Raw genomic sequence first — 63,486 nt, 5'->3', positions numbered from 1 at the left:
CAAGATAAACTCATTGAGCTCTAAAGAAAAGATTTCAACAAGTGAAGATGCCAACGAGATTACACTCATCAAAACATGCAGGCTATAGATAAAGAAGTTTATCCAGAGAATGCCTACACTACAACTTCAAGTGAAGTAAAAAAATAAAATGAGATTGTCTTTAAATGTTGAGGTCAACATGCCAAGTAATGTTAACAAGGCAATAATCTTGAGCCCAAATTATCAGATAAAATAATACATGCGAGGAATCACTAGCGTCCCATACCACCATGATACCACACATTCATTCCTTACCAATTTGGAACTCCCTACTAGTATGCCATCTAGGAAATATGAATAAAATCTTGCATAAAAGGAATAAGATAGCGTTATCCCAAACTTTCACATACTAAAACCTGTCTATATATACCTGAGACCACATCAAGGAATAACTATTTTCGAGTACATCATTAGAAAATAATTTGAATTATTGGCACCTTTCCAATAAGCACAATAAAGCTGCTAGCTTTGTCATCAACAATGGTTCTTTATCCTCTCCACTTGCACTAGATTATCGTGGGATCATTGTTGGAAGAGCCGAATACACCTAGATACATAAGCAATTAGGTATCTAAGTTGGAATATGTACAAGAGTACCAGGAACATACTCCAAAATTACGTGCAAAAAACGAAGGCAAATACTACCTTCAAAGCACATGATATTATCTCATAAAACCATGGATAGAAGCATAGAAGCTGCTCGAATCCATGAAAACCATGGCTGATCATAAAAATCAATGCATGCCATCTAATGGTCATTAATTATGCCAAAAGAAGCATTAAAATTGGTGGCCAACTCATCAATCCGGAGTATATGAACGTGGTGTTGTTCAAGCAAAAGTCCAAAGTAAGCAAGTGAAACACGTGTGTAGCACTCATTAAAAACCTCTAGACACAAGTGATCTAGGTAGAACTTGATGAGTCCATATAAAACTTGAAAACCATCTAATAAAATCCACCAAAACAACTAGATCAACTAACCTGTGATAGAATTTGTCTTAGGCTTAGGAAATTAAGCATAGACCACACTTACACAAGTGCAAAATAAATTATCATGGACAAGTGTCAAAGGTAAGACACTCTTGGAACATATATTCTAGCCATCATTGAAGAAAGTAATGAACATGTCCAATAAGAATGGCTAAGCAATGGTAAAAAATCATGAAAATATCGTTTAGAAATAATCCAAACAGAAATAACTACTAATATGAGGTATAATCGCATTAATAATGTGCGAATAATACGCTAATTTTGAATTCCACCAAACCTATCTTATGGCATTCCAAACCTATATTTTTCCAAAAAAATTTAGCAATTAGATTTGCCAAAATACCATTGATATTTTAAAAATACTAATTTTTAGGATTTTTAAAAATAATTTCTAGAATATTCCTAATTTCTCATGAGAATCCCATCGTTCACGAAATTTCTAATTTCGCTCGACAATTCTCAAATCCAATATGGGTGCTAGAATAGACACACCACATGCTAATCACCAACCCCACATTTTCCAGAAATTTAAAATAACCTGTCTTATTTTTCTCTAATTTTTAAGAATTTTTAATTTACCCCGAACGCATTAGAATACGAACGATCTAAAAATTTCAGAATCCTAATGGTTTCCTGGAATACAGAAAGCCAATATTTTTGGGAAAATGAAAAGACAAAAAAAATCAGAATGTGAAAGGTCAAAAGTTTTCAGAATTCGAAAGGTCAAAAGATCCCCGAAATTCGGAAAGTCAATAGGTTTCTCGGGAAAGCGGAAAGCCAAAAGACTCCAAGAGAAAAAAAATTTAGAAAATTTCAGAGAATATATTTTTTCTCAAATCTCTTATTTTCTCTTTTTTTAAAAAGCTTTTTTATCAAGCTTTGAAAAGCTTTAAATTAAAAAAAATCCTTTTTAATATATATTAAAAGCTTTAATTTAAGTTTTTTTAAAGCTTTGGATTTTAAGCCTTTAAAAAAATGCTTTATGGGGGGGGGGGGGGCTTTTTTCGCCCGCCAGCCTGCAACGAAACCATGTGATGCGTTTCGAGTGAGAGAGAGGAGGAGCCTCTCCCCTCTCTCCTCCCCTTCTTCTCCATTCCATTCTCTCTTTCTCTCTCTACCCCCTCCTCCTCTGTTAACAAAGAGGAGGTTGATTAAGAATTTAATTAAACCTTGCTTAATCATAATTAAAAATTAATTATGATTAATTTTAATCAAAATGTGCCTATTAAAAGGCGTTCACACAGAAAAATTCAGTTTTGAGAGGAGAAAAGAATCCCATGCACACGGGAGAGCATTCAATGCATCAATTGGCTACCCCACACTGTATTTTAGCAAAAATTTGGCAGACAAATTGATAGCATCACCACGAAAAACCCGCCAAAATGCATAAAAAATACATTTTTACCATGAAAATGCTCTAAATTTTTTGAAATAATTAGAAATTTTTTTAAAAAATTATAGAAATTAAGGGAATTCACTCTACCATAAGTATCTCGAGTAAAATGTGCTGTATTTTGGTAAAAATTTCATAAATGCTTATTTTAAACCAAGAAAAATTTAAAAAAATAGCATTGAACTTACGGAATCCCCTCTCAACGTCGTTTCATCCAATGAATAGAAGAAACACACGTTCCAACCGCCATATTGATGATCCACGTGCGTAATCACCAAAATGAACCAACAAAATAACATTTTTATTTAGTAAATATTAAAATTTACTTTTAAAAATATTAAAAATTAGAATAATAAAGAAAAAACAACAACAATTAACTAGAGATTGCTCTGATACCACTGTTAAAATCCTAAGATCTCTCTATATAATTGTCATGCATAAACATGTTTAAACCATGCATAAACCCATCCACCCAACGGATGCCTGACCTTAACCTCAACCCTTAAGGTTAGTCCTAACCCATGCTCCACTAGAGCTTGTTCCTATGCTCCCATGCTCACAAGCCTAATGCGGGTTAGCCTCTTAGTATATGCACATATAATGTGCACATAACATACCTCATAGCAACGAACCACAAGCTTCTCATTGTAGGAGTTTAGTACGTTGGTTAAGATCACCGAGCTAAAAAATTAGTTGCAGAGTTTTCAGAATTTACATGGGCTGCCAAATGTAAAGGGGCCTTGTATTCACTCACTCTTGGCAGTCTAGGAGGATTCCACAATGCAGAGAAACAACAAAGAAAATTGTAGTTAGGAAGCAAACCTCATGAAGCTTGCGAGTCTATATAACAACTAAGATTAAAGTTGTTGGAAGGGTGAGCAAGTCTCTACATTAACAATTTAATGAAAAGTGAAAAAGAATATGTACACCTCTCCTGCTTCATCCCACCAAGACTTACTAGTCAATAAAGCCCTATAAGGTAAATTGCACCATAAACCTTATGGCTTGGATATGCATGTGAATTTTAAATTTAAAATTGCACCGTTACAAAATGTGGAAGGAATTTATGCTTCAACAAATTTGCCTGATTTACAATACAAGCCAACTGCAATGACACATAAGTCACCACTAGCTCTTTACGAGAATGAGACAAACACTCATCTCATTGCATCATACATGATAAAAGAGCGTGTTAGTGCAGCGCAGTTAGGATGGAGTTTGAGAGTCCGTTGAATCTCCTGAGCGAGTGATGGAGCGTGGTTAGGATGGAGTTCGAGAGTCCCCGTTTAGTAGGATCAAAATCTCCCGAGCGAGTGAAGGCACTTGTATATGTGGGTGATAACATGTGTACTTTTTCTTGGATCGAATCTCCCAAGCAAATGATGACACTTGTGTGTGTGGGTGATAACATGTGTACTTTCTACTTTCAAGCCAAGTAAAAAAGAAAAAAGAAAAAAGAGCAAGCATGTGAAAAATTTAAACACCGATGACAATAACATATTTATCACATCATACAAAAACAACAATCGTGGGCGATCACCCAAAGAGCCAACAAGGAAGCTTGCTAGTGGCAACCGATCTCAAATAGGCTAGAGCATGGCATTTGCGAACAGTGCTGGCGTGGATGTTCTGTGGGATGCCGCTAACAGTCGATTTTCCACAAGGGATGGGCTGGCCTATCTGCAGTACACCATGAAGACTGCTCAGAAGAACCAGAAGGTGATGGACCTTGTGCACACCTACGTGCCCCCAAGCAAGCGCGGAACCGGGATTGCTGCCCTCCTCTGTAAAGCTGCCTTCCAACATGCCCAACAACATGGGCTTCTGGTCATCCCCACTTGTAGCTATATATCTGTACGCCCTCTTCTTTCCTTTCTCCTGTTCTTTATCTATAAAATTTTGGATGGGTTTTGAGCTCTCGCATGCGTGCGTGCGTGCGTGTGTGTTTTATGCACTCTCCATAGTTGTTGATCCACGCCTCATTAGGACCTGTAACTATTTGTAAGAAGGGGACTGACACTAGCACAACTAGTTAACTCATTGCTACCTAATATACCGAGCAATTTACACATACATACATTCATTTATTCATTCACACAAACCTACATATACACATGCACGCATATCACACACACACACACACACACACACACACACACACACACGTGTGCACACACATTTAGCAAGTAAATGTGGGTTGGAAGATCCTTGTCATGAAGGCATGGTTCCATCAACACTTGGTAAACTCAATATACACATTTGCAGGAGGAGCAATCTAATGCACATGCACAAAATTGCCCTAATTTTATTGTATATGCAAAAATGCAAACCCTAATCTGGCTGCAACTGCAAAAATGAAAACTTTAATTTGTTGCATGCACTTCTTGCAAACTCTAATGCAAGAAACACGCCCTAGGAAGAACTTAGACACTCTGATACCAATATAACATGCTAACTGTCCTTCTCCACCCTCAGCCTCCACCCTGTTTGCAGTGCTGCCATTGCCGCCATTGTAGAGCCAGCACTATTGAAAGCGCCGCCGCCACTGCTTTTGTAGATCCTCCACCTCCGCCGGCGCCTTATATGCCCAGAGCCACCTCCGCCGGCGCCTCAGTTGCCCAGAGCCACCTCCGCCGGTGCCTCAGCCGCCCCAAGCCTTGTCGGAATGCACAACGGAAAATGCGACAACTACCGTGAGAAACAAAATGCAGAAGTGTAGCGAGAGAGAAGTTGTATAAACTCTACTATATACATGAAGATCCGATACAGAAAAGAGTGTGGGGGGCAAGGGTGGTATTTATAGCACCCTACAGTGTTGGTCAGCCAGCCCTAAAACAACCGACTGCACCTTAAGATGTCCACGACTGAGAAAAGAACAAGTCGGCCAGCATAGGAGTTGGCCAGCACAGGACAGCCCCCACGACCCAAAAACAAAAATGGACAAAACTCTTGGGTGGGCACACCCACAACAAAGGCCCTCTCTGAGTAATATGTACAGATTGGAGATGACTGCTTACACCCCCTGAAACCGATCCCGTCAAGTGGGAAAGAGTCGACACCCACATGCTTAATAGCACAACTTTAAAACCACAAATTTGAAATGGACAACTTAATACAACTTGAAATTGAAATGAAATGAAATGGAAAGATGGACACCAGCACTGGGGCCGGAACGGGCCGACCCCCCCCTCAATATATGATATATTTATTGGGAGTATTTAATGAATACAATGCTCCATGGGTTCCAAGAACCAGATGATGTCCATGTACATATGAAAACAGTACCAAACAAATAGGCTCGAAGTCGAAATTCGATGTAGATGCTCGAAGCAGAATGACCACTAGTGTGGTCCAATCTCTACGGTCCTGTGCTTTCACTGGACTCCGCGGAGAGCGCCTCACTGGTGTTCCGAGACCACGCACAAACAGGCGCTCTCGTACTAACGCCTGGCTCTCCCGATCTCGGCACCTTTGGACCGAGGTTCGCCAATTTAGTTTGGACAACCCGGCACCGAACGGGTGTGGCCGTAAAGGGAGTCGGGAATCCCTTATTTAATTTAACACAAAATACTTTTACTTAAATCTGAAATTCACTTACTTGAAGGTTGCAGATTGTAGACCAATATCCGAGGTATTCGTGTGTGTAGCTACTGGAGTGGAATACCAAGATGTAGCCTCTAGAAGAAAGAAAACACCGCCTATGGAAAGGAAGTGCAATAGTTGTTGAAGATGGCCCACGTCTGCCTGCAAGAGAACAAGGCAGTGCAGCCTGTGTGTATGCAGCCGCCTGTTAGAGAGCTCACGCAGCCTGCTGAGAAAGAGAACAAGTGCAGCCTATAATGCAAAGTAAACAGCTGCCCATATGACAAACTGGCGCAGCTGTCTAGGCCAATACAACCGCCTGTAGACTGTTCTGCTGTCTTGTATAGTGGACAGCTCACGAGTAGTGGGTACAGCCGCCACAGATGGTACAGAAGTGCAGCAGCTGTACAGGGGAAGGTAGCTGCCTGTTGGAGAGGAAAGATAGGGTAGTCTGTTGGTGAAAACGTGCAGCCTGCAGGGCCAAGAGAGTCGCCTGCAGAGGGCAGCATAGCTGTCTATATGAAGGTGGCCGCCTACAGTAGTTCTGATCTGTGTGAAGCACACCTGCAGTCAGGGCTAGCCGCCTGTAGAAGAGGAGGCACAGCCAGCAGCAGAGGGTACAGAAGCAGCCGCCTTCAAGAAAACATGCGCCAGAAAGAGTGTCGCCGGTTGTCTCACGTAAGAAGGTGGAAGCGAAAACATGACCACGCTGAAGGGGAAAGCCTTTCTTTTAATAAAATTAAAGTGAAGTTGACACTTTGATTTGGCTGGCCCCCCCACGCTTGCATGTGGGCGGCCAGTTCTATGGAGATGTGGTAGGTGACCATGCCCACTCCCACACTTAAAGTGGGGCTCCCCACCTTGGCCCCTGTCATGTGCACAGTGTGTATCTACCGTGTGCTATACGCATGCAAGACTAGTTTCGAGGCTTGGGGAAGCTTGGAACTAGGCAAGCTGATTGACGAGCTGAGTTAGGGATAAACTAACGGGCGGGCACCCAAGTATGGACGGGCGAGCGGCCAAGTGTGGACGCCCGATGATCGGCCAAGAGCCTATAAAAGGGTGGCCAAGGTTAGTTATTGTATTATAGAGAGTCTCGCGAGTTTGTGAGAGCTCTATGGTCTTGGAGCCTGGATCTAGTGCAGACGTGCACCTGCTTTATGCAGCCGAGGTCGGTAGCAATCTCGAGGCCCGCGAGGGCAGCTTCGCGGCGGTATGGGACGTCGTGAGGAGGAGATTGGTCGGTACGTCATCCTAGTTAGCTCAGCTCGTGGCTCGGTGGGGACAGCCAAGACTGTGGGCTTGCCCACGGCTGTCATGGTTGGGAGGTGAGTCAGGCCTGCACCCCCTTGCTTGTTTGTTTGTTTGTTTGTTTGCAGGATTCGAGTTCGAACCAAGATCGATCACGAGGGGATCCGTGGGGATTTGATAGTGGTATCAGAGCATACCCCGTGAACGAGCAAGTCGGTAGGTAGAGAAGATGAGGTCGAAGAACGGTATGTGTTAAAAAGCTTGCTGTTTTTTCTGTGCATACTGCAGTTTTCAGATTTGGTATGTGTTTTTTCTTCATCAAAGAACTTCATGTTGATGGGAGATGGTAGTGTCATAGGGTTGATTGCTTTTGCAAGGAAGAGAAGTCGTGTTTGTGCAGTCGCATGAGAGAAAACAGGAAAAAGCAAAAAAAAGCACGTTTGTTGCTTTTTGTTGAACGAGAGAGAGAGAGAGAGAGAGAGAGAGAGAGAGAGAGAGAGAAGCGGTTGAGGCATGTTGGTCGAACGCTGGTGAGCAGGCGTTTGGTCGAATTTGTGCAAGCGATAAAGTTGGCAGGCGGCTCAGTGTGCGAGGGCAGCCAGCCACGTAGCCAGGCGGCCATGCCTACCCAGGCGGCTAGCAAGTTTACGCAGCGCCTAGGCCAGGCGGGCTGGTGCCCAGGCCAGGCCTACGTCGGCGCTTAGGCCAGGCGGGCAGGCAAGATTGGCAAAGGCCACCTGTGCGCACAGGCGGCGCCGGCTGAAACGCAGCTGCTAGCAGCTGACGGCAGGCAGGGTGGTGGCGCTGGCAGGAAGATTCGTGCAGGCAGCCAACGGTGACGTCAAAAGCATGCACCGGCAGTTCACCAACGTGTTAATCCAGGAGGAGAAGGAAAAAAAAAAAAAACAAAGGAAAGCTTACGTTTTTAGCTTTCGTTTTTTTTAGAGTTTAAAATTTTCTCAGTTTTGAAGACTCTCCTCCATAGTTTAAAGGTGTTTATTTTTTTTAAGAAAAAGAATATATATATATATATATATATATATATATATATATATATATATTCAAAAAAAAAACACAAAAGCTAAAGCAAAAGCTAAGCTTAGCTTTTGCAGATTTTTGGGCTTTTGGGAAACCTTTATAAACCCCTCACGTGGGCTTCTTGCCACACATCTCTCAAGTTTTCAAGCTCTCAAGCTCTCAAGTTTGCTCGCACTTTTGTTGTGCAAAGATCGAATTTTTTCTCCCCGTACCCTCTTCACGATGTTGACCCAAGAATCGGAGTTGGAGCCCCTTGTGGAACGCGAAGGCTTGCCGGCTACAGAAGGAACCGATGCCGATCTTTTTGACGATTTTGTGTCAAAATCAGAATTCCAAGAGTTCTTCGTCGGAACGTCAGGCACAAATCGACGCTCAAATGCAAGCTTTGCAGAACTCCATCGCTCTATTGACCACTACCCTCTCTACTTTCTCGGGAATGGATACCTTGGCTTCAGCTTTAGGCCCCAACATTACTCCGGAACCGTTCAGGGGCGAGCAAAAGCAGCGAACCAAGGAGATAGTGGACACTTGGCTACACAAGTGGCAAGTTCACTTTCAGTTTCATCCATATGATGATGGAAAGAAGATCCAGTTAGCAGCAGGTTTCCTGTCCGGCAAAGCTTTGCTTTGGTGGAAGGAACTCAACCCTAAGCCAACGACTTGGGCACAATTTGAAGATGTCTTCAAGAAAGAATTCCTCAAGAAAGAGGATGACTATGATGTTGTTGTCCGGTTTTCAGCTTTGACCATGACCTCGCAGCACCTCACTTATGAGGTCTACCTCCAGAAGTTTCGTGACTTGCAGATGAAAGCTACAAAGATGGATCCCACTACTCTGTTGGGGTTTTTCGTAGTAGCTGGTTTACCCGACTCGTACCGATTACAGGTTAAAAATAACAAATGTAAAACTTTGGACGAGGCCATTCATTCAGCTCGTATCTATGATGATACGATGGTCTCTTCCAAGTCGAAACCCGTCACCGAGCAGGAAAACAAGCATAAAAGAAAGTTCTCCGCACCTATGGCTAACACGAATGAAGGCAAGTCTTCGGACCAACCTTCGAAGAATTCCAGTTTGACACCAGCGAAGAAGAAACGACTTCTTAGGACTTTGAAGCTCAAGAAGGAAGGACGTTGTTTTATCTGCGAAGAAAAAGGACACATGCGTAACGAGTGCCCAAAGCAAAAGGGTACCAAGACAAACGCAGGACCCAAGCCAAAGGCCGCTAACCAGTTGTCTTTGACAGGTAAGTCAATTACTGTACTTTCTCGTCCTAGTACTTGTTCTGATTGTCTGTTCAATTCTAAAGTATTTGGCATGCATGATCTTCTCCGAGTTTATGTAGAAGTGAATGGCCATAAAATTCACATTCTGTTAGACCCTGGCAGTTCGCATAACTTTGTTAACTACAAACTTGTGCAGAAATTGAGTCTTGATACGACACTCAGCGACCATACCTATGAGGTACGTCTACCTGCGGGAAGACAAGTTTGGGATCGCAAGGTGGAGATGCTTCCAATCCAGATTCAGGACTACAAAGACACTTTGGAATGCTATGTTATGCATCTGGAAAATGTAGACTTATTATTAGGGATTGAGTGGTTTAAGACTCTTGACGTCCAGATAGATTGGTCTAGTCATATTTTTTCTTTTCAGCATAGGGACACCAAGTATAGTATTTTAGGTGATTGTATCCATCCCTCTCAGGGACCTCTTGTAAATACAATTGATTTTGAAAATATAATGGATTCTTCTTTGTATACCACTTTCCATTGTGTATTGATTCCACTTTCTTCTTTTCTCATCCCTTCCATGGATGTGAATGAATTAAGTGTGTTTGAAAGCAAAGAATTACAGAAGATCCTTGATTCATTTCAAGATGTATTTCCTAAGGAATTGCCATCAGGTTTACCACCTGAACGGGTAGTAGATCATCGTATTGACTTGATCCTTGGTGCTCATCCTGTCAGTATTCCACCTTATAGGATGAGCCAAGCCGAGGAAGATGAGTTGGCTAAACAAGTCGCAGATTATTTGAGGATGGGCCAGATCCGTCCAAGTAAATCACCTTGGGGTGCACCTGTGTTGCTTAGGAGAAAGGACAATTCTTGGAGAATGTGTATAGATTACAAAAGATTGAACAAGCTGACAATTAAGAACCGTTATCCTCTCCCTAGATCCGATGACCTGATTGACCGGTTAGCAGGAGCGAAATATTTCACGAAGATAGATTTACGTACTGGCTATCACCAGATACGTATTCATGAAAGGCATGTCGAAAGAACCACCTTTCGGACTAGGTATGGCCATTACGAGTTTCTCGTATTACCTTTTGGGTTAACCAATGCTCCAGCCACTTTCCAGCACATGATGAACGATCTTTTTCGTGAACATTTGGGGAAATTTGTGGTGGTGTTCCTGGATGATATTTTGATATATAGCCGTACTCCTGAGGATCATGTCAGACACCTCACGATTGTCTTATCTATTTTAAGACAGAACCGACTATATGCTAAGTTGAGTAAATGTGAGTTCTTTATGACCGACATCATTTACTTGGGACACAAGATCACTAGAGATGGATTGAGCATTGACTATGACCGAGTTCAGAAGGTTCCTATACCGCGAACAGTGAAACAACTTCGTTCTTTTCTTGGTTTTGTTGTTTTTCTTCGGAAATCTGTACGGGAGTACTCTCAGCTCACACTACCGATGACCGACTTATTGAAATGTCGTGGACGTAAGTCCAATCAGCCTATCACTTGGAATAACGATTTGGATATGGCCTTCAGACTTTTGAAAGATAAAGTCAAGGAAGCACCTATCTTAGCATTACCTGATCCTAGTCGGCCTTATGTTCTTGAAACTGATGCCAGTGACTATGCTATCGAGGCTACTTTATTTCAAGATGGTAGACCGGTTGCTTTTGAAAGTAAAAAGCTAGACGACACTCAATCTCGTTGGCCAACCCTTGAGAAGGAGCTTTATGCTGTGATTCATGCTCTCAAGGTTTGGAGACATTATTTATATGGCTCCAAGTTTGTGGTATTGACTGATCATCAGTCAATCAAGTATGTGTGTGATGCGGATGATTTGAGAGGAAGGAAAGCTCGTTGGGCAGAGTTAATGCAAGATTTTGATTTTGAGATCCGTTATCGGAAAGGGTCCATGAATAATATTGCAGATGCGCTTAGTCGGATTAGAGAGGTGAGATCTTTGTTGTTCACCGAGATTTCTACTGACTTATTTCAGTCATTGGGAGGGCTTTGCAGGACTGATAGTTATTTTGGTCCATTTTGGCAGAAGATCCAGGACGGGAGCTCATAGATTGACCAAGACTCGATGACTGAGCAGTCTACTATTTAGGCTGCAGGAGGCCAGTGGATGATTCGGAATGGTTTACTGTTCCGTAATGGCAAAATTTGTGTACCACAGATCCCAGACATTAGGTCCAAGATTCTTAAGGAGTGTCACGACGCCCCTTGTGCTGGACACCCTGGGGTACACAGGACACTATCATTAGTGAAACACACTTTTTATTGGCCGAAGATGAAAGGGTATGTAGAAGATTATGTTCTCAAGTGTCAGATTTGTCAGGCAAATAAAGCTGAACGCTTTAGACAGGCTGGGTTGTTGCATCCTTTGCAAATCCCAGGTAATAAATGGGAAAGTATTTCCAACCGGATTGCCAAGAACACATCACGGCCATGATTCTATTTGGGTTGTGGTAGATCGCTTGACAAAAATGGCTAGATTTTTACCGACCTGGAAGACTATTACAGCTACGCATTTAGTTCGGCAGTTTATCGAGCAATTGTTTAGACTGTATGGGTTACCGCAGGACATAGTATGGTATGCCTAAATCCATTGTTGGGGATAGAGATCCCAGGACTACAAGCCTATTTTGGAGGGCTTTGTTTGATAATATGGGTACTAAACTTGAGTTTTCATCAGCTTATCATCCCCAAACGGATGGCCAAAGTGAAGCTGCAAATTCAGCCGTGTTGGATTTATTGAAATCTTATGTGGCAGATCAAAAGACTGCATGGGAGAAGTATCTTCCACTTGTTGAGTTTGCCTACAACAATACGATCCATGCTTCCACAGGAAAGGCTCCGTTTGAGATTATTTATGGCCGAGTGGTCTTGCCACCCATCCTTCGTACAAAGGATGAGATTTTTGTAGCTGATGAATATGTTCGTGACTTGGATGTTGCCTTTGGTCAGGTGCGGACAGCCATTGCAAGATCTCAGGATAAGCATAAAATGGTTGCTGACAAGCATAGAAGGGACATGGAAGTCAAAGAAGGTGATTGGGTATTGCTGAAATTTGAGAAGGCTAGGCTTCGGAAGAGGCCAGGACGAGAAGGATCATATCCTAAGCTTTCTCCTCGCTATTATGGACCCTTCAAGGTGATTCAGAAGATCAATGAAGTGTCCTACAGGCTTGCTTTACCTAGTCATTGGAAGATTCACAATGCTTTTCATGTGAGTCTATTTCGGAAATATGTGGGGCCAGATCCTGATGAGCCTGTCACACAGAAGATCCGCCAGAAATTGAAGAGCTTGAGGAGATCCTCAAGCCAGAACAGATTGTTTTTCACAAGGAGAGAAAGCTACCTGCCGGAAAGCTTTCCAGGAGATACCTTGTGAAGTTTAAGAATTATTTGCCTGTTGATGCCAAGTGGGTAAATGAGGACTACTTTGTTGATTATCCACAATTGTTGCAGGCATATCTTGAGGCTTTTGTCAGAATATGCAGCGGAAATGACAACCAAACTTGGGTAGACAAGAGCAAGTAGACTGCAGAAAATAATCAGCACAAGAAACACAGAGAGATAGGTGTGTAAACTCTTCTCTATACACAAGATCCTGAAAAACTGAATGAGAAAGTGGTGGGGGCTGAGGGGCAATATATACATCTCAATGTGAGCAGTCGGCCAGCTCCAGAAGGTGCCCACGACTGTGAAAAATGCCCACGACTGCTGAAAATAGCAATCGGCCAGCTACAGATGCCTGCGCCTAGTCAGAACAAGTCGGCCAGCAGCCCATATGCACACGACTGAGGAAAGTCCAGTCAGCCAGCATTGGGATGCTCCTGGCATCACCTGGCAGCCCTCCAGCCACTAGGAAAAAATGGGAAAAATAGGGAAAAAATACGGGGAGTGTGGAAAAATGATATACGGGCGGGCACACCCACAACAGAGGCCCTGGTGTATACAAATAGACAGGAGATGACTTCTAACACCCCCTCTCAGCTCCTGGCTGTGTAACCAACCCCAGGGAGCTGGAGTGCTGCCTGAGCGTAGCCTGAGGTAGAGACTTCGTGAAGAGGTCCGCCGCATTGTCCTCCGTCGAACAATAAAGTAGCAAGATGTCTCCCGCCAAGATCTTCTCACGTACAAAGTGATACTGTATCTCTATATGCTTGGTCCGGGCATGGAAAACCGGGTTCCGAGCAATAGCTATACAACTCTGGTTATCACACTGGATGACTGTGGGCTCCCTCTGTGGAAACCCCATCTCGCCTAGCAGCCTCTGTAGCCATACAACCTCACAAGCAGCACCACAAGCAGCCCGATACTCTGCCTCTGTCGAAGAAAGGGCAATAGTTGGCTGCTTCTTGCTGCTCCAAGAAACTACTCCTGAGCCGAGGGTAAAAGTGTATCCTAAAGTAGACCTCCTCGTGTCTGGATCTCCTCCCCAATCTGAGTCACTCCAGCCTTGGAGCTTGACTCCATTCCCTCCTGTGTAAAAGAGTCCCAGATCCTTCGTGCTCTGCAGATACCGCAAGATCCACAATCCTGCGTCCCAATGAGTCTTCAATGGCGTCTGCATAAAAGAGCTCAACTGCCCCACGGAGAAGCTCAAGTCCAATCTGGTGTTCAGCAACCAGATCAATGAACCAACCAACTTCCGGTACTGCGAGGCATCAACTGGCTCACAAGGATAACGGTTAACTTTGTGTTCGGGTCCATCGGCGAAGTAATAGGCTTGCAGTTCTCCATCCCAAAGGCCTCAAGCAACTCATGAACATACCGCTGCTGAGAGACGAAAAACCCCCTCTGGGTCTGCCAGATCTCCAATCCCAAGAAGAAGTGGAGTAAGCCTAAGTCGGTCATCTCAAACTCCTTTGACAAGGCAGCCTTCGTCACTCCAATGTGCTCCACATGACCGCCGGTGAGAATGAGATCATCCACATAAAGGATGATAAGTGTGACCATGCCGCGTTCCCGAAAGAGATACAGGTTCGGATTTGCAACCGATCTCTGAAAGCCAGTCCGAATAAAGAAGGAATCAATCTTCTGATTCCAAGCCCTGGGAGCCTGCTTAAGACCATACAAGGCCTTACGTAACCTGTAAACCATCCCTTCCGATCCTGGAACAATAAAGCTTGGAGGTTGCTCAACATACACCTCCTCCTGCAAGTCACCATTAAGGAACGCCGATTTTACATCCATCTGGTACACGGGCCACCTCTGAGAAGAAGCAAGGGCAAGAACGGTCCGAATCGTGGTCATCCGTGCTGTCGGTGCAAAGGTATCCTCGTAGTCGATGCCTGGCCGCTGAGCATAACCCTTAGCCACGAACCTGGCTTTGTGTTTGTCCATCGACCCATCAGACGCGTACTTGGTCTTAAAGACCCATTTGACACCAATGACTGACCGCTTCGACGGCCTCGGTACCAACTCCCAAGTGTTGTTCTTCTCGATGGCATCAAGTTCCACCTGCATGGCTTCCCTCCAAGTATCCTGTGAAAGGGCTTCCTTTACGGAAGTGGGCTCTTTATCCCACATGATACGAGACATAAGAGCATAGTTCACCTGAAGAAGCTCCGCCGTGTTGCTTTTATCTCGGACTCGATGTGATCTTCGAGGGCCGTCCTCTGTGGTCCACTCGGAGGGTAGCTCCGTGACACCTGACTCCCGAAGGGTGTCCAACAACCACCTAGGTACTCGAACAGATCATGGAGCCTCCTGTGATCGCGGGGGCTCAACTCCAGCTGCGGGCTCAACCTCCTGTGATGACTGAGGTGGATCAACTGGAGTAGTATACTGGGAATCATCATCAGACTCCTCTGGATCTCCAAGAAGTGCTCCTCGACAGTGGATGCTGGAACATGCTCGTCAAAGACCACATCCCGGCTGACAACAATCTCGTTCCTCTCTGGATCATACAACTTGTATCCCTTGGAAAGAGAGTTATACCCAACAAATACCAGCTTGCGGGACTTGGAGTCAAGCTTCCCCCTCTGCTTCTTCGGAATATGTACATACGCGTCACTCCCAAAGACACGGAAGTGCGAGACATCGGGTTTCCTGCCAAAATATGCCTCAAACGGAGTCATATGGGGTACAGAAGTTGTCGGAGACAAATCATCAACAAGCAGCATGAAGTAGAGAGATCCTCCCAAGGATGGTATCTGCTGTGGTCCACACAAGTCAGTGTGAATCAACTCCAAAGGTTTCGAAGCCCGCCTGGAAGCCTGCTTCGGAAAGGATTCCCTGTGCTGCTTACCACGTATACAAGAACTGCAGCGTCCTTGCCTATTACCAACATCTGGCAAGCCAACCACCATCTGGTCCCGAAAGGCGCGCCGCAAAGCATCCACATTTAAGTGGCCAAAACGAAAGTGCCACAAATCTCCGACCTGAGAGCCTGTCAGTGAGGAGAGTGCAGAGAGCTTGTAGATGCCATTCTCCACACCGCCTTCCCAAACAACTTTGCCTGTCTCACGGTCCCTTAGAGCAACTGAATGCTCCTCAAATTCCACCCGAAAGCCAGTCTTGCACACCTCATGCACTGACAAAAGATGAAAGCCCAGAGCAGGAACATAAAGAACACGGGAAGCATGCTTGCCCTCCTTGCCGTCGGGAATAATCTCCATCCGGCCCTCACTATGTATCGGAATAGTGGAGTTATCGCCAATAAAAATACGACCTGACTGGCGTTTCAGATCCAGAAAGAAGTCACGAGATGGAGTCATGTGCCTGGAAGCACCACTGTCGAAAATCCATTCCCGGGTATCCTTCGCGGTGAAGCCAACTGCCTCCTCGCTCGAAGATGATGAAGCATCGGAGTCCACCATCTCCAAGTGCACAAATGCCGGAGTCTTCGCAGCTGAGGCTGAGGAATCAGCACTCTTCCCTGTCCGCTTAGGGCACTTCCTCCAGTAGTAGCCTTTCTCGCCACAATCATTACACGATCTTTCGGCCTTCAGCTTCTCTCGTTCTGGATCAGGTTTCTTCTCGGAAGACTTCTCCGGTGAAGCCTTCCCTTTGCCCTTGTTGGTATTACGACCTTTCGACCGTTGGCCAGTTAAGGCCTCCGAACCTCCGCCGTGAGGAGGGTTCGTGAAACGTTCCTCCTGTTCCAAGACCATTGGCACAAGCTCCTCCCAAGTAATGGTGCTGAGCCTGCCACTTGTGATCAACGAGGAATAGAAAGCGGAATACTGACCAGGCAAGTGGGAAAGTAACGTGATGGCCATATCTTCGGATGATATCTCTTTCCCAGCTTGAAGGACTTCCTGCTGAAGGGCCTGCAGCTTGTTAATGTGTTCCCGCATCGTCGAAGACTTTGCAGGGTTCATAACCCGCATCTACACTTCCAAGGATATCCGCTTCATGGGTGACACCCTGTTGTACAAAGAAGCCAAGTGCTCCCATATGCCTCTCGCCAGCGTCATGTGCTTCACATGGTTGATCACCTGTGGTGTGCAATTGAGGAATATAAACGACCGGACCCTGGCGTTGACACGGTCCCACATGTGTGCCTGTGCCTCTCGGTCCTTCCTCGTCGATAATAACTCCCCTTCCTCAGCTTTCGGCCGTGGCACCCCTATGATAATAAAATCAGCAAGATCATATGACTCCAAAACTGACTCCATCATGACCTTCCAGATGCCGTAATTGGACCCGTCCAACTGACGATCCACTCGGAACGTGGGGAGAGTCGGAATCTTCACGTGCTTCTCGGCCATCTCTAGTAAATCTGCCATCTCGGAGAGTAACCTGAAAGGGTGGGTGGGTGGGAAAAAATCTGAAAATCAGAAAATATGCAAGTGGCTGTCCAGCCCCTTTGCCCGCCTTCCTCTTGCACCTTCTCTTCCCGTTCAGCCCGGAACAGTCCACCGATCAGCAACCTGTTGCTCCCCCTCTTGCTCAGAAAAACGCCCAAGATCTCCTAGAGCCTAGGGCTCTGATACCATGTCAGAATATGCAGCGGAAATGACAACCAAACTTGGGTAGACAAGAGCAAGTAGACTGCAGAAAATAATCAGCACAAGAAACATAGAGAGATAGATGTGTAAACTCTTCTCTATACACAAGATCCCGAAAAACTGAATGAGAAAGTGGTGGGGGCTGAGGGGCAATATATACATCTCCATGTGAGCAGTCGGCCAGCTCCAGAAGGTGCCCACGACTGTGAAAAATGCCCACGATTGCTGAAAATAGCAGTCGGCCAGCTACAGATGCCTACGCCTAGTCAGAACATGTCGGCCAGCAGCCCAGATGCACACGACTGAGGAAAGTCCAGTCGGCCAGCATTGGGATGCTCCTGGCATCACCTGGCAGCCCTCCAGCCACTAGGAAAAAATGGGAAAAATAGGGAAAAAATACGGGGAGTGTGAAAAAATGATATACGGGCGGGCACACCCACAACAGAGGCCCTGGTGTATACAAATAGACAGCCTACAGGAGATGACTTCTAAGAGCTTTTCAGTTGAGGTCAACTCTTTAGAAGCCCGGGGGGATGTCACCAATTGGCCGACCATTTGGTCCATCTCCAGTTTTTGCGTCTCGTTCACTTGAGGCCAGGCCGGTGTCTCGTGTGAAGAGGCCAATATTTTGCTGAACGGACGGGAGCCAGACTAGTGCCACCCGTGTGTTAGCAGGATGGTGTCGTATGGACAGGAGCCAGACCAGTGCCACCCGTGTATGACCTGGACTGTGTTCGACCCATGGGATTGTCACGCCATGGAAGAGCCAGTATTCGTGCCGTGTTTTGCCTATGGGACTGTCACACCATAGGGAGACTCATGCCTGGAACTGTATCTTACCTATGGGACTGTTACTCCATAGGAAGACCAGGTTTTTATGTTTTACGTCGTGCCAGTTTTGTGCCGACAGATATTTTGTACTTGTTCCATGAACGGGAGATATGTCCAAGGCAAATCCAATTCATATGCAACTGAACCAATCCGTCGTGTAACACGAAATGGTCCACAGTATCTAGGGGATAATTTTGGAGATCGACCTGTCCGTAAAGTCTCGGAATCTTTCGGAACTCGCAAATACACCATCGTTCCTTCAGAGAACTCTCTCGGTGAACGATGTCTATTAGAATAAAACCTGTCGCGGTCTTGAGCACTTCTAATAGATTCCTTTGCAACTTGTAACATTTCCTACATATCTTGCAAAAAATTACGTGCTGCATCATGTTGAAGTCCTGAGAATCCTACATTAATAGGTGATCTAGGTTGAAAACCATACATAAGCATGAAAGGACTAAACCCTGTACTCGTATGCTTAGTACTGTTATATGCAAATTCTAACATAGGAAGATAATCCTCCCATGAACTCTTGTCTTTTGGATACATATGCTCGAAGCATATCCTCCAAAATCTGATTCACTCTTTCAGTCTGGCCATCAGATTGAGGATGATCTGAGGAACTCAAATTCAAAGTTGTTTCCAACCTTTCAAAAACAAGTTTCCAAAAATCACTCGTAAACTTAGAGTCCCTATCACTGGATGCTTGAAAATATTAGCAAGAAAAAGCTTTACCATATGATCAGCTTTAATGGTTTTCTTGACGGGCAAGAAATGAGCTTGCTTGCTAAACCTGTCCACAATAGTCCAAATAGCATCATTCCCATGTTGGGATCTAGGCAAATCCATAATAAAATCCATCGTGATACTTTCCCAAGGTTGCGAGGGAATAGGCAATGGTTGAAGCAAACCTGGAGGCTTTTGCCTGTCAAATTTCACCTTTTGGCAAGTAATACACGCACGCACATAAGCCTCAATGTCTTTACGCATGCTTGGCCAAAAGAAATACCTCTGAATCATGCGAGTAGTAGGCATGATACCTTGATGACCAGCATATGGTGGAGCGTGACATTCGTCGATAACCTTTGGACGCAAATCCTTTACCACACATAGGCAATTATCCTTCATGAGATAACCCTCGTTGATAACATAAGAGGCATGTGAATGACCAGCCATCAAATCAGTCCATATATGGTAAAAATCAGCATCCAAATGATACAAATCTCTCATAGCAGATAAATCTCCATGAGAGGCCACTGAGACTGCAGCAACATAAGGCCTCCTAGATAGTGCATCGGCCACCACATTTTTCTTTCTTGGAGTATGCACAATCTGAAAATGAAACATGGAAAGAAAGTTTGCCATTCTCATCTGCTTCTTTGAAAGCTTGGTTTGAGATAGAAAGTATCTCAAGCTTTGATGATCTGTCTTGACTACAAATTCAGCCCCAAGAAGGTAATGTTTCCAAATCTTTAAGGCGTGAATTACAGCTAAGAGCTCTTTCTCATAGATATCCATATGAAGCTCAGCATCATGCAAACGACGGCTCTCGTATGCAACTGCATGCCCTTCTTGATTTAGGACAGCTCCTATGCAATCACCACAAGCATCACATTCAACCACGAATGACTTGTGCAAGTCAGGAACAGTCAATACTGGACCACATATGATCGCATGCTTGAGCTGCAAGAAAGCATCCTGTTCCTTTGAAGTCCATTTGAAAGCAGTTTTCTTCTTCGTGAGATCATGTAGAGGAGTGGCAATCATAGCAAAATTGTAACACGCGGAAGCTCTGGGTAGTCTTCTTTCAGCCCTAAACACTCTTGGAAAACCATCTGATGCAAAAACGCACCATCTGATGCAAAAACGCAGGTAGAGAGAGAGTAGAGAGAGAGAGAGAAGTGCTGGAAATTCAGTATAATCTATGGTACAAAAAGGGTACATATCTGCAGCCCTTGGCTGCCTTCTTGAAAAGGTGATAACACACCAAAATTCAGTCCCAAACTAGGACTCCTACTGACTCAAACCCCTAGTGGGCTGAATGACTACAACATAGAGCAAGGGGGGCTATTTATAGCCCTTGGACTACATGGGGAACTGGCCGACTGCTGGTCGGCGAGTTCATATATTCATAACTCCCTTTTTTTAATGCCGCCGACTGGTTATACTTCATGTTCTTGATGCGCCTGCTGCCCACACTTTGCTGACGTCAGCCGACAGCTCTTCTGGCAGCCAGCACCCTCTGTCCTGCAGCCGACAGCTATCTGATCCATGCTTTGCTCCAAGTCTGCTCCATGTCCACCTGAGATGCTACGCCTGAAGCTCCTACATTCTGGTTCTACCTATCTTCTACTGGTTCATGGTCTTTATCTGTTTGCCTCTTCTGGATCTAGCCCTGAGAATGTCCATGGCATCTGTGATGCACATGACATCCCCCTCTGCTAAACTTGATGACGGGAATCCAACCTGCTCTTGGATGACTGTCATCATCCCAATCCTGTCCCGAAGTCCCTCTGTCATCATCCATCCCTGGCAAACCCTTTTCCGTGAAAACCCGGCCTGTTCTCCAAACCACTCTGTCTCTGATAAAGATCTATGCATTTGGTCTTCCTCTAGTCCACAATCCATTCCTGCCCTGACTCTGAACACCGTCTTGGTCTTCATTCCTGGAACTGAGTCTGGCACTCTCACATCACCCTTGGAGGATCAACCTCCCTTGGGACCGTTAACCTGAGAACCTATCTGGCTCACGGAACTGCCATCCCCATCTGGCACTTTGGAACACCACCAACAAACCTCCTGGGAGTTCTTCCCGATCTGTGTTCTTGCCTTGGGCTTCGAATCCGTGTACTTTCTTGTACCTTGGACCTGTACACCATCATCTGGGACTGAATCAGTGTTTAGCTTTGCTGAGCCTGATGCTCTGATACCAATGTAACACGCGGAAGCTCTGGATAGTCTTCTTTCAGCCCTAAACACTCTTGGAAAACCTTCTGATGCAAAAACGCACCATCTGATGCAAAAACGCAGGTAGAGAGAGAGTAGAGAGAGAGAGAGAAGTGCTGGAAATTCAGTATAATCTATGGTACAAAAAGGGTACATATCTGCAGCCCTTGGCTGCCTTCTTGAAAAGGTGATAACACACCAAAATTCAGTCCCAAACTAGGACTCCTACTGACTCAAACCCCTAGTGGGCTGAATGACTACAACATAGAGCAAGGGGGGCTATTTATAGCCCTTGGACTACATGGGGAACTGGCCGACTGCTGGTCGGCGAGTTCATATATTCATAACTCCCTTTTTTTAATGCCGCCGACTGGTTATACTTCATGTTCTTGATGCGCCTGCTGCCCACACTTTGCTGACGTCAGCCGACAGCTCTTCTAGCAGCCAGCACCCTCTGTCCTGCAGCCGACAGCTATCTGATCCATGCTTTGCTCCAAGTCTGCTCCATGTCCACCTGAGATGCTACGCCTGAAGCTCCTACATTCTGGTTCTACCTATCTTCTACTGGTTCATGGTCTTTATCTGTTTGCCTCTTCTGGATCTAGCCCTGAGAATGTCCATGGCATCTGTGATGCACATGACAAAAATGCCTTATGAAACGCCTGTAGTATGAACATAATCCCAGAAAACTACGTACTTGATGTACGTTTTGCAATTCGGGCCAATTCCAAATAGTCTCGATCTTTGCAGGATCCATTGTAACTCCATCCTTGGATACAATATGACTCAGATAATGAATCTCTGAAAGTAAAAACTCACTTTTCTTGGCATTGACGAAAAGTTTATGCTTCCGTAACTCTTCGAACACTGTGACCAAATGAGTTGTGTGTTCCGGCTCATTCTTGGAGAAAACCAAGATATCATCAAAGAAGACTCCTGTGAACTTGCGATGGGGTCGGAATATCCTATTCATCATTCGATTAAAAGTAGCAGGAGCTTTGGTGAGACCAAAAGGCATTACCAAGAATTCATATAATCTGAAGGCTGTCGTGAATGCAGTCTTATGGACATCTTGTGGCACCACGCGTATCTAGGGATAACCACTCTTCAAATCAAGTCTGCTAAAGCAAGCTGAGCCATCAAGCTTATCCAAGATATCATCAATACGTGGAATTGGGAATCTGTTCTTGATGGTAAGCTTGTTCAAAGCTCTATAGTCCACACACATACAGAATGATCCGTCCTTCTTTTGAACAAGAAGCACAGGAGACCAGTAAGGTGAGGAACTAGGCTGAACCAAACCTTTCTCTAAAAGCTCGTTTACCTGCTTCATGATTTCTTGTTGTTGTGCAGCACTCACTCGGTATGCGGGTTTGTTAGGTGGAGAACTACCTGGCACAAGATCTATGCGGTGATCTTCGGGCCTTTGGGGAGGTAATTCACCTGGCAACGAGTCAGCAAAACAGTCGTTGAATGCATTAAGAAAATTCAGCCTATCATTAGACATAGCATCCACATTTTGATGATTTGGCACAAGACTATCACGCACAAAAACCAAGTACGCTGAAAGACTCTTTGTCATTGCTTTATTAATTTGGATGTGTGATACAAGTGGGATGGAATCCCCTTCTTTGCCAGCATCAATAAAATGCATGCGGCCTTTATGCATAAAAGAAATCAGATTGGACTTGTAGTCTTTGCGGGGCTCAAGCCTATGGTGCCACGGCTTGCCCAACAATACATCACATCCATTCAGTGGAGCAACTAGGAAATGTTCATTATCAAGGTAGCCCTGGATATGGATGCGCAACTTCGCTATCAAAGGGGTAACCTGCACCTCTTTACCAATAAATGCAGCTTCGGCTTCAATCTGAGGTCCCATGTTTTCAACCTCAATACCCAATGCAGCTGCCATTTGCATAGAGATGAAATTGTCAGTTGCACAGTCATCAAACATGAAGAGTGCGGGCTGATTCTTGATTTGCCCCCAAGCCTTGCAAACCATTCGCTCTTTTGCATCATGACCTGTATTTCCTTGCACATCAGGAACTGCATGTACATTAGCCTTGGTCTGCTTGTCCTCGTGCTTTGGTTTGCGATCTGGGCATTGTCGAAACATGTGGTCTTTGCTACCACAAGAAAAGCATTTTCCATCCTTGGCATATTGCTCTCTTTGCTCCGGGGTTAAGCCGAATTTGTTCTTCCTTGGGCCCTGATCTTTAGATGTGTTATTTTCAGCTTTACCACCCTTGTAGGACTCCCTGAAGTTCTTTTTAGGTGGCTGTCCACCCTTTTGCTGATTTGGGGCAGCCTTGTCCTTCGCCTTGGAACCTCCTTGATCCTGTTTAATCTTGAGCACCAATTGCTCCGTAGCAAGAGCAGAAGTTGTGAGTTGTTGCAAAGTATGTTTCGGGTGCAATTCAATACCCGATCGATATGCTGGTTGCAGTCCAGAACGAAACTTCCTCTTTCTTTCATCCTCAGTGATTTGCATAAAGGTAGTGACTTCCATCAACACTTTCCAGAATTTGTTAACATACTGTTGCACACTTTCATTGTCTCTTTGCTCGAGCCTGTCCCACTTTTGAGTGAGAGTTTGCTCTGCATTTGGTGGCAAAAACTGAGCATAGAATCTGTCTTTGAATTCCTTCCAAGTGGAGATGGGATCCTTGGTGATCTTTTCAGTGATCCACCAATGAGCAGCAGTCCCTTTCAAAAACATGCTAGCATGGCGCACCTTTGACTTTTCTGTGAAGTCCTCATCGCTAAAAGCAATGTCGAACTGTGCCACAAATGCTAACACCTTAGAAGCATCATGTTCACCATGAAAGACATCAAATTTAACAGATTTGTCACCTGCTTTGAATTCCTTGAGCTTCCTGGCATGAGGCTCATGGTCTTCTCTTTTTCTTTTCCCCTTATCCAACGGGGTAGCCCTATCTGCATGGGCTCCATGGGCCGTCATAGAAATTTCATGAGGCACGATGGCAATGTGCTCCATGAACTCGAAACTCAGATGCATGTGACTTACCTGCATATGGCAATGTCTCTCCATGAGACAACTCAGAAGGCAAAATTTTTCTGGAAGCAGACCTGTCACCATGAGATACATGTCTAGCATGCATGTGACTTTCATGCCCTCCATGAGCACTGGCATACATATATCTGTCAGGCTTAGTGCCTTGGGGAGAAGATGCATGTCGAGAGGTGACTGTCACCTCTTCCTTTTGCATAAAAGATTTCAGCCTTTGAGATGCGGGATCTCCATGCTTCAAACGAGGTGGATTTCTGAATTTCAGCTCTCCGTCATCCCCCTCTTTGATATCACCTTTGTGGAGGAGGTAGGCAAGTGCCAACTCCCTTGGTTTCTTGCCCACTTCACGAGCCATTGATTCAAAAGTTACATCTACCATAGCATCAGCCTTCCTGGCTTCAATAGCACTTTGCAGATGGGGATCTTCATGCAAAAACTTTAACTCTTGCTCTTGAGCCTGCAAAAGTTTTCTCATATGTTCCATTTCAGCCCTCATAGCATCAGGCTCTTGTTCAAGCATAACTGTCTTTCCTGGAGACAGTTGACCCTTTGATTCACTATCAATAACCCTTTCAAGGGGCTTGTGTCTTCCTCGCAAGGCATCAGACCCACGAGAGGCACTAGATGGACCCCTCGAATTAGGCATCAGACCCACGAGAGGCACTAGATGGACCCCTCGAATTAGGCACTTCCAAAGGGTTGCCTTGGCTGTCCATTGTGTTTAAAGTTTGCTAAAAGCGGGATGTCCAATACACAGGTTTGTTTCCCCACTAGGAAGAGGGAAACAACCGTGCTCTGATACCAATGAAACCGATCCCGTCAAGTGGGAAAGACTCCGTTGGACACCCACACGCTTAATAGCACAACTTTAAAACCACAAATTTGAAATGGACAACTTAATACAACTTGAAATTGAAATGAAATGAAATGGAAAGATGGACACTAGCACTGGGGCCGGAACGGGCCGACCCCCCCCTCAATATATGATATATTTATTGGGAGTATTTAATGAATACAATGCTCCATGGGTTCCAAGAACCAGATGATGTCCATGTACATATGAAAACAGTACCAAACAAATAGGCTCGAAGTCGAAATTCGATGTAGATGCTCGAAGCAGAATGACCACTAGTGTGGTCCAATCTCTACGGCTATTGTATTGGAGTACAGCTCGACTATCCTTGGCTGGGAGGGTGGTGGTGGCAAATCAGGTGCTGTTAGCGACCATGTGGTACATTACGTCTTGCTGGATTTTCTCGAGCTCTTGCATCAGCCAGGTACAGAGGCTGATCAGGAACTTTCTGTGGTCTGGGCGGGACGGTCAGCCAGCTCGGGCAAAGGTTGCATGGGCAGTTATTACACTTCCGCTGGCTCAGGGCGGTTTGGGCATTATAGATCCAGTCGATCAGAGTAGAGCCTTATTGGGGAAGCTCATTGTTCGGGGGTTGCTTCCAGGCGCTGAGCCTTGGAAAGAGCTCCTCTTGCAGCGACTGCAGGCTCGAGCGCCCCCTGCAGGGGGTACTTGGGCACCAGAGATTCGCTGGATCTTCATAGAGATGAGGAGGACAGGCCTCAGTAGAGGATGGGAGGACAGGTTTGCTTTGAGTATCCTGAGAGCTTGGGAGCTGCTAAGACCGGGGCTCTCTCAGCGGCCTCCTTCTTGTGTTGAGGAGCGGGCCAGGCAGCCGCTCATCTGGAGCCCAGCGGTTCGTACGGAGTAGGGTCATATGCTGGGTTCTCGGCCTCGTCTAGCCTGGGGACCTTTAGCGGCAGGCCCAGCTCGTAGTTTTGGAGACTGGCAGGCTTTCTGCAGTCTACCAGAGGAGATCCAGGTGGAGAGGCTTAGTCACTTCAGAGGGGGGTTGATTATGAGGGATGATATTCAGGAGGCACTTACAGAGGAGTGGTTCACACCTCTCGAGCCAGTGGCCCCACGGTGGATGGGAGCCTTTACACAGTTGGAGATCCTGATTGCTGTCAGAGCTAGCACTGAGGATGGCAGATGCCTCTACTATGAGATTCAGGATGAGGGCAGACTCCAGAGAGTGGAGGTGGAGTCGCCTTTAGTTGCAGAGTGCACCTTTCAGAGGATTCGGGTAGTGGCTGCCGCTTCTCGGAAGTGGCATATTGACCCCGACCCTGCTGACGTGCTCCCGGATTGGCGCATATGGGCATATGCAGCGCGCCCCTTGGCCCGACTACAGTGGGACCCCGGGGAGTACGAGTGGCATGATCCTTATGCATCCCTTGAGGCCACAGAGATCACCTTTATCCAGTATACTGTTCGGCTGGGACGGCATATTTTGACGGCGAGGAGGACGGTTTCTCTAGCGGCAGCGGGGCATTGGCGATTGCAGGGACTCTCACAGGAGTTCCTGGAGGATTTCTGGGCTCGGCTCTGGGCTAGTCGGCAGGTCCGCAGGATCTCGGCTTTTCAGTGGCTGGTCGCCCACAGGGGCTCAGCAGTTGGCACTTGGCTTGTTTATAGCGGTCTTCTGGCGGCCTGCGTCCGATGCGGCCACCCTATGGAGACACAGAGACATTGCCTTTGGGACTGCCCTCAGGCACAACAGATTTGGCTGCGGATACTGCGTATTCTGGGCCCCCTCTCTCCAGAGGGTGTGTTTACGTGGGGTGCCGCTGCTTGGTCGACTTCGTCAGGGCCTGCTATGGGCTATGAGATGGAGCAGGGCAGTCAGGCCATCAGATTTATTAGGGGCCAGCCTCGCCTGGTTCCGGCACCGGATTTCTCATCCGCCAGCTGGACACAGGAGAGGGATTTACGATGGGAGCTCCTCAGCAGCCTCACCATCTGGTTCACCTGGAGGGCCCGGTGCTTTACGGCCTTTGAGGGGAGATTGGAGCCACCAGCAGAGACTGTACGGGGGATTTGGCAGGAGTTGATCCACACCCTGCGAGGACAGTACGACCGCATCCGGGGAGACTCGGATGAGGCGATCTTACGGCGCCAGGCCTTTCACACCACTTGGCGCTGTGGCCCGTTCTACACCTTACACACGGGATCCCCCCGTTGGCACTACAGGCCACCTGTTTGGCTCTTCCCCCCCCCTATTGTATGATTTAGCCGCTCAGTTCTTTATACTGATGCTTGTATTTTGCAGCACCTAGGGAGAGTCTCCCGGACTGCCATGATGTATTCACTGCTCTTCTCTCTCTTAGGAGCAGGAGAGATCTTTTGTAGCCCTACGGGCGTTTTTATATAACTAATGAAAGGATCTTTTCTCGGAAAAAAAATCCTTGCTCTGATACCACTGTAAGCCCAACGGAGCGTGCAGTGACAGATTAAACCACGTGTCCAAGAGATATAGATAGAGAGAGAGAAGGGGGAAAGAGAGATGGGTATATACTATAGGGGTTTCACGCAATACACCACGCTGGGTGGGAAACAAGCCCCGCCCCCTTTTCAGGAATTTATTTCAGGAACAATCCACGGGCTCTTCCAACCCAGGACCAATACAACAAATGAATACAATATCAAACAAGTGTGCCGATGTCAAGGTCGGGCTGAAGTTGGTGTCGGGCACAAGATCTCTGATGCCGAGCTCACCACGAGGATGACCCACAAGTGTCTCAAACCGGGCTAGTATCAATATCCAATGTCTGAATCAAGTTTGATGCTCTCAAATACCCACGAGTGTCTCTACACCAAAACCGGACAAGAATCTCAAAAAGGCACACACCAAGGTGGTGGCTGCAGGAAAAAGGCACACACCAAGGTGGTAGCTGCAGGACTACACAAAAGTTGATTCGGTGCGGCGGCGGCACTTTTAGGTGGCGCACGCGGCTCAACAAGGTGCAGCATAGGGCGGTGCACGCCTGAGAGAGAGAGAGAGTACGGAGCAAACTTGCGTTGATAGGCGGTGCAAGGAGAGGCGTGTTAGCAGTCATCTCCTATCTGTACATATTACTCAGTGAGGGCCTTTGTTGTGGGTGTGCCCGCTCAAGAGTTTTCTCCATTTTTCCATGTTTTTTCTCTCTATCTTTGGGTCGTGGAGGCTGTCCTGTGCTGGCCGATTGCTGTTTTGTCCTAGCTGACTGCTGATGTGCTGGCCGACTGGTTCTTTTCCACCCTTGCCTCCCACACTCTTTTCTGTATCGGATCTTCGTGTACATAGCAGAGTTTATACAGCTTCTCTCTCTCTCTACACTTCTGCGTTTTGTTTCTCATAGCAGTTGTCTAATTTTCCGCTGTGCATTCCGACATGGTATCAGAGCCCCAGTTGGCTTGAAGCTTGGAGACAGTGGGAGCTTGAGGGTTTGCTGATTTTTGGTGCTGATTGGAGAATTCTTGGGCTGTTCGGGACTTGGAGATCAGGTAGAAGGCGGCCATCACTATTGGACAGCCACCTTGCATAGTGTTTGTAGCCTCTTCTTCATTTTTTTTCCCACCCACCCTCCCTTCACAAGAGCTTGTGAACCCTTGAGATGGCAGATTTTCTTGAGAGAGAAGCACGTGAAGATCCCCACTCTCCCCACATTCCTGGTGGACTGATAGTTGGACGGGACCAACTATAGCATCTGGAAGGTAATGATGGAGTCTGTCTTGGAGTCTTATAACTTGGCTGATTTCATTGTGGTTGGTGTTCCACTGCCAGAGTTGGAGGACAAGGAGCTTTTACCTTTTACTAGGAAAGAACGGGAGGCTGAGGCACAGTTATGGGATCGCGTCAATGCCCGTGTGCGTTCTTTCATCTTTCTTAATTGCACATCCCAGGTGATTAATCAAATCAAACACATGACTCTGGCCAGAGGGATTTGGCACCACTTGGCTTCTCTGTATAGCAGGGTATCACCCATGAAGCGTGAGTGATGGATCCTGCAAAGTCTTCGACGATGCGGGAGCACATCAACAAACTCCTTGCTCTTCACCTTCAGCAGGATGTTCTTCATGCTGGGAAGGAGATATCTTCAGAGGACATGGCCATCACTTTGCTGTTGCATTTGACCCCTCAGTACTCAAATTTCTATTCCTCTTTGATCACTAGTGGGAGGCTCAGCACCATCACATGGGAGGAGCTTGTGCCTATGGTCTTGGACCAAGAAGAGCATTTTACGAACCCTCCACAGGGCGGAGGTTCTAAGGCCTTGACTAGCTAGCGGTTGAAAGGCCACAACTAGGGCAAAGGGAAGTCTTCACAGGGCGAAGTCTTCTGAGTAGGAGCCCGAGTCGGATCGTGACATGTTGAAGGCAGAGCAGACTTGTAACCATTGTGGCGAGAAAGGCCACTATTGGAGGAAATGTCCTCAGCGGAGCACCGAGAAAGGTGTAGATTCTTGAGCAGTAACCATGAAGACTCGAGCTTTTGTGCACTTGGAGATTATGGACACCGGAGTTTCATTTTCTCGAGCAGGGAGGTTGTTGGACTCACCACTAGGGATACTTGGGATTGGATTCTAGACAATGGTGCTTCCAGACACATGACTCCTTTCCGAGAGTTATTACAGGATCTTCAAAGGCACGCAAGTCACATCCTTATTGGTGACAAGTCCACTATTCCTATTCACAGTGAGGGTAGGTTAGAGATCTTTCCCGATGGCAGAGGGGGGAAGCATTCCCCTAGGTTCTTTATGTCCCATCCCTTGGCTTTCATCTATTATCAGTGCATGAGGTTTGCAAGATTGGCATACAGGTGGAGTTTGATGAGCATTTTGTTGCTCTTCGGGACAAAGAAATAGGCCAGGTTGTATGGGAAGGCGGAGTGGAGAATGGGATCTGCAAACTCTCAGCACTCTCTCTTACAGGTTCTTAGTTAGGTGATTTGTGGCATTTTCGTCATGCCCACTTGAATGTGGATACGCTGCGGTAGGCTTTCCGGGACCAGATGGTGGATGGCTTGCTAGATGTTGGCAGCAGGCACATTGCATACTGATGTATGTTTGAATTTCTTTGACTTTGTGTGCTGTTTTTGATGTGTGGGCAATACTTGGATTTATGAAATGTGATAAGTGCATTTTACTGCTTTATCATCAAGCTTCGTGTGATGTTGTTGAGACAAGAGCATAAGCCAAGCATCCAAAGACATGCACATTGCCACTTGTTGTTTCCTATCATGCTAAGCTTCGTAAGGAGTGATGGTGTGCAAAGCCTTTGTTGGACACTTATTAAGCACATATGTTGCACACATAATAGCTTCCATCTTTGAGGCAAATTTTGGTCCTTGACCATACATCATGTATGAGAGACCTGTTTTTTCTCTCGGAAACACCATTTTGTTGAGGTGTATAAGGCACAATACACTGATGCTGAATGCCTCTTTCCAACAAGTATGCATTAAACTCTTTGGACATGTACTTCCCCCCTCTATCTGTATGTAGAGTTCGAATCTTACATCCAGATACATTTTCAGCCATGAGCTGAAAGTGCTTAAAGTATGTAAATACCTATGACTTTTGCTTCATATCATAGACCGAGCTGAATCTGGAAAGGTCATCAATGAACGTAACAAAGTAGAGATAACCTCCAATGGATGATGTCCTCATGGGACCACATACATCAATATGTATAAGTTGCAATTTTCAGGTAGCCCTCATTGAACCATCCTTGGTAAATGGTACCCGATGCATCTGTCAGAATACGTAGTGGAGATGATGACCAAATCTGGGAACACGAGAGCAAAAACGCAGGCAGAAAAACAGCACAAGAGAGAGAGAGATGTAGGCGTGTAACTCTGCTCTGATATACACAAGAAGATCCCGAATATGATACAAATAGTGGTATGGGGCTGGGGGCCTATATATATGCCCCCACATCAGCAGTCGGCCTACTGTAGGGCAGCCGACTGGACACAGAAATCCTCCACGACTGATAAATACAGTCGGCCAGCATCACAATAGGTCGGCCAGCAGCAGAGGAGTCCCACGACTCATACAGTGCAGTTGGCCATGTCACAGATGCAGTCGGCCAGGCTCTGGGTCCACTTGCCACTACTAGACTGCCTCCCAAGCCACAAAAAAAATGGAAAAAATAGGGAAAAAAATACGGGGAGTGAGGAAAAATGATAAAACACCTGATAAGGGCGGGCACACCCACAACAAAGGCCCTGGTGTATAAAACTGGACAGGAGATGACTTCTAACACCCCCTCTCAGCTCCTAGCTGTGAAACGAACCACTGGGAGCTGGGGTGCCGCCTGAGCAAATCCTGAGAGAGCGACTTCGTGAAGAGGTCCACCGTACTGTCCTCTGTCGAACAGAACTTCAGCAAGATGTCATCAGCAACGATCTGTTCACGAACAAAGTGCCTCTGGATGACCATGGGTTCCTCCAGTGGAAGCCCAAACCTGCAATGTAACCTCCTGCTGCTCCGTGAAACTGCTCCTGGGCCATAAGTAGATCTCCTCGTGTCCGGATCTCCTCCCCAAACCGAGTCACTCCAACCGTGGAGTCGGACTCCATCCAACAATCCCCCTCATGTGTACAAGAGTCCCTGATCCTTCGCATGCCGCAGAAACCATAGGAAACGCAATCCTGCCTCCCAAAGAGTCATCCGCAACCATGAGCTCAACTGCCTCATCAGGAAGCTCCCGTCCAATCTGGTGTCCATCAACCAGATCAATGAACCATATAGCTTCTGAGTCACAGAGACATCACACTGCTCACAAGGATCAACACCTGTTACGGTGCATAAATAAGTCCTGGAAACTTGATGAAACCTGTCAACCACCCCCTCTGAATCTGGAACCACAAAGCCTGGAGAAACTACCTCCTTCTGCAGGTAATCACCTGCCATCTGCCTGGCTTTCCGAAAGGTCCCCGTGGAAAGAACATCCTCAACTACTGGAAGTTCTATGTCCCGAACACTATGAGACATCAGAGCGTAAGTGACCTGTTCAGCTTCCTTTGACTCACGAACACAAGAACTACCAACATCAGTACTGGAAAGTTCCTGCCAACTGCTGCCTTCTACTGGTAAGCTATCCACCATCTGGTCCCGGAAAGCCCGTACCTGCAACGTATCCACACTTGAGTAGCCATTACCAGACTGCCACTCATCACAAACCTGAGGACCTGGGAGAGAGAGTGCTGAAAGCCTGTAAACTCCATTCTCCACTCCGCCTTCCCAAACCACTTGGCCTGTTGCTTTGTCCCGGAGAGCAACAGAATGCTCATCAAACTCCACCCGTACGCCAGTCTTGCAAACCTGATGCACTGACAACAGATGAAAACCAAGTACCGGAACATACAACACCTGGGAGGAATGCTTCCCCTCTCTGCCATCGGGAACTATCTCCATCCTGCCCTCACTGTGAACTGGGATAGTGGACGTATCCCTAGTAAGAATATGACTAGAAAGCTTGCAGAGATCCTGTAAACCGGAACGGGAAGGAGTCATGTGCCTGGAAGCACTACTATCGAGAATCCACTCCCGAGTATCCGTTGCGGAGAGTCCTCCAATCTCCTCCCTGCCTGAAGAAAATGAAACATCGGTGTCCATCACCTCCAGGTGCACAAAAGCCGGAGTCTTCATGATTGCTACTAAGGAATCTTCACCCTTCTCGGTCTTCCGCTTGGGACATTGCCTCCAATAGTGGCCTTTCTCGCCACAATCATTACAGGTCCTCTCTGCCTTCAGTTTCGCGCGGTCAGCGTCGGACTTCTTCTCAGAAGACTTCTCCGATGAAGCCTTCCCTTTGCCCGAGTTACGGCCTTTCGACCGTTGGCCAGTAAAGGCCTCCGAACCTCCACCCTGAGGAGGGTTCGTGAATCGTTCCTCCTGGTCTAGGACCATGGGCACAAGCTCCTCCCACGTGATGGTGCTGAGCCTGCCACCACTGGTAATCAAGGACGAGTAAAATGCTGAGTACGAAGAGGGCGAATGTGACAGCAACGTGATGGCCATGTCCTCTGACGATATCTCCTTCCCAGCCTGAAGAACTTCCTGCTGAAGAGCCTGCAGCTTGTTAATATGCTCCCGCATCGTCGACGACTTTGCAGGGCTCATAACCCGCATCTGTACTTCCAAGGAAATCCTCTTCATGGGCGATACCCTGTTGTAAAGTGAGGCCAAATGCTGCCATATACCTCTGGCCAGCGTCATATGCTTTACATGATTGATTACCTGCGGTGTGCAGTTGAGGAAAATAAACGAACGGACCCTGGCGTTGACACGATCCCACATCTGTGTCTGGGCCTCCCAGTCCTTTCGGATCGAGGGTAACTCCCCTTCCTCTACTTCCGGCCGTGGAACACCAACAACGACGAAATCGGTGAGGTCGTAAGACTCCAGAACAGATTCCATCATCACCTTCCATATGCCGTAGTTGCTCCCGTCCAACTGACGGTCCACTGGGAACGTGGGGAGTGTCAGGATCTTCACATGTCTCTCGGCCATCTCAAACAGATCTGCCATAGCGGGGATGTACTTTGAAAAGGGTGGGTGAGTGGGAACAAAGAAGAACTAAAACCTGCAAGTGGCTGTCCAGCAAATCAGCCCGCCTTCCTCTTGCTTCTTCTCTTCCCGATCAGCCCAAAACAGTCCACCAATCAGCCACAAAACAGTCCCCCTCTTGCTCACACAAATCCCAAGACCTATCTAGAGCCTAGGGCTCTGATACCATGTCAGAATACGCAGCGGAGATGATGACCAAATCTGGGAACACGAGAGCAAAAACGCAGGGAGAAAAACAGCACAAGAGAGAGAGAGAGATGTAGGCGTGTAACTTTGCTCTGATATACACAAGAAGATCCCGAATATGATACAAATAGTGGTATGGGGCTGGGGGCCTATATATATGCCCCCACATCAGCAATCGGCCTGCTGTAGGGCAGCCGACTGGACACAGAAATCCTCCACGACTAATAAATACAGTCGGCCAGCATCACAATAGGTCGGCCAGCAGCAGAGGAGTCCCACGACTCATACAGTGCAGTCGGCCATGTCACAGATGCAGTCGGCCAGGCTCTGGGTCCACCTGCCACTACTAGACTGCCTCCCAAGCCACAGAAAAAATGGGAAAAATAGGGGAAAAAATACGGGGAGTGAGGAAAAATGATAAAACACCTGATAGGGGCGGGCACAACCACAACAAAGGCCTTGGTGTATAAAACTGGACAGGAGATGACTTCTAACAGCATCTTGTGTAAAATGCAACCGTCGTAGACATGCTTGACAGGTGCATCGAGTAGCGGCAATGCGGAGACCATATCATGCCTTTGCAGGCGTAGTAGACTAGCAAAGTTGAGGTGACCAAAGTGAGCATGCCACAGCTCTGCATCTGTCACACTAGATGTACTAGACACTACATGTGCAGCATCACATGCAACTCTCTCGTATGCATCAAGGCTAGAAAGAGCATGACATAAAGTACCGGATGCAACAATAAAATCCCCATCATTGCAATCATGTACTGTGCATTCGTCATCCATAAAACGGACCACTAGGCTGGACCCAGCAATGGCCAAAACTGACAGGAGATTCTTCTTGATACTTGGTACATACAATACACAAGAGAGAGTGATCACCTGACCATTTGCAATAGTGAGCTCAATCTTTCCCAACACCTCTAACGACATAACTGGATGGGAACAATGAGGGTCATCTCAGGGGAGTGTGAAGTCCTTTGGATGGAGGTTGGTGAGAAAAGGAGGTAGAGAGAAATTGACAACTGAAAGAGGATTCAAAGGTTTCGGTTGAAATGCTTTGGGTAAAAGGGATTGATTGTACCGAGACTTTTTATCAACTGGAATAAATTCCTTTGAAGAGAGGAGACTAAGGCAGGTTTGCGCAATTTTTAAGCTTTTAATATAAACAGAGATGATTAAGTAATACGTACTTTTTGTAAGCCTCTATGTGTCTTTTGAGAGTGTTTTTTACTGTCACAGGACACCTTTCTTCCTCGAAATCGAATGTGGAAGGATGCTGTTTTCACACCTGATCAGAAATCCGAACAATGAGGTTGGTATCCATAAAAATATTCCCACTTTTTATTAGGTATGATTATCCAAGCTATTGGCGTGCCTATCTTTCGTAACAGGTAGCAAGCTGGGCAAAAGCAGTTGCTTTACATGATGGGTAACAAGGGAAAATCTTGCAATGTGGGGCTTATCATCACCTGAAAAAGATCAATGTTCAGTCTTACTTATTGCTTATCATCACCTGAAAAAGATCAATGTTCAGTTTTACTTATTGTGTGGAAAAATGTGGCCAAGAAAGACTTCTTTTGAAGCTTATCTTGTTGACACAATATTATCTTTTGTAAAAATGCTTATATTAGCTATCATACTTTTGGGTTATTTTCAGTTCAATTTTGTAAATCTATATTTATTAAGTTCCACGCCCCCTGTACCGTGCTAGCAGGGGCTGCTTTGTACTCTAAGCCAAGCACAGGCTTTGAAGCAAGTACTGAATCAGAAGCAAGCTAGCCAATGGTGCGTCCAATGGGAAAGTTGGGGATGCCACTTGAAAGCCCACCAGCACCCTCAATTGGTTACCTTCCAAGTTTTTCATTTGTGTTTGTCAATCAAGACTCATTTGCACCAGATGCTCAAGCTATGAAAGATTGGTGCATCAAAAATGAGAAGCCAAATATCATCAGCATTGCCCTAAGCTTTTGCCTTTTGTGAGTGGGCTGCTCCAAACTCCTCTTGCCCTTCTGCCATTTAATGTTCAGCCCCTCAAACTGATATATTCTTAGAATAAGCATAGCCAATTTGATGGCCAATGGAACTTCATGCTCCCTTTCTTTGCAGGTACCAATTGCATATTCACACAAATTATTGTTGCACACATGCACACGTCCCTTCCGTTTAGAATTTATCATCTTTGCCAACTTTTTTGCTAACCCTGTGTCTGATATCATTTTTCCACAACAAATGGATGCTGATTTCTCCCACTCAGTCAACTTTGACTAGTGTGCAATGATAAACATTTGTTCCTTGAGGTTATTGCCACAATTGCTACATGTGATCGCAACAATGGCATTCCACCTTGACTTCAGAACCCTCTTTCAGGGGTCCTTGGGATTTGGTTGATTGCCACCTTTTCAAACATGTTCTAATATACTGCCCCTTTCCACACTTGTAATCTGCATGGCCTCAGTTGTCAATTGTCTTTATAGTCCTTGGGTTTAACTTCATAGATATGTTTCATATCAATCCACCCCTTTGCCTTGCTCCAAGATGGTTGTTTTCTAGTGAACAAAGGAGGACATAGCCCATCTGATTTGGTCCCATATAGGTGTGGTGCATAATTGTGCCTCCTCTGCAAGAATTCGTAAAATCCAAGGATGTGGCCTTTCCTTTTGATCCATGATGGATTAACACTGGCTACACGAGCCCGGGATTTGGTTGGTTGCCACTTCTTAATTGAGTTTTCCACCCCTTTCTACACTCGTAATCTTGCATGGCCTTAGTTGGCATTAGTTTTCATTGTCTTGCATAGTCCTCGTTTTCAACTTCATAGATATGTTTTATATCAATCCATCCCATTGCCTAGGATTCAAGGAGACTTTTGTGCCAAGATAGTTGTTTTATACTGAATAGAGGAGGACAACAGATGGACTACAACCCTTAGATGATGTAACAGGTGCAAAGTAGCGAACTCCATGGCTGGCTGCTCTTGGAGGGAGACTACAGCAGGGAGAGGAGAGGGGTGGACGGGGGGCGGGAGCTTGGGGGAACATTCGGAGCTTATAATGCCACTAGTGATCAGAATGCCCTATGGAAAGGAAGCTCCAAATGGGAATGAAGGCAGCTCTGCACTACTATATGTGCTGCAAATTGCATGTTAAGCGCTCTAGGCTTTCTCAGAGGGTGTGGATGGGATCTGTTCACACAAAACATACAATCTTTACTTGTTGGGTGATGGAACCCTCCATGAACTTGCTACATTCTGATATGCCAATTTATGATACGATTAGTGAGCTCTCATGTTGGTGGATTACCAACACGAGAATCAAACATATTGATTAATGGACTTAAAACATAGAAGACACAACAAAGAACAATATATTGTGCACAATGATTGAACCAAAACAAGACATAGTGATCTTGTTGCATTCAAGTTCCATGTAATCTCTTTTGTGTTAGATTTTCGATTGGGGAGCATGGATTTGCTCTCGTTGGGAGATCTTCCATTGCTTGCAAAATGTCTGATTGTTAAGAATCTTTACCTATTGGTTACTTAGTGGATCATGTTGTGCTCAAAACCTTATGTTTTCCTTGTTCAACGTGACATCAACGTCCTTGGTCCAATTATGTTCATTTTTTTGGGAAATATTTTCTTTTGATTTGATCTTGTTAGAGGGTTGGTAGCTCGTGTTGGATAAAATTGGGTCCCTGTGGTAGTTTTTGAGCTTAGGATGCATGCCCCTAGATCTTACCAAGATGCTACCTGTTACCCCTTTAGTAGTGCCAATCCGTTCATTCTAGAGCAATTTATGATGCTAGGTCTCCCAAGGTCTTACCCTAAGGGAGTAGATCAGTCTCCTTGGTGTGAGTAGGAAGATGAAACTAGTGTATTGATCCCAAAGCTTTGGTTGAGGAGATGTATAAGCTCTAAGTAGGTCAAGAATTGTACTATTTATGACTTCAGTTTGACCATTAACTTTTGGATGAAAAGCAATCGTGAAACCTAACTTAGTGCCCAAATTGTCAAACAAAGTCGTCCAAAAGTGATTGCAAAATTTGGAGTCTCGATCATAAACTATCATTGAGGGCAAGCCGTCATGTATGAAAATTTTCTTGATAAATAGTTTTGCGGTTTGTTGGGATGTTAGTCTTCTTACAAGGAATGAAGTAGGCTTGTTTACTAAGACGGTCCAAACCATATCATTATGACTAGTTGTAGTAGGTAAACCTATAATGAAATTGTTGGATACTTTCTCCCAAGATTCGGTAGAAATGGGTAAAGACATTAATACTCCTTGACTGTTTCATTTGTAGCTTTTAATCTTTTGACAAACAATGCATTTAGCTATAAATGGAGCAATATCTTTCTTCATAGAAGGCCAATAAAATTCTCTTGCCACAACTTGGAGAGGTTAGGAAACACCTTTATGTCCCATGCATGTGGATTGGTGCATCTCTTCCATGACCATGTGTCTAAATGGTTGTGTTATGCACAATTTCTTCTCAAAGAAGAGATAACCTTCATTATGAGAATAATTATCGCTAGGAGTCCAATCCTTCATCTTTTCTCTTTTCTTTAGAGCTCTCTTTGCTTGAGTGCGACTTAGCAAAGGTTTATCTTTCCATTTGGTATAGGGATTTGCCATCCTTTAGGATCCACATCTCATTTGTATCATAATCAATATGTGGATTGTATTGGTGTCTCCAAGGCATACCTAACATGATATCCATTCCTTACAAAGGGGCAACTAAAAAATCTCTTTCTTCTTCATAGGGTTTGATTGTACTATGGCCTAGGTTTTTCACTAGCTTAAAGCTCTTACTAGTTTTTCGGAAATGAAGTCGTGGGTGCTCCCATCATCATGTCAAATAGTGATGTCTTTTTCTTTAATAGTTCCTTTCATTTTTAAAAGAGCATGAACAAAGGTTTTAGGCTTACCTTCATAATTATAGGACTCAGAGTCCTAGTTATCCTCTTGCTTGACTTGGCTGTTGTCGTTTTTATCATCAATCATGTTTGTAGAGTCACCACTTGACTCTTCGGCTTCTCTAGATAATCAAACGCGTAATGGCCTTTCTTTTTGCACATGTAACATTTGATCACATAAGGCTTGTGCAATGTGTTGTTAGTCTTCGTAGTAACATCTCTCTTCTTTGTATTCATTTTTGATCAATCTTTGAAACTCCTTCCATGCGTGGTGCCTATGTTTCCTATTGCGACTCACGTTTCACCATAATGTTACACTTTCCACTAGTGTACTTGATTTTATCCTTCTCACATAATTTCTCCCCTAAAAAGTAGTTGGCTAAGCCATACAAGTATAGTGTGAGTATCTTTCTTGCCACCATCAATATTTTGAAAAGTAAAAGCTTTGCGACTAATCTTGCTCCCTTTCTTTGATTCCTGGGTATGAAGAATAGCTTGGATTGTTTTGTGAATTTGGTCATCTTTAGAATTTGTTGTATCAAAAACTGAGGATTCCCTTTTTTGGTTTTTACGTCCCATCTTTCTTTCTAATACTTCTCGATGTCTCCTCTCGCTAAGAAGTTGTGTGTGTAGTGCATCTAATTACTCTTGAATAGTGGTAGGTCGTGGATTATCACCCATGGTAATGAGAAAGATGAAAGAAAGAAATAATTTTTATAAATATAAAATGTAGTAAATGAAGTAAGAAATAAAAGTTTCTTATCTATCACTTGTATGTTGCGGATGATATATATCGCATCTCGAGTCAATGCTCCTATTCAAGGTAGTTAATTAAGCCTTTATGCAATGAAAGAGACGAGTTTGAAAATCTTCATGCTTCAAGATCCAAGTGACAACCAAGAGTCGATCAAGCCCAAATAATTGGCGTTCGATAAAAATAACTTGCCCTTTCATTGAAATTTGAAGGCGAAGCAAATATGATGTAAATAAAGCTCAATTTTTTTGATTTTTCTAAGTTGTCGGCTCTGCATAGGAACATTCTCTTACTCTTGGCCAAGAGATTGTGTTAAAAGGCTAGAAATATGTGACATGAGCTAAATTTTATAAGGTTTGAAGGGAATTTGGGACCACACACTTATGAGATTATCTAATCTTGTTTAATACTAGGTCAAGCTTTTTGTACATCCCATTGTAAGCCACGAAATGCACTGTTTTGATGGAGAGGATGGTGGGCTATCTCTTACTCAACCATATGATGTTTATGCATATTCTGGACCTCCTTTGCATGGTTATTCTCTTGTAGGTAGCAGATCTTGAAGTGGTGGAGTAAATCAATTCCTGTTATGATGAAGGGGAGGCGCCATTTTTCCTCACGTTGATCATTATTCATAAGTGTTATTTTGAGCTTATTATTATTAAGCCTTTTAACCCTCAAAGCTACTCTTTAATACCTTTGATCCAAAGGTCATTGAATTGCCTTCTTCTTTTGCCCAAAGGTCCTTGGACTTTGTCCTTGGCCTTGTTTTTGATGAAGTACCTTTTGTTGTTGCAGGCTTTTTCAGGTTCAGGTGATTTCTTTGCCTTTTACCAATTTGCTCCAAAATTCATAGAAAGGCTTCTTACTCCATTAACCACCTTCCAAAAATTAAATTTCTATTTTTTCTCCATAATTCTCCATGCCCATGTTCTGATACTTCTGTCAAGGATCTTTGTACATGGAGATTTTGCAAATACCACACTCTCTTCCAAGATAAGGATCGAATCAATAAACTATGAACAAGATAATCAAATTACTCAAGATAAGCATAAATATGAACGTAATATAAGTAAAATAGAAAACACAAAAGCACACAAGCATTGGATTCAATCTCTCTCCCAACATGAGCAGTTCCACTTTCTCATGTGGGAATTTTAAATTGTATTCACATCAAAATTAGTCCTTGGAGCCATAAATAGATTTTGTGTCCAAAATTGGGCTTGTACAAAAATGTCCAATGTTCACCCAAACATATATACAAATGGGTCTAGCCATGTAAAACCAAAATGTGCCTCGCATACACGCAACTAGAAATAATAATATGGTAAACACCTAAGTTGGTGTTCTTGCTCAATAACCATTGCCAACTCATACAATCCACAATTTTAGATATCAATTAATTGGACTCACTCAACAATTAATTCTAATATGTGCTAACACAATTGAACTTACTCATAATTATATATGTTACAAAATTAATTGGACTCACTCAATAATTAATTCTAGAATCAATTAGACTCATTAAATAATCAATTCTCACATATAATAGCATGGCATAAGGACAAACACATGAACACAAGGCTACCTATGATGATGGAAAGTATTAAACTGGATCTACCCATAATACTATGTCAGTAGGCATGAAAGCATATACTCAACAATTAGACTCATTCAATAATCAATTCTCACATATAATAGCATGGCATAAGAACAAACACATGAACACAAGGCTACCTATGATGACAGAAATTATTAAACTAAGTAGGCACATGAAAGCATATACTCAACAATAAGCATTAAATTAGTGTCACCCAAGATATCCTTGCTAAGTATAATGACACATCAAGAGTCCCCGATGAATCATAAGAGGACTACATGTAACAACTTAGCCTGTGCACCTGTGTGCTTGATGTTTCTTGAGACGTTAACTTCAGGGTCTTCTTGTGTACTTGCCACGTTTTCAGAAAGGTCAGCTTGGGGGTTTTCCTAGAAATCTATAGGTTTGTATCGTTTTGAACATATTTGAATCTTTAAAATTTTGGGGGCTTTTAGCTTGCAAAGTACAACATTGTAGAGCACACATTTTGGGGCTTTTATGAAATTCATGCAATTTGGCACAAAGTGGGGCCAAAATTGTATACAAAATTTGGGATTTTTTGACAATCATGCAATTCAATACAAATTTGGGCCGAAATTGGATACAAAATTTGGGCCTTTTTTATTTGGAGGATATATTGGGGTGACAGTGTAGAGATTTAACACATTGTCCATAGATTTGACACATTAATTCACTCATTGTGTGCTTTAGACACTTCAGTGAAGTACAGTGTAAGCTATGGTTGCATTTTATAGGCTAAAACTTTGCATAAGAGAATTCTGTTGCTTTGGCATAGCACATTAGTGCTTCTTGGTTTTGCATGCACATGCATTAGAGTGTGGATTTGAATACCATGGCTCAAAATGCTAAAAATGTATTTGGTGTGCTATCCCAAGAGGATAAGATGGATGGGACAAACTAATCCCTATGGAGTTTAAAGATTCGGAATCTACTTATTGTCAAAGGGCTTTGGGGCATTGTGTGTGGTGATGACACACACCCACTTACCTTGGAGATAGAAACACCTCAAAGGGGAGCTGCCCAAAGGGTTCTAGAAGCTAAGGTAGAGCATGCTTCTCCTACACAAGAGAAGAAAAGATGGGATTCCAAGGATGCATAGGCCATGTCTTTGATAGCCCTTTCTGTTAAAAGGTCTATCATTTTGCACATTTGGTCCTACAAGAAAATAATTTTTTCATTGGTGGACACTTTGGAAATAATGTATTAGGTATGCAACGAGGTAAGAGTTGCCTACTTTGAAGAGATAATTGGTTATTCTTTTCTTGAACAAGGGTGACTCCATGATAGATCACCTCACCAAAAATTGCAAGAATAGTTGCTTAAGATTGATGAGGTTTTCCCTAACACGCAACTAGTCACCAACACATAGAATTCTTTGCCCACTTCGTACTTGGGCTTTCACACCTCTCTCAATGATGAAATTCTGATGTTGTTGACAAATGATAGTTTCCAAAAATAGATTTGTGGAGAGAAAAAGTTTTATGGTAATTGTCACATCAATTATAAAAGATGGGAGTAGATCTGGTCATTCACAAAAAGTCCATAGTGTAGTATTTATACGGGTAAATGTGTAGGCTGAGTGTACTAGTAAAGTTTTGCAAAAAATATTTAAAAAGGTGGTAAATGAAAACTGCATAGATTGGGACAAAAACTTGGTGTTATACACTTTCCAAATAGCTATTAGGAAAACCCCTTTTACTTTTGTTTTTTACAATATGGAGGCAACAACACCAATGGAATTTTATGAAATTTTTGGTGCCTATTCTCTGAGTAGTAGTTAATGTTAGGATGTCTTTGCAAGATTTGGAACATCACAAGATACATCTTTTGGATTTAGAAGAAAAGCACCTACTACAAGGTCCGTGGATGTGATCTAGTGGTACTGAGAACTATGGGATGATTGGAATACAAAATACTAGAATTTGATGTGGGTGATGTAGTTTTATTATTCAATTATTGGATGGGTCCACATCTTGGTAAGTTGGAAGTGTAAATGTGATAGGTAGGTTAACTTTTGACCTGAAAAGTTTGGATGGTGTGAAACTCCCGAGATTAGTATGGATTCAGAATAATTTTGGGAAAGTTTAGATGGTATGAAGCTCCCAAAATTAGTTTGGATTCAAAATCAAGCTATATTTTGGAAATCTCCCAAAACTAGTGTTACTAGATGGTGTGAAGCTACCAAAACTACTCCATTGGATTTCGGCTTAAGCTATATTTTGGAACACTTCCCTATCCGGTTGGCAAACTTTTCATATCTTTTGCCATGTGTTATATGTGCTGGGGCCGTTGTGGTGCAAGTACTTATACATTTATGGCTCTTTTAGTTTTGTGCAATTTCTTGTGCACTATTATTACAGCAACCCTACCATTAATTACCTCTATACTTAGTCGTTTTTTGCATCTTGCATTTAAGCTTCTTACATTATTATGCTCATTATAGGTTGGTATAGTGTGTATTCAATAAGGAGTTGGATACATTGTTAGTGACAATGGATATCATCAAAAAGAAAGTGGAAATAGCCCAAGTAGAAATAACAACACCATAGGTTCTAGTGCTAGAAAGATGTGTTTAAAGCTGGGTCCAAATGGCTCTATGCATTAGTAGCTAGGCTAGGCAAGATTTCTTACGTTCTACATATTTATTCTACAGTTTGTCAAATAGGAGGTACTAGTGGTTTGTCCCACAACACCTCCCACCTCTTATTGAGTTTACAGTGAACAGAGGGAGGAGTCCTTATCTTGGATGGGATGGGCAGGAATTAGGTTAAACATTGGGGAGAGGGAATGCCATAGATGCCAAGAGATGGAGGATGACTTGCATATCTTCATAAATTGCCCTCAAGCCAAAAGATGTTTTGATTCTCTAGAAACTTTTATCTAGTCTTGGGATGGTTTGGAATTAGATTGGAAAAATCTGATTTTGGGAGAGAATATTGGTTGCTCCTTAGAGCTTTGGTCTATGTTGAGGACTGAAATGCTTTGGGTGTCATGGTTAAACACGCTTGATTACATTTTCAAACAGTAATCCTACTCATCAAATTTGACTGAAAGTGCAATGGATACATGCAAGTGAAAGGTTCATCCAAAGGAGATTGAAGGACTTGGAAGACAAGATAGATCAGAAGTACAAGGAAGCTAGGAATAGATAGATCAGAAGTACAAGGAAGCTAGGAATAGACAAGATGACATGCTGTGCAGGGAAATCCAGGAACTAATGAGGTTGAGAGAGATAGCTATCTCTAAGGACATTTTGTTAGTGAAAGCTCTCTATTTACTATAATTTCTCTGATTTCTTAATATAAATAGCCATTTCCTTTGAAAAAAAAGATGTCTTTACAAGCTAGTGACTATGGACATCGTCAAAAAAGAAAGTGGCAATAGCCTAAGTAGCAATAGCAACACCACATGTTCCACTGCTAGAAAGATGTCTCTATGAGTTAGTGGGGAGACAATGTAAAAGATTTCGACAATGTTGACCAATCGTCTCACAATGCTAATTTTTAGATGGCAATTTAGAATGGATGATCCTAGAGGGTAAGGTAGTGGAGCTACAATGTGAAGGTGTATTCACCACCTTGTGAGATTTTGGAGTACTAGCATCTCCATGTGGTGGAGGAACTTAAAGGCAAACATCTTTTTTGAGAATGTCAAGATTTATGTGGCCACTACTCATTTGATTGCTTTAGAGGCTCATCAAGTTCTAAGAACCTAAGTGGGATATAATTTATCTATTTGGCATAATTCACATTCATTTGATAACACTCTTGTTTGACTGGATTACATCTTCATTAAAATAAATATGATGTTAATATAATTTAGGATCCACTCCCTTTATATCCTTGTAGCTCCAATCAAAAGATATCTATATAGGATTTCAATAACTTATGTAGTTTTGCCTTGAAACCTAGATTTGACTTTGCACTCACTTAAACCATCTTTGGATTTGCTTCATCTCCTAAATTAAAACCTTTTAAATCATCTTCTCCTTAACACAAAATACGTTGCATTTCCTTATTGTGTGCTTGTTTTGCTCTACCACTAAGCTTTAACATCTTTAAGAACTCATGCTTCATCCAATGGATGGATCATGTGAGCATGAGAATCATATCGATAAATAATCATTTGAACATTTACCTCAAACAGAGATACCAAACTTAGGTTACTCTAGAGGATTTCTTCACGCTTATTTAATTTCACTCCTTTCAACCAATTCAGTCCTCCTCTGTACAATTTTTTTTTTGCACTTGATGTATGTATTGAGACACCATAATAACACAATTTTTTTTTGCACTTGATGTATGTATTGAGACACCATAATAACACAAAATTTCTTCTTCTTGTTTTTTATGGTGATTAGTAGACTAACTGTGCTTAATTTTCTCCTATTATCATGGGCTCAAAATGTGGCTCCTAGACATTGGGCTACAAGATGACCCTTCTGTTAAGGATAACATGCTACCTTGCACACAAGAAAGAAAGAACAGAAGAAAGATGCATGCAAGAGTCGAGTTCGGAGAGTTGCACTTGGCCAACCCTATGAGGGTTAACTCCTCGATGTGAAGCCGCTAGGGGCTCACTCCACCTCTTCTTGTGTCACCCAAGAAGAGATCCAAATGCTAGGTAGAGATCAAGAAGGAGGGAGCTATGGAGAGCTCAACCTCTACTTCATGCAACTAGCATGCAAAAGGGACACGGTAGATAACAAAGAGAAGGTAGAGAAAGGAGAGCATTACCATCCCTACTTACATATACACCAACAATTCAACATGCAAACAAGCAAGAACACAAGCTAACATGCAACCGGCCGCAAGCTAGCATGCAACCGGCCGCAAGCTTAAATGAGAAAGAGAGAGAGAAGGCAAACTCAAGTGAGAGAAATGGGATTGTCCCCTTTCGTATTCCATAAAATGGTTTATATACATGAGCTCATAATTACAATGTCTGGCCACCCCATTTACAATTAGGGGCCCAAAACTAGTCTTCCTAATTTCTCTAGCTCTATGTACATTTATTCCTCATGACCGGCGTTACACAAGCCGTAAGCTCAGTCATCTCATGTCTCTTTTACAATCAACTCTTTGTGTGGCGGTTACAAAAAGATAAATTACAAAGGTGTAGCCATGCATAAGGTAATGTTAACCGGAGTGGTTAACATACCCCCTCCCTAATGCGGATCGTCCTCGAATAACTGGATTTTTGGCTAAAGCAACAGCACTCTATGAATCTGAGTAGATGAGTGTCGGAGTAGATGAACATCCAAGGTGATTCAGCATTTGCTGAAGCCAAAGTGCATCAGAAGTGGCATCAATATATGACTTGTACTCTGCTTCTGTCAATGAAGAAGAAGTAATTCGCTGCTTTTGACATTTCCAAGAAATAAGTCCTTTACCAAGCATAAAGCAATAGCCTGACATGGAACGCCTAGTATCAATACACCCTTCCCAATCAGAATCTGAGTAACCAATAAGTGTATCTCCACCTGCATAAGAAATGCCATACTCAAGAGTTCCATGAAGATATCGAAGAACCCTCAAAGCTGCCTGCCAATGAGATCGACGAGGTTGTGAAGAGAATTGACTGAGAATACTCATAGCATAGGAGAGATTTGGCCGAGTGTTAACCAAATAAAGTAGAGAACCAATAAGTTGGCGATACTCTGTAGAATCAACCTCAGGGGAATCATCATCTTTGGATAATTTTGAATTAGGATCCATGGGACAATTGAGTGATGCACAATCATGCATGCCATATTTCTCAAAGAAACCTTAAAGTATACTTCTTTTGACAAAGAAAGATGCCAGAAGCAAGTTGCCACACTTCTAAACCAAGAAAATAGTGGAGTAGTCCAAGATCAGTCATGGCAAATGATGTTGTGAGTTGAGTTTGAACCCATTTGAGTAGGTCCAAATTAGAGCTAGTGAGTGTCAAATCATCCACATAAAGCACAAGAATGCATATATCATCATCCACAATAAGCACATAAAGATTAGGATCTGCATGAGTCCTCTCAAAATGTAGAGAAAGGAGAAAACTATCAATCTTCTGATACCAAGCTCGAGGAGCTTGCTTAAGACCATAAAGAGCTTTCTGTAATAAATACACATCATGTTCATGACCCTGTGCAATAAAACCTTCAGGTTGTGCCACATAAACTTCCTCCTCTAAATATCCATTCAAGAAGGCAGATTTAACATCCATTTGATATATAGGCCAGGCATATGTGAAGCAAGAGCAAAAACAACATGAATAGTAGAATGTCTGGCAGTAGGAGCAAAAGTTTCATCAAAGTCTTCACCTTCTTTTTGAGCATAACCTTTAGCAACAAGTCGTGCCTTGTACTTATCAAGAGTACCATCAGAATGAAACTTGACTTTGAAAATCCACTTAACACCAATGATCTTTTTATGTGAAGGTCGTGGAACTAACTGCCATGTGTTATTAGATTCAATAGAAGAAATCTTTGCTTGCATTGCTTCACACCAATGTGGTAAGGAAAGAGCTTCCTTAACTGTTTCAGGCTCAAACACATCACCAATATGAGACATCAAGGCAATATTTACTGAAGGGCGTGTACGCAAGAACATGTAGTAGATTGTTGAGCATCTGAAAGTGATATACCTGAATCCTGAAACTTGAATCCTAAAGTAGAGAGCGAACCCATTTTGGAGGACCAAAAGTCCGTGTAGAATCCAATGAAGTAGTAGGTGTCGCAATTGAAATGGATGGAGGGGATGAAGTAGGAACTGATGGTGTAGATGAGGATGAGACTGTAGTAGGGAATGAGAGAGGCTCAAGCTCAAGAGATGGAAATGGATCTGAGAGAGATGTAGAAGGTGGTAACTCATCAAGAGACCAAAAACATGCTCATCAAAGATGACATCACGTGAAAGAACAATATCCTCACTCACGAGAAGGATCCCAAAAACGAAACCCTTTGGAGCAAGAAGCATATCCTGTGAATATCATAGGTTTGGACTTAGCATCAAGAGTCCTCCTCTTAGAAGAAGGCACATGCACATAAGCAACACAACCAAAGACATGAAAATGAGAAACAGTAGGCTTGTGGCCTGTGAAAGCCTCCTCTGGAGTCATGCCGTCCACTGCTTTCGTAAGAGAGCGATCGAGAAGATAAACTGAAGTAGCTATAGCCTCACCCCAAAAGGAGGAAGGTAGCTTCGCATGATGTAAGAGGGAGCGGGCCATTTCCTTTACCATTCTATTCTTTCTTTCAACCACACTATTCTGCTGAGGAGTGTAGGGTATGGTGGTTTGTCGTTGTATGCCTTTTGAAGCTAGAAAATCCTCAAATGCTGTAAACTCACCTCCATTGTCAGTCCTGAGAAAAGATACCTTTTGACTTGCTTGATTCTCCATTTGGGCAAGCCAAACCTTGAAATGAGAAAGAGCATCAGACTTCTAAGGTAAGAAATAAACCCATGATTTGCGAGAGGTCATCCACAAGAAGCATATAATACTTGGATCCACCAAGCGATTGTACTTCCATAGGTCCTGCAAGATCAGCATGAATAAGCTCAAGTATGCATGTGGCCCTATGAGTAGCCTCCTCTGGAAAAGAAGCCCGATGTTGCTTTCCTTGAGCACAAGAAGAACAAATGTGATGGCGAGGTTTCTGAAGCTTTGGTAGACCTGTAACCATGTCATGTGAGACAAGATGTTGCAAAGTAGCAAGAGGAACATGGCCAAAGTGGAAATGCCATAGATCACTATCTTCATTAGAAACAAGTGCTTTAGAAGAAGCAAATAATTGATGAAGATGAGACTCATGTGGTGGCAACTGTGCTGTAAAAGAGCTTATATGATAAAGCCCAGCATTTTGATAACCATGTGCCACACAAGAAAGTGACTGTCTATCAATGATCTCAATCACTTCATCATCAAAGTAAACCCCAAGACCTTTAGAAGTAGCCTTAGAGATAGAAAATAAGTTGGCAGACATCTTAGGTACATGCAAAACATCATGTAAGATAGCATCTCCAAAAGAAACATCACCAATACCAATCACAGGGAGAGACGAAGCATCACCAATGTGATGAGGAGATAGACTTATGGTTTTCCAATAAGGAAGAATTATTCGTCATGTGAGAGGTAGCACCACTGTTGGCAATCCACTCATCCGTAGTATGCGTATCAAGATCTTTGATTACCACAAGTGATGTGTCACATGAAGAAGTAGAAGACATAGCAACATATGCAACCTTGGCTTTACTGTCTTCCTTCTTGTCTCTGTCTTTGTTGTGAGAAGATGTTGATGTAGAAGAACCCTTAGATTTGGATTCAAGTTCAGCTTTTACCTTCTTGGATGTCGCCTTCTTAGCAAAACAACGATCCTCTGTATGGCCACTACGACCACAGAAAGTGCACTCCTTGGAAGAATCCTTTGATTTGTCCTTGTCACCTTTGGTTGAAGAATCTTTCGCATTGGAATTAGAGCCTTTGCGTTGATCATTCCCCTTGCCTTTGCCTTTGCCCTTGCCTTGGCTTACAAAAGCAGAGTCCTTTTTGTTTTGCTTGTTGCGAGTAAGGCACTTATCATGAAGAAGACCCATAGTCTCTTCAAAGGAAGGGAAAGGAACTCGAAGAAAGATGTTATCTTTGAACGATTCAAAAGAAGAAGGCAATTTACCAAGTAGCCTATGGACCGGATTGCTTACCAATGTACCATACTCTTCAAGTTGTTGCCGCTTGATTCGATTGAATTCTCCAAGCTTCTCCACTATGTTGTTGGATTTGGAGATAGAAAGCTTATCCAAATCTTCTTCCAACTTAGCCATCTTAACCGTTGAAAGTCTTCCATATTGCATTTGTATAGCATGCCATAATTGTTGAGCCGTACTCCTTGTAGAAAGAAATTGAGACACAACCAATGTAGACATGCCATGCACAAGTAAAGCTTTGGCCCATGCATCCATATAGGTTTGATATTGAGAAGGCACCATATGAGGAGAAGTGATTATAGACCACACCTCGGCGCTTTCCAAAAGAAGTTGCATAAACAAGGACCAAGTGTGGTAGTTGTTTGGGGTAAGCTTTTGTGAATCGAAAAGACTTGGAAGGCTCAAAGATTGAGTGAATGGGTTAAAGGGCTGATATGATTGAGTGGGGAGAGGAGTAGTAGTGGAAGTAGTAGAAGGAGGAATCATAGTAGATGAAGTTGCCATAAAAGGCATAGATGATGTAGGGGGATATACCATAGAGGGCATAGAAGTATATGGATAGGAAGGCATAAAGGACAAAGAAGAAAGAGAGAAAGGATCCGTAGAAGGTAATGGATATGACAGAAAAGAGAAAGTAGAAGCACCTACCGAAGAAGGAATTGCACCAACTTCCATTGTAGTAGTTGCCAGTCCACCAACCGTCGTAGGAGATGTAGGATCCATAGTATCTTCAAGTTTGCCTTTGTCTTTTGGAGTAGAGGACTTCTGAGATCCCATAGGGAGAGGAGGGTGGGAAAACACAAGGGAAGAAGTGTTGTACCTCCAAAAACGCAGCCAATAGATGGGCTGTCCACCAAGGAAGTATCTCCAAAATATGCACAAAGATAGTGCAAAAAACACAGCCACAAAACGCAGCCGATATATGAACCAATAGACTCCGTAGAAACCACCAAAAGAGGGCTGAGAATGTAGCCTTAGGTAGTAGAAGGAGTATGGAGGAGTTGATTGTCCACAAAAACGCAAACACAAAGTGTGTAGCAAAGTGGAATTTTCAGCCGGTAGAAAGGTGTAGAAAAGAGGATGAATATGTACCTCAAAACACTATGAAGAGAGCTGAAGTTGATGATGAAAACGCAGCCAAGAAATGGCTACAAATCTCTCCACAAGAAGCCTCCAAAAAACGCTACCGCATGTAGGGAAAACTAGTTGTTGGCAATGTTTTCACCGTATATCTGGGTTTATGATGTCTCTCATGGGTCTGCACATATTCACTCGACATTCTATTAGTTTATGAAGTGCTTTAAAAACACACTTGTAGAGGATGGTAAGGGCCTGGTTTGAAGCCTTTTGCATCATTAAATGAGTGCAAGGATGATGAGTAAAGGCTTCTACAAAAAACGCAAGCAGAAATTCTGCATGCAGGCAGTCTGCGAAGAATAACTCAAAAACGGTGAGGAATTTGCGAAAACTTTCTATTTTGCAAAGTTGTAGACCACGATGATTCCAATAGGTTACGCGAGCACAATCCTCAAAAACGCATTCGTTTAGCAAAAAATCAAAAAAAAAAAGAAAAAACGCCATTGACAGCGAGGTTGTTGAAGAGGACTAGAGGTAGAGAGGAAGAAGAATAAGGAGGCTCTATGTGCGCCACCACCTTGCAGGTTAAAGAAAGCCTTGTATGGCTTAAAGCAAGCACCAAGAGCATGGTCTGACAAGATTTCTAAATATCTTGATATAGTTTTATCCGCTAGATTTTAAATTCCATTTTCCCTCCAAAATTCAAATTCGAATAAAGTAGCCGTTTTGAAGCTTCTAATTAGAAAACGTTTCTTTTTAAGAGAAAAGGTTTGACTCCCTTAAACTGCCAAATAAAAGGGCCCAAGAAGCCTTCCATTGAGGTCCTAATGAGGCTAAAGAGTGTGCCACTAGCGTGACACCATCTGGAGATGACACCTATCCAACAGATCCATCCTCAGGATATATCGGTAATAGATCGAATAGGTTCTGATGAAATCCCGGTGTGAGGTTGGAGTAGGGGGGCTCAACGAAAGACTTTGTAACTCGTTCCAAAAAGTGGTCTCCATCATATCTTTGAAAGTTTGTAGGCGCCAAACGAGAATCCACATAATGCGCTCATAGTAGCCGAAGATATGCTTGAGGGTGGGCCCTTGGTTGATGTCGAAGGCCATACCCTACGTGCCCTCATAGTAATGGTCCCAATTAGGAAAGGACTCTAGCAGTGTAATGATAAAATTGAAGAAACAAATGGTTGCAATCACTACTAGGTGTCAGGGACTTGGTCGTATCGACGGATGAATTCGTGGAACCTTTGGACCATTCTTTCTTCATCAGTGTAGGGGTGCCGTGCTGACGAGGGAGAGAACCAAGGGAAGTCGAATTTGAGTTTGGGGTTCTTCTTTTGCTCTTCATGGAAGAAGTTTCATGCCGACCATCGAAAAATCAAGAGTAGTCTGGGCTGATCTTGAGTGCATGAGGCGTGTTACAATATGTCTCCTAGATGAAAGGTTTGGCAAGGAAGGGTCTCCTCTAGGCCGGCTGCTCACCCATGAGTTCAAATGTTATGGGGCGAGTAGCAGCGGCGGCGGGTGGTCGGTGGTATCCACCTCATGTTCTTGGGGGGTGGTCACGTCGCCATTGATGATGCATCGTGTTGAGGTACGGTCGCATGACCTAGATGTCCATGCAGTCGATGAGGCATGTGAGTGGCGCTTCCTAGAGTTGTCAACTAGGCAGGATGGCGATGGCCTGCTCAAACTCCGTGTGGTCGAGGGGATCATGCCAATTGAGTGGGTTGAGCGGAGGGTTGACCTCCTCATGTTCCAATGGTGGCGGCGACATGATCTCCCTTTCTTCAAGGTTCTGGGTGGGGGGTTGTTGAGTTGGCGTGATAAGGGTGGAGGGGTTGTCAATGTTGAGGGTCTGGGGCAAGGCTAGCATCAAGGATGGGTGGGGGTTTAGCAGAAGTGGAGGGGAGATCACAGAACACAGTGTGCATTCCTAGAGCTGAAGTGTTAAAAAAAAAGGAGGTGATGGGGGTGTGGGTGATGGGGCTGGGGTGGGAAAATGGATGGGGGGAGAAGAGGGTTGTGCATGGAAAAGTGGGAGGGTTGAGGTGCTAGATGGGGGTGGTGATGGTGGGGGATGGTTGCAGATAGGGGCGAAAGATGAGCTAGGTGGTGGTGGTGGCAGAGTACCCTGGCCGTTGTCTCCTCCATTGTTATTTTTCGGGCCGGGCTAGCTTTAGTGGCATTTGTGGGGCCATGGGCATGACAGAAGGCCAGTGCATGACAACAACTTCATCGGCGGCGGCGGCGGAGAAGTCTAGTGGGAAGGCAACATGTGTATCATCAAACTGACAGATGCCAGTTATTGCCATCACTTCTAGCTACTCAAAACAAGTAGGCCTTCTGTGGAATATGGTGGAATCCCTCTTCAGAAATATAAAAGATCTTGTTTCTACCAGTTTTTGCATTAGAAATTAACTATAATCTGTTCAAGAGGCATTATCCTAGGGGTCTAGATTTTTGAAAATTTTTAAATTAAGGTTCTTATGGACCAATAAGATTCATCCAAATGTAGGGAGGAGATAAATAGAAGAATAAAAGGAAGATCCCCTAAAAATGAGTAAATACTCACATAAGATGAAGAGTTGACTAAGGACAAGGTTAATAGTTAAAAAAGAGAGATATTTAGATGAAATGATGCATTTTTGACACCTTAGTATGGGGGAATTTCTCTCATGAAGGAGGCAACTATTTCACATGTGTGGGAGAGTTTTAAACTCCCAAATAATGAGATATTTTTATCTCTCCTCTCTCCTGTTTTAACTAGATCCAAAAAGTGAGCAAAACTGACCTAAAAATGGTCAAAAATTGACCAAACTGATCTGAAAAATTCTAGAATCAGTTTGCTTGGTTAGAGGCTCACTTTTTCCTATAAATAGAAGCCTTCCCCTTTGTTGGAGCTTAATAGTGTTTTTGCACTGTTACCCTACTTCTCCCAAGAGCCAGAAAATTGTGAATTTACTCATAATTCATTAGTTTTTTGACCTTCCCTTTTCTAAAGATTAGTGGCCACTCTTGTTTCAAACAAGAGTAGAACCCTCAAACCATCAAGCCAAAGGAAAGCTCTCAAATTCCTTCGTAAGTTGGAGATTCTTCTCTTTTCTATTCATTTTATGGTTTTTAATGATTTTTGTGTTCTCTAAATTGAATATGATGTTATGCCTCATTGAAAAAAGGCATTCCCCTATCTTCTTTAGTAAATCCAACCATTCTTATCCTAGATGAATGATTAATGGATAAAATCAAGTTTTTCATAATGTTTCTCTTTGATAAAGTAGAAAATGTTTACATTAGTAGAAGTGATAGATATGAATGTATGGATAGATGTGAGTAGTCGTACATGTGAACGATTGGATGGATGTGGATGAATGAGATGAGACACTTCACTCAGGGACCGCTTCGTCGGCCCTCGTCCATCGTACCGAAAGCGCACCATTTTAACCATATCGAAGCTGGTCAAGACCTAGGCAGGCTTTGCCACGTGAGCCGTCCTTTGAACACTCCTCGCCGCTAGCTGTTGTTGCAACCGAACTTCCTTTAGAACACACATATACCAAATGCTCCCTCCAGCATTCTGGCGTAAGACAGTCCTTTAAGAAAACATGGTTTCTATGCAAGTTTTCAATTTTGATTTTCTTTTGAATACAATGAGTATATCTTAATTTCGTATCCCAAGACTTCTAGATCACAGGTCTGGATTCCCAAAGAGAATTCCTCGAATTCAGTAATCTTGATCCTCAGATCAAAATCAAAGTTCTCAACTTAGTTTCAGATTCGGTGGGTGATTTGAGTGTAGATTACTGAACTGATCACATCGTCATTTCTTGAAACTGACGAAGGAGTTACGTCTTGGTCATAGTCCAGATTCGGTGGGTGATTTGAGTGTAGATTACTGAACTGATCACATCGTCATTTCTTGAAACTGACGAAGGAGTTACGTCTTGGTCATAGTCTAATTCAGGGTTTGAGTTTGGAAAGGTTCTCCCTTAACTATCTTTCTTGAAGGTAATATTTCAATTACTACTTTATTGAATTCAAAACTAAACACCAAATCCTATGAGGAATAAATTAGTCATTTATCTAAAATTCTGACTTCGATAGTTTTTTTTGAATTTTCTCACCATCCTAGAGAATCTGAAACAGTATAATTTTCCGTCACTGAGTATTTACTTATTCATTTTTCCAATATTCATGGGATTTAAACATAGGATTAAAGTGAACTCTTATTTTGATAAAAAATTCTTTTATGCATAAAAATCAATATTAGTGAAAGTAACACTTTTGTAATGAAAAAAATTCTTTTATGCATCATTTTATGCATAAAAATCAATATTAGTGAAAGTAACACTTTTATAATAAAAATATTCTTTTATGCATCTATCTACGCATAAAAATCGATTTTGATAAAAGTAACACTTTTATAATAAAAAAATATTCTTTTATGCATCTATTTATGCATAAATTCCATTTTGATGAAAGTAACACTTTTATAATTAAAAAATATTCTTTTATGCATCTATTTATGCAAAAAAATCCATTTTGATGAAAGTAACACTTTTATAATTAAAAAATATTCTTTTATGCATCTATTTATGCATAAAAATCCATTTTGATGAAAGTAACACTTTTATAGTAAAAAAATATTCTTTTATGCAATATGCATAAAATCCATTTTGATGAAAGTAACACTTTTATAATTAAAAAAATATTCTTTTATGCATCTATTTATGCATAAAATCCATTTTGATGAAATTAACACTTTTGTAATTTAAAAAAATCAATATGCATCTTTCTATGCATAGAATTTAATTCTATTAAAAATCACTCTTTTATAATAAAAAAATAATCAATATGCATCGTCCTATGCATAGAATTTAATTCTATTAAAAATCACTCTTTTATAATAAAAAAATAATCAATATACATCTTTCTATGCATAGAATTTAATTCTATTGAAAATCACTCTTTTATAATAAAAAAATAATCAATATGCATCTTTCTATGCATAGAATTTAATTCTATTGAAAATCACTCTTTTATAATAAAAAAATAATCAATATGCATCTTTCTATGTATAGAGGTTAATTCTATTGAAAATCACTCTTTTATAATAAAAAAATAATCACTATGCATCTTTCTATGCATAGAACTTAATTCTATTGAAAATCACTCTTTTATAATAAAAAAATAATCAATATGCATCTTTCTATGCATAGAATTTAATTCTATTAATGATAAAAATCACTCTTTTATAATAAAATAATAATCAATATGCATCTCTCTATGCATAGAACTTAATTCTATTGAAAATCACTCTTTTATAATAAAAATAATCAATATGCATCTTTCTATGCATGAATGAAAATGACACTTTTAGAATAGACAAATGATGAGGATTACTCTTTTTGATTAATAAAAGATGAAAGTTATTTCATAAATTTTTAGCAAATTTTTCCATAACCTTCTTTGTATGACTGACCATTTTTCAAATTTTCTAACCTTAATCTACTTAGGAATTATCCCCAATTGGTTTAAAGCATTCTAAACTAATCAATTTTCACTTTTAAGAGAGAAACAATATGAAAAGTTTAATTCCAACAATTAGATCACTTAACTATGATAAAGAAGGGCTAATTTTAAGAATGAGAGAGGGGGAAAGCCTTTCCAAGAAGGCATATCATCTGTTTATCATTTTAAGATAACAAACAGTTTAGAAAACCCTTAAAAGAATAAGAAAAAGTAAGATTTCTTACTTACATGAAATTTTGGGAGCTTTCCTTTGGCTTGATGGTTTGAGGGATCTACTCTTGTTTGCAACAAGAGTGGCCACCAATTCTTTAGAAGAGGGAATGGTCAAAAACTAGTGAATTATTAAGAAATTCACAGTTCTTGGCTCTTGGGAGGAGTAGAGTAACAGTGCATAAACACTATTTAGCTTCAACAAAGGAGGAGGCTTCTATTTAAAGTAAAAAGTGAGCTTCTAACCAAGCAAACTAATTCTAGAATTTTCCAGATCAGTTTGGTCAAATTTTGACCATTTTTAGGTCAATTTAGCTTACTTTTTGGAACTAGACTTGAATTAGGAGAGAGGAGAGATGAAATATCTCGATTTTTGATAATTTTAAACTCCACCACAGATGTGAAGTAGGCGCCTCCTTCATGAGGGGGGAATTCCCATTGTGAGGTGTCAAAAATCCATTTTTTAGTAATTCCTTTGGTCCTTAGTCCACTCTTCATCTTATGTGAGTATTTACTCATTTTTGGGGGGATTTTCTTTATTTCTTCTATTTATCTTCTCCACACATTTGGATGAATCTGATTGGCCCCTCAAAACCTTAATTAATTTTTTTTTAAAATCTGGATAAGGCCTCTTGAACAGTTTATACTTGATTTCTAATGCACCTTCTAAAAATCTTTTTGAACTTCTGTTTCAGAGGAACTTATTTTAATAAGAAGAGATATTTTTCCATCCAAAAATATTCAAAATCTGAATAACCTCTCTCTAAAATATTTTCTCTCTCTAGGCCAAAAACAAGCAGAAACAAGATCTTTTATATTTCTGAAGTGAGGATTGATTATAGGGGAAGATACTGGACATCTTGAGAGGCTAGGGAGGAATCTTTCACACAGAGGATGCTTACTTATGAGAGTGCTTGAAAATAATGAACTGAATTATAAAGTAAAGGTACCAAACTAGTCTATATATAATACCTAGGGTCGGCATGGACATGGGTCGACCATGTCGGCCAACCCATGACTTGGTCCAAAATGATCAACCAACCATATCATTCAACTAGGTAATATTAGACTACAACATAGTCCCATGGGAACTAAGTGTAGTTCTCATAGCCATTTGAGACTACCTGGACCCTCAAACAGGCCCTTTGTAGTAACTTGATAACAGTGTCACTAATGTGGCAGTCACATGGCCCGCACAAGAATGAATCCTACTTGGTAGAGTGCCAAGTAGGTTTGTTGCCCAGCACTCACTAATGCGGTCAGAGCTCACACACGAATGCATCCTACTTAGTAGAGTGCCCAAGTCTACATAAGCCATCTCCTAACCATCTAACCACACTTGACCACTATCCGATGTCTAAACTGGGAACTGTTGGTTACCCCGGTGTGCTCACCACAATGATTGTTCCTTAAAGGGGGCCTTACATAATAAATCTCATCGGAAACAACACAAGGGTGGAGCATTGAGTGAATTCCTTTCCAACATAAAGTAATCAACCCTGATTTTGAGGTCTAAATCAACTGACCATGATGATGAGGCCTAAAGAAACTCGTATAGTGATGATGATGGGCCTAAGGAATTAGCCATGTACATACTATATTTTGCTGGGTGATGAAAGATAAAGTGATGCGTGGTTGAGGACTCTGTTGAAAGAACGGTAGAGAGGGAGGAGACACACACACAGGAGTTGTGTCCACACTCTACAAACCCTAGCTAATGTCCACACACTATGACCAGCTGGACACGCGGTCATTTATGTCTCACACATGTTCCTACCTAATCTGCCAGCACATAGCATAGCTGGCTCACACTGACATCGAGCTTGAATCTCAACAGCCCCTCTCAAGCTCATGATGTACTGCCGATGAAGATGTAGATGAGCTTGGGATATCAAGATTGATGTACTACCGCCGATGAAGATGTAGATGAGCTTGGGATATCAAGACTCTCAACACTCCCCCTCAAGCTCATCCCATGTACTCCCAACATAGTCCGAAAGTACTCAAACTTCTCCCTGCTAAGTGGCTTCGTAAAGATATCAGCCACCTGCTCATCAGTCTTCACATACTGAAGATCAACTGAACCATCCAGCACCTTCTCTCTGACAAAGTGATAATGGACCTCTATGTGTTTGGTCCTCGCATGAAACACTGGATTCTTTGCCAACTGTATACTGCTCATGTTGTCACAGTGAATGACAACTTTCCCATCAAGAGGCTCACATAAATCTGTCAAGAGACTCTTTAACCATATAGCCTCACAAGTAGCAATGGCTGCTCCTCTGTACTCAGCCTCTGTAGTACTGGATAAAGCAACTGTAGGTTGCTTTTTGCTACTCCAACTCACCACAGCACTTCCAAGTGTAAAAGCATATCCACTAGTAGACCTCCTGTCATATGGGCTACCTTGTGTAGCCATGTATGTCCAAGCTTTTACCACTCTCATAAAATAGACCATAATGTGATGTGGTCTTCACATATCTCATGATGCGTCTCACTGCATCCAAATGTGGTTTCCTGGGGCTCTGCATAAACTGGCTCACTAGCCCCACTGCATAACTCAAATCCGGGCGTGTGATAGTCATATATATGAGACTACCAACCATCTTCCTGTACATAGAAGGATCATCCAATTCCTCGCCATAATCAGCCCGCAACTTCACATTTTTCTCCAATGGTGTACTCATAGGCTTACACCCTGTCATGCCATACTTTGCCAACATATCCAATGCATATTGGCGCTGTACTAACCAAGTACCTGCATGATCTTTCACCACTTCAATTCCAAGGAAGTATCTCAACTCACCAAGATCTTTCATGTCAAATTTCCCACTCAAAGCTTTCTTGACATGCATCACATCTGCACTATGATCACCTGTGATAATCAAGTCATCCACATAGATGACTAGTAAAACAATCCCATGCTGTGTCTTCTTCACATAGAGTGAAGAATCTGCTGTAGAAATCTGAAAACCAAGTGAGATAAGATATCTGCTCATCTTATCACTCCAAGCACGTGGTGCTTGCTTCAGACCATACAATGCCTTTTTCAACCTGCATACATGAGTGGGATATCTAGGGTGTACATACCCTTCTGGCTGTGCCATGTATACTTCCTCTTGTAGATCTCCATTCAGAAATGCATTCTTGACATCCATCTGATGCATTTCCCAGCCATTAGCTGCAGCCATAGCAATGACTGCTCTCACTGTGCCCATCTTAGCCACCGGACTAAACGTCTCATCATAATCCAAACCTTGGGTCTGTGCATAACCTTTTGCTACCAATCTTGCTTTATGTCTTTCAATAGAACCATCAGATTTGCACTTTACTTTGTAAACCCATTTACATCCAATAACATTCTTGTCCTTTGGTAGTGCAACCAAGTCCCATGTATCATTATGGACCAATGCGTCCATCTCCACATCCATTGCTTTTTCCCATACATGCTCTCCAATAGCCTCTATATAGCATTTAGGTTCCACATGCTTCACCATAGATGTCATGTATGCATAGTGCATAGCAAAATCTCTATATGTCAACCTGTCAACAGGATATCTGACTCTCTGGGATCTCCGTAATGCATGCGGGTCACTCTGTACACCTGTAACTCTAGCATGTGGTGGCACATATCTGTCCTGCCTAGCACCAGGTGTGCGTAAAACAGGTATGCCAAGCTCCTCATCCAAACTCTCAGAACTAGATGACTCATACCCTGTGATTCCAATTCCTTCGACTTTCTTCTTGCCTTTATCCATAGCACTACTCCCAGTGCTCACACTCTCATGCCTCAAACGTCCTGACCATGGACGTACACTGCTACTCTCAGCTTCTGCTGGCCCAGACATAGTAGTAGAACTAGAACTTGCTTGTGGTGGCAAGTTCACATGAACATCAGCCTCAAGTGACTCAATAACACCCTCATCTTTTGCTTTGTACCAACTAGCAAGCTCATCAAACACCACATCTCGTGAGATGACCACTTGTCTAGTTTGAGGGTTATAACATTTGTATGCCTTTCAATCCTGTGCATATCCCACAAATACACATTTCTCTGCCTTAGGATCCAACTTCCTTCTTCTTTCATCAGGCACATGTACATAAGCTATACATCCAAAAACTTTAAGATGTCCAATGTCTGGCCTGTAACCTGTAAGCCGCATCTCTGGCGTGCTTCCATGAATGGCTGCTGTAGGTGTTTTGTTCAATATATACACTGCAGTAGCACATGCTTCTGCCCAATAGTAATCTGGCATGCTCTTTTCATTGAGCATCGCCCTTGCCACTTCACATATGACTCTATTCTTTCTCTCAGCCACACCATTCTGCTGAGGTGTATACCTGCAAGTCAGCTGTCTCCTTATTCCATGCTTCCTCAAGAAATGCTCAAAGGCTTTTGAGGTGTATTCACCACCTCCATCTGTCCTCAGACATTTAATCCAACAACCATATTGCTTTTCTGCAAAAGCTTTGAAATCCATGAACTTTTCCAACACTTCACTCTTCTCTTTCAGAAAGTATATCCATGTCATCCTGCTGAAATCATCTATGAATGTAACATAGTATAAACTGCCTTTGATAGATGGGTTTTGTGCAGGACCCCATACATCACTATGTACGATCTCAAGTGGCCTGTTACTCATATTTCCTTCTCTAGGAAACCTCAATCTTGCCTGCTTCCCAAACTGACAGGCTTCACAAACATGCATATGTCCATCATATTTGAACCTAGGCAATCCATTGACAATGCCTCTTGTTTGCATGTTCTTTAATCTCTGTATATTAACATGTCCAATCCTCTTGTGCCACATATCAATGTCTTGTACCACATTCCTGCTCTTTGAGAACATGGCTGATTTTAGCTCAAGAATTCCAGCATCCCAGCTTAAACAATCTTCCTTCTTTCTTGCCTTTAGCAATCACTCTACATCCATGTTTAAAATCTTCAACGAAGCATCCATGCTCATTGAAGCGAACCTGTAATCCCTGTTCCACCATTTGACCAACTGAGGCCAAGCTTTTAGTGATCGAAGGCACATACAGCACATCTGACATAGACTTTGTCTGACCATTGTGCATGACCAATGGTACACTTCTAACATGTTGAGATATCGAGCTCTAGTGAGGCGGTGGACACTGATGACCCGCCTGGGGGATAGGCCCCGCACTTACACCACTGGCATGGTTGGTGAGATCTTGGGTGATATGCGGCCAGTGGGATGACAGGCTGTGTGACAGCCACTCTAGAGACTGGCATAGTTATAGCGCCAGCTCATTTAGCCGGGTTCACACTATAGAGAACCCGTGTATGTATTTGGTTGAGTACCTTTCATATTGTGTGTACTCTTATTCTTGTATATGGTGTGTTGAGTGTTGAGTAGAGAAGAAGAAGATTTTCAGCCTCTCACCTTGTGTGTTCTCTATTAGGGTTTTGTGAGTGTGTGTGTGTGCTTGCAAGAGCTCAAGCTCTCTTCCCCCCTGCATCTTTTCATGGTATCAGAGCCTGGTTCGTGCTAAGGGCTGAGCTGCAAGCAAGAGAACCACAGGAAGCGGTACGAGGGTAAGAGCTTCAACTACCCTTCCCTATTGTGTTGGTGACTACACCCTTGTCGGGAGGCACCGGCAAACGATCTCCGATTGAGGAGCTTTCTTCGCGGGAGTGAAGCTATAGGGCAACTATACAGTCCTACGGACTACAATTTTCGGGCCGAAAACGCGTTTCGGGCGCGTCTGGACCTCCGTTTTTCAGAAAGCAGGCGATTTCGAGCACTGCGGGTAAGTCATCGATTCTCTGCAGAACTCTGTTTTAAGAACTGCAGGAAGACAGATTGACTGTGCAGACACTGTGGGTGCTGCAAAGAGGTCTACAGTTGCCATTGGGTGTATGTATGTGCATTGAAGTCACTAGTTGTGACATTTGAGAGTACTGCAGTACTGCTGTGCAGAAAATACAGCATTTGTGCAGAAAAACCAGAGTGCAGTTTCTGGTAAAATTGTGTGTTTGGCAAGATGTCTAATGATGGCATAACACAGATTGTGGCTGAGAAGCTGGATAAGAATAACTTCCATGCTTGGAGGTTCAGGTTGACTAATTTCCTGATGGGAAAAGGCTATTGGGACTACATAGAAGGTGAACATGAAGAGGCACCGGAGATACCGGATATAAATCCGACTGCTGCAGATGTGAAAGAGTTTAAAGACTGGAACCAAGGAGCCAGGAAGGTTATGTATTGGCTTTCCATTAGTATACAGGACACCATGATTGGGCACATTCAGGATGCCAAGTCCCCCAAGGAGGCGTGGGACACCTTGGTAAAGCTTTATGAAACAAATACCAAGGCACGTAAGATACAGTTGAAGAATGAACTTCATACTGTGGAGAAAAAGAGCATGTCTGTGAATGACTATGCGTTGAAGATAAAGGGTATTGTGGAAACCCTTGCATCTATTGGTGTGTCAGTAGATGATGATGATAAGGTGGAGGTCTGTCTACGTGGTCTCGGGCCACAATACAAGGCGTTCAAGACGTCTATTCAGACTCGGGAAAACATTCCCAACTTTACAGATTTGGTGTCTATGCTGATTATTGAAGAGAAGAACTTGGGTGAAGACCAACAGTCTTCACAAAGCAAAAACAGTTCAGAGCAACAGGCTTTCTACACGAGTTCAGGAAGAGGACGAAGTAGAGGAGGCCGTGGACGCGGTCAAGGAGGTGGCCGAACAGGTAATCAAAATTATGGCCAGCAGCAGCAGCAGCAACAACAGTCC

At 43.2% G+C, this 63,486-nt stretch overlaps 1 protein-coding gene across 1 annotated transcript; it reads left to right on the top strand.

The window, feature by feature from the left end:
- The first annotated feature begins 3,928 nt into the window (after nt 1-3,928).
- Nucleotides 3,929-36,042, top strand: LOC147623913 (acetyltransferase At1g77540-like). Its single transcript, XM_086820536.1, has 3 exons — nt 3,929-4,276; nt 35,169-35,241; nt 35,321-36,042. The coding sequence occupies exons 1-2, from the start codon at nt 4,019-4,021 to the stop codon at nt 35,238-35,240; spliced, it is 330 nt and encodes a 109-aa protein (XP_086676662.1). The 5' UTR covers nt 3,929-4,018; the 3' UTR covers nt 35,241; nt 35,321-36,042.
- The last annotated feature ends 27,444 nt before the right edge of the window (nt 36,043-63,486 follow it).

This window comes from Cibotium barometz, chromosome 26 (genome assembly GCF_041138505.1).
Source record: "Cibotium barometz isolate CiBa-2024 chromosome 26, ASM4113850v1, whole genome shotgun sequence".
Taxonomy (NCBI): Eukaryota; Viridiplantae; Streptophyta; class Polypodiopsida; order Cyatheales; family Cibotiaceae; genus Cibotium; species Cibotium barometz.
This window is presented reverse-complemented; position numbering and strand designations above follow the sequence as displayed.

Bases quoted from the DNA above. Each gene is read 5' to 3' on its own strand.
- LOC147623913 (XM_086820536.1), top strand. From the start codon at position 4,019: ATGGCATTTGCGAACAGTGCTGGCGTGGATGTTCTGTGGGATGCCGCT. The intron at 4,277-35,168 runs GTACGCCCTCTT...TTACTGTCACAG, and splicing joins CCACTTGTAGCTATATATCT to GACACCTTTCTTCCTCGAAA.